This window comes from Oncorhynchus tshawytscha, linkage group LG30 (genome assembly GCF_018296145.1).
Source record: "Oncorhynchus tshawytscha isolate Ot180627B linkage group LG30, Otsh_v2.0, whole genome shotgun sequence".
In the NCBI taxonomy this organism is placed as follows: Eukaryota; Metazoa; Chordata; class Actinopteri; order Salmoniformes; family Salmonidae; genus Oncorhynchus; species Oncorhynchus tshawytscha.
In genome coordinates, this window is record NC_056458.1 from 32,794,699 (window position 1) to 32,866,787 (window position 72,089).

At 42.1% G+C, this 72,089-nt stretch overlaps 1 protein-coding gene across 2 annotated transcripts; it reads right to left on the reverse strand.

Annotated features, from left to right (window-relative positions):
- Window positions 1-37,765: 37,765 nt before the first annotated feature.
- On the reverse strand, window positions 37,766-54,786 carry LOC112228389 (14-3-3 protein epsilon). Of its 2 annotated transcripts, XM_024393665.2 has the most exons (7): window positions 54,568-54,786; window positions 44,563-44,762; window positions 44,203-44,309; window positions 43,461-43,667; window positions 42,032-42,168; window positions 41,601-41,656; window positions 37,766-38,947 (listed from the first exon to the last, which is right to left on the reverse strand). In XM_024393665.2, exons 1-6 carry the CDS (start codon window positions 54,629-54,631, stop codon window positions 41,649-41,651), a joined length of 723 nt encoding a protein of 240 aa, XP_024249433.1. In that variant the 5' UTR covers window positions 54,632-54,786; the 3' UTR covers window positions 37,766-38,947; window positions 41,601-41,648. The 2 variants fall into 2 exon arrangements, with proteins under 2 accessions (XP_024249433.1, XP_024249432.1); XM_024393664.2 differs by lacking the exon at window positions 41,601-41,656 and having other exon boundaries at window positions 54,568-54,785.
- Window positions 54,787-72,089: the final 17,303 nt, after the last annotated feature.

Below are 72,089 nucleotides of genomic sequence, written 5' to 3' on the forward strand. Positions count from 1 at the left end.
CTGAAAACCGGGGTTCAAAACCTGACTGTATCCCAGTATTTCCATACTGTCCAAAATACCCTAATAAAATAAAATAAATGATAAAGAGCATGTCAGTTTGGACTCCAGGCTACCTTCCGTATTTATACATGCAGGATGTCGACAGATGGAAAGTCTCTCATCTGAACACAAAGGGGTTCTCTCTCTATCTGGCTTTCCCATTGATCACATCCCTCTTAAATGACATCCCAAGACACTTTTGAACTCTGATCGATTAGATACCGCAGCAAATTCCCTCTTCAATTTGGACGGGAGGAGAGGAAAGAAATGCTTGCGCTGTTGCACGAGATCAAAGCACTCCCCCACCCTAAGAGAATCAAAAACCTAATTTCTTCACACTTTAACTTGCTTAAAACCTTAAATGGGTTGTGCACACTGTATTAACCACAAATTGAAGTTTGTGAGAGTGACTAACGTTACTCCGGTTCATGCTGAGAGTTGAGGCACTCCGTCTCTGCTGTCCGATTGGCCTGTCAGGAGGTTAAGCCAATCAGAACAGCGAGAGCTGAGGTAGACCTGTCTGTGATGTCATCGGCGCTGACAGTCCATCATCCGTTGGCCTGTGTGCTTCGCTTAGGTCTGGTTCTGATGAACACCACCCACCCAGCGCCCTAGGACAACCAACCACTCACAAAATCAACCATCTGACAACCAATGTTCCCTCAACTGCACGCAGCTCCCCGGGACTGCCGCGCAGAAACATCAGCCCACAGAGAGAAGCACGAGATTGAACTTCACTCAACTTTCTAGAGCAGTGGTCACCAACCGGTCGATTGCGATCGACTGGTCGATCTCCAAGGCATCCCTAGTCAATCGCCAAACATTGCTTTAAAAAACCAACGATAAAGCCTTGTGTTCCTATTTTTTTGTATTCATCACAGGCTGTTGGCTGTAGGTGCAACCGATTCAGTTGCCCTGTGTGCTGGGAAGGCAAACTGTTGCCATTTTGAACCATTTAATGTGTCGGAAGGTACAAACTCAGAGAGCAAATCAAGTGCACAATAGATCTACTGCTGGCCTATCGGATAGCTCAGATGACCATGTCTGCAGTAACGTAGCAGGCACAAAAGAAAACTAGAGCAAAGCTGCTGTTTTAATGAGTGAGTTTAAGTTCTTACTCAGCATGGTCAAAGCTTTTATAAAATGTGCGTTCTTCCTATTTCCACTCAGCGCTACAACAAGCACTGTAGCAGTAATGAGTGAGTAGGAACGTATATCTATAGGCTTGAGTTGTTGTTATTATTAGCAGGTGGGTCTTTTTTAATATCGAGGAATATTGCACTTTCTCTGTTCATAGGAGTAACAACATGAATTTGTGCATGAGGCAGAAATAATGATGTGTGACTCGAGTTTCGCCATCAGCTGGAAGACGGTGTCCCTTTTTGGTCAGTGTCAGTGGAGGAAAGGGAGAGCGGAGTGATGTTGAAAGGTTGACCCTCAGTTTGCGGCTCTCTCCCTTCGCTGAGACTGACCATCAGATGCACCATCAAATTGCCCGAATAACAATACATTCATTGGCAGGGCAATTGAAGCAAATCCAATAATGTATTGGGCCTACAGCATACTGCATAAACCTCATTGCTACAGTACGATTTAATTGGTTAATGTTGCATAGCCTTACGTTTTTTAAGTCATGTTAAAGAAAAATCTGAGCGGCAGAATGCATCGGAGTAGGATTATATTGCATTGACATGCACTACTCGGCCCTTACTTTACACAGACCAGTATGGCATTAAGAATCAGAGCTGCAGGAAGTGCAATATGATCCCATAGACAATATATATTCGATAGGCAATGAGTTGAAAAACTACAAACCTCAGATTTCCCACTTCCTGGTTGGATTTTTCTCAGGTTTTCGCCTGCCATATGAGTTCTGTTATACTCACAGACATCATTCAAACAGTTTTAGAAACTTCAGTGTTTTCTATCCAAATCTACTAATTATATGCATATATTAGCTTCTGGGCCTGAGTAGCAGGAGTGAATGTGAATGTGTATCTGAATGTGAAAATGCTGCCTCCTATCCCAAACATGTTTAAATTAGCTAAGTAGCCAATAGGCAGAGGGTAGCTTAATTTGTCTGATTCTCCATAATAATGGTATGGGAATAATAGTGCATTTTATTTTGTAAAGTGATTTCTTGCATCAAACAACACAACAACATATTCAGTCACCTCCTTGTCTTAATGACAAGTGAATAAACGGGTTAATGTCAAGCCCTCTGTTTTTATGTTTTAAAGTCTCATGGAATGTAGGCCTACATTGAACACCACACATTGGCTGCTACTGTCGACTGAATGATTTTATTTTATTTATTTATTATTTAACCTTTCTTTATCTAGGCAAGTCAGTTAAGAACAAATTCTTATTTACAATGACGGCCTGGTGTGGGTTAACTGCCTTGTTCAGGGGCAGAACGACAGATTTTTTAATTCAATCTAGCAACCTTTCGGTTACTAGTCCAATGCTCTAACCACTAGACTACCTGCCACCCCATAGAGCAGCTATTTCCATGTTAAAATGTTATGGGATACATTTTCTCCATTGTTTTTGATGGTAGGCCACTCTGGTAGGTCTACATTATGGTCAAACAGCCACAGTAGCCTACGTGGCCACTGTTTAAACTGTAACTTAAAGTGGGTACAGCCTCAGTGTTCACAGTAAATGTGGAATGGAAGTTGAACCGAAATTTCACAACATTACAAGTTTGCACTCAGCAGACCTGAAATTTGCTCAGTGCCCAAAATTATTTGAGGGAACATTCCTGACAACCACATGACGACCTTGACAAGTGAGAGGAGAAACAGTCTGTGTAATTCTGATATACATACATACTGCTTGCTGGCACACTAGTTATTATGCGCAAGGCCTGTAGGTGACAGATTGGGGGTAAGGCCTTGCGACAAACTAGTGTCCTGTCCAGCGGGTGTACCGTGCCTTCAGAAAGTATTCACACACCTTCACTTTTTCTTTACATTTTTACATTACATTTTGTTGTTAAAAAGTGGGATTAAAATGGATTTAATTGTCATTTTTTATCAACAATCTACACAAAATACTCTGTCAGAGGAAGAACAATTTGAACATTTGTAAAAAATGTAATATGAAAAATATTAAATATCTTATTAAATAAAAAATATAAAATATCTTGAGTCAATACATGTTAGAATCATCATTCATAGAGATTTCTGGGTAAGTCTCTAAGAGCTTTGTACACCTGGATTGTACAATAATTTGCTCATTATTTTTTTCAGAATTCTTCAAGCTCTGACAAATTGGTTGTTGATCATTGCTAGACAACCATTTTCAGGTTTTGCCATAGATTTTCAAGTGCATTTAAATCAAAGCTGTAACTTGGCCACTCTGGAACATCCAATGTCTTCTTGGTAAGCAACTCCAGTGTAGATTGGACCTTGTGTTTTAGGTTATTGTCCTGTTGGAAGGTACATTAATACCCCAGTGTCTGGTGGAAAGGAGACTGCAACAGGTTTTCCTCTAGGATTTTTCCTGTGCTTAGCTCCATTCCGTTTATTTATTATCTTGAAGAAATCCCCAGTCCTTAACAATTATAAGCATACCCATAACATGATGCAGCCACCACTATGCTTGAGAATATAGTGGTACTCAGTAATGTGCTTTATTGGATTTGCCCCAAACATAACACTTTTCACTCAAAAAAAAGTGAATTGCTTTTTTTGCAGTATTTCTTTAGTGCCTTGTTGCAAACAGGATGCATGTTTTGGAATATTTTTTTTCTGTACAGGCTTTCTTCTTTTCACTCTGTCAGTTAGGTTAGTACTGTGGAGTAACTACAATGTTGTTGATCCGTCCACAGTTTTCTCCTATCACAGCTGTTTTAAAGTCACCATTGGCCTCGTGGTGAAATCCCTGAGCTGTATCCTTCCTCTCTGACAACTGAGTTAGGAAGGACACTTGTATTTTTGTAGTGGCTGAATGTATTGATATACCATCAAAGTGTAAATAATAACTTAACCCTGCTCAAAGGGATATTCAATTAAACAAAATGTTTGTACCGATCTACCAATGGGTGCCCTTCTTTTCGAGGTATTGGAAAACGTCCCTGGTCTTTGTGGTCTTTGTGGTGTTTAAAATTCACTGCTTGACTGAGGGACCTTACAATTATCTGTATGTGTGGGGTATAGAGATACTGTAGTCATTCATTATTGCACACAGAGTGAGTCCATGCAACTTATTATGTGACTTGTTAAGCACATTTTTACTCTTGAACTTATTTAGGCCATAACAAAGGGTTGAATACTTATTCACTCAGACATTTCAGCTTTTCATTTTTTATTCATTTGTAAAAAAAAAAAAAAATTGTGGTGGTATTGTGGTGTAGGCCAGTGACATAAACCTCTCAATGTAGGCCAGTGACATAAACCTCTCAATGTAGGCCAGTGACATAAACCTCTCAATGTAGGCCAGTGACATAAATCTCTCAATGTAGGCCAGTGACATAAACCTCTCAATGTAGGCCAGTGACATAAACCTCTCAATGTAGGCCAGTGACATAAACCTCTCAATGTAGGCCAGTGACATAAACCTCTCAATGTAGGCCAGTGACATAAACCTCTCAATGTAGGCCAGTGACATAACCTCTCAATGTAATCCATTTTAAATTCAGGCTGTAACACAACAGAATTTGGAAAAAGTAAAATGGTGCGAACACTTTCTGAAGGCACTGCTGTACATCAAGCAGCCTCATGCTACAGAAACAGGAGATAGGCCCCTGGTCTATGGTCCATTCTGGCTCGGACAAGGCTTACTTACTTACTTACTGGTGTATGCACTTACCCTTACCACAGCTACTACCACATTCATATTAACATGCCAATTCACCTCAGTCAAAATGTGGGGCCTCTATATTCTCCAGTCCCTATTATTGTGGCTTAAGTTTCCAGGTAAAGAGAGTGAAAATGCAGTCAGCGGTTATGGTAATGGTTTACTCAAGCCTCGCTGTGCAAGTGTCTGTGGGAGAATCCAAGAATCCCGATGTTGATCAGCAGCACTGCTTCCTCATTCACTTATACGTGTAACACAACCTCTGTTATTTGCACCACCTTGCCCCCCCTCCATTTGACATTTTTACCTCAATCTCACAGTCCCTTGCTCTGCACTCGATTAAAAATGTATTTTTTTCTTCTCCAGCTAATGTGAGGGCAGACTAGCCTGCTGGCTTCTTTTGTTCATTTCCAAATTAAACTCGTACTCACCACTCGCGTAATTCATTGTGACAAATGGCCTCACAAGTTTACAGTGGAAACCGGTGAGGATCGGACTAGAACCTGGGTCGTGTCTGCCTGCAGCAGACAACATTTTAAAGGTCCAATGCAGTTGTTTTTATCTCAATATCAAATCAAAGAAACAAAAATAGCTTCTTAGCAAAGAGTAATTTCCCAAGCAAGAATTTTGCTAGGACTGTCTCAGAGTGGTTTGAGTGGGGAGGGGAAAACTGAAAACTAGCTGTTATTGGCAGAGAGGCTTGGAACTATTTCTTATTGGTCTAAACTCCATCCAACAAAACAGGCTGAAAATGAATCTGGGCTTTTCTTTTCAAACAGCTTTTGCGCTGGGCCTGCAAAAGAAAACGGAAATTAGTGTTTCTTATTGGGCAAGTTCAGGTAGTCCCTCCCTGTTCCAGCCTGTTTGCTTACATTTCATGCCTAGTGAATATTACCATAGTTATGTAGAGCAATAGCAAGGCAGTTAATTAAAAAATGGGGAGCTGCTTGAGCATTTAATTTCTCAGTGACAATATTGTATTTGTATTTATTATGGATCCCAATTTGTGGTAGCAGAGTAGAGGCCTGAGGGCACACACTTAATGTGTTGGGAAATCTGTTGGGAAATGTATTTTAATGTTTAAAAAAAATGTATATAACTGCCTTAATTTTGCTGGACCCCAGGAAGAGTAGCTGCTGCCACATTACATGTGTGCCCTCAGGCCACGACTCTATCCCCACATATCTACCACAAAATCAATGTGTACTTGTATGCATAGTGCGTATGTTATCATGTGTGTGTGTGTATGCGTGTGTCTGTGCCTGTGTAATTTTCTCTTCACAGTCCCCGCTGTTCCATAAAGTGTATTTTTTATCTGTTTTTAGTGTTTGCATGAGTTACTTGATGTGGAATAGAGTTCCATGTAGTCATGGCTCTAAGTAGTACTGTACACCTCCCATAATCTGTTCTAGACTTGGGGACTGTGAAGAGACCTCTGGTGGCATGTCTTGTGGGGCATATACAGTGCCTTGAGAAAGTATTCGGCCCCCTTGAACTTTGCGACCTTTTGCCACATTTCAGGCTTCAAACATAAAGATATAAAACTGTATTTTTTTGTGAAGAATCAACAACAAGTGGGACACAATCATGAAGTGGAACGACATTTATTGGATATTTCAAACTTTTTTAACATTCAAAAACTGAAAAATTGGGCGTGCAAAATTATTCAGCCCCCTTAAGTTAATACTTTGTAGCGCCACCTTTTGCTGCGATTACAGCTGTAAGTCGCTTGGGGTATGTCTCTATCAGTTTTGCACATCGAGAGACAGACATTTTTTCCCATTCCTCCTTGCAAAACAGCTCGAGCTCAGTGAGGTTGGATGGAGAGCATTTGTGAACAGCAGTTTTCAGTTCTTTCCACAGATTCTCGATTGGATTCAGGTCTGGACTTTGACTTGGCCATTCTAACACCTGGATATGTTTATTTTTGAACCATTCCATTGTAGATTTTGCTTTATGTTTTGGATCATTGTCTTGTTGGAAGACAAATCTCCGTCCCAGTCTCAGGTCTTTTGCAGACTCCATCAGGTTTTCTTCCAGAATGGTCCTGTATTTGGCTCCATCCATCTTCCCATCAATTTTAACCATCTTCCCTGTCCCTGCTGAAGAAAAGCAGGCCCAAACCATGATGCTGCCACCACCATGTTTGACAGTGGGGATGGTGTGTTCAGGTTGATGAGCTGTGTTGCTTTTACGCCAAACATAACGTTTTGCATTGTTGCCAAAAAGTTCAATTTTGGTTTCATCTGACCAGAGCACCTTCTTCCACATGTTTGGTGTGTCTCCCAGGTGGCTTGTGGCAAACTTTAAACGACACTTTTTATGGATATCTTTAAGAAATGGCTTTCTTCTTGCCACTCTTCCATAAAGGCCAGATTTGTGCAATATACGACTGATTGTTGTCCTATGGACAGAGTCTCCCACCTCAGCTGTAGATCTCTGCAGTTCATCCAGAGTGATCATGGGCCTCTTGGCTGCATCTCTGATCAGTCTTCTCCTTGTATGAGCTGAAAGTTTAGAGGGACGGCCAGATCTTGGTAGATTTGCAGTGGTCTGATACTCCTTCCATTTCAATATTATCGCTTGCACAGTGCTCCTTGGGATGTTTAAAGCTTGGGAAATCTTTTTGTATCCAAATCCGGCTTTAAACTTCTTTACAACAGTATCTCGGACCTGCCTGGTGTGTTCCTTGTTCTTCATGATGCTCTCTGCGCTTTTAACGGACCTCTGAGACTATCACAGTGCAGGTGCATTTATACGGAGACTTGATTACACACAGGTGGATTGTATTTATCATCATTAGTCATTTAGGTCAACATTGGATCATTCAGAGATCCTCACTGAACTTCTGGAGAGAGTTTGCTGCACTGAAAGTAAAGGGGCTGAATAATTTTGCACGCCCAATTTTTCAGTTTTTGATTTGTTAAAAAAGTTTGAAATATCCAATAAATGTCATTCCACTTCATAATTGTGTCCCTCCCACTTGTTGTTGATTCTTCACAAAAAACACAGTTTTATATCTTTATGTTTGAAGCCTGAAATGTGGCAAAAGGTCGCAAAGTTCAAGGGGGGCGAATACTTTCGCAAGGCACTGTATGGGTGTCTGAGCTGTGTGCTAGTAGTTTAAACAGACAGCTCGGTGCATTCAACATGTTAATACTTTTCTCAAATACAAGTAGTGATGAAGTCAATTTCTCCTCTGTTTTGAGCCAGGGGAGACTGACATGCATATTATTAATATGTTAGCTCTCCGAGTACATTTAAGGGCCAGCCGTGCTGCATTGATCTGGGCCAATTGTAATTTTCCTAAGTCCCTCTTTGTGGCACCACAAGATGGACAGTAGTCCAGGTGCGACAAAACTATGGCCTGTAGGACCTGCCTTGTTGATAGCGTTCTTAAAACTTCTTAAGGTATAGGGGGCAGCATTTTCACTTTTGGATAAATAGCGGGCCCAATTTCAACTTCCTGCTACTCATGCCAAGAATATAAAATATGCATATTATTAGTATATTTGGATAGAAAACACTCTGAAGTTTCTGAAACTGTTTGAATCATGTCTGTGAGTATAACAGAACTTATGTAGCAGGCAAAACCCCAAGGACTAACCGTTCAGATTTTTTTTTTGAGGTCTCTGTCTGTTCAGTGATTCTCATTGGGAAACGATATTTCTTAGGCACTTGCTTTCAATTCCTACCGCTTCCACTGGATGTCAACAGTCTTTGGAATTTGGTTGAGGTTATTCCTTTGTGCAAGGAAGAAGTACGGCCATCTAGGAAATGGGTAACACTGTTGAGAGTTGCACAAGAATTGAAAAGTAGCGTTAGTTTCCTCTCGTCCTCTGTTGAAAACAGATATACCCGTCTTCAATTTGATCGATTATTAACGTTTAAAAGTACCTAAAGTTGTATTACAAAAGTAGTTTGAAATGTTTTGGCAAAGTTTACAGGCAACTTTTGAGATATTTTGTAGTGACGTTGCGCAATTTGGAAGCTGTTTTTTTCTGGATCAAACGTGCCAAATAAATGGACATCTTGGATATATATGGACGGAATTAATCGAACAAAAGGACCAATTGTGATGTTTATGGGACATATTGGAGTGCCAACAAAAGAAGCTTGTCAAAGGTAAGGTGTGATTTATATTTTATTTCTGTGTTTTGTGTAGCGCCTGCAGGGTATGCTACTCTCTTTGTTTACTGTTGTGCTATCATCAGATAATAGCTTCTAATGCTTTCGCCGAAAAGCCTTTTTAAATCTGAGATGTTGGCTGGATTCACAATGAGTGTAGCTTTAATTTAGTATCTTACATGTGTGATTTAATGAAAGTTTGATTTTTATATCATTTTATTTGAATTTGCCGCGCTGCATTTTCCCTGGCTTTTGGCCAAGTGGGACGCAAGCGTCCCCTATACCATAAGAAGTGTTAAGAAGGTAGAGCAGATTTCTCCCCATTTTAGCTAATGTTGCATCAATATGTTTTGACCATGACAGTTTACAATCCAGGGTTACTCCAAGCAGTTTAGTCTCCTCAACTTGCTCAATTTCCAAATTATTCATTCATTGCTTAGTGAATGATTGGTCCCAAATACAATTATTTTTTTAAATATTTACGACTAACTTACAGTGCACTCGGAAAAGATTCAGACACCTTCACTTTTTCCACATTGTTATGTTAGAGCCTTGGATAGATGGATAAAAATTTCAATTCTTGTCTTTCATAATTTGGTCTGTTATGCATGGATGTGTAGGTTCAGAATTTGTTGTTGGCATATGTCATGCCTAAGTTTGCTAATCTTGCCAATGAAAAGAATAATTCAAGTAGTTAGTGGGATGGCGCCAACAGAGACGGTTGACACGCTTCAGGTCCTTAGAAAACTATGCACTATGTTAACTATGTTAGCCTAGAAAATCTCAAATGTTATTACATACAGCCGGGAAGAACTACTGGATATAAAAGCGATGTCAATTTACCAACATTACGACAAGGAATAGGTCTTTTCCGAAGCGTATCCATTGTTCGGACCTCCACCCTGGACATGGGATCTTATCCCAGAGGCCGAACCAAGAGCCGCAGGAGAGGCAGACAGAGCCTACTGGTCAGACTCAGAAGGCGAGCACACCATCCACCTCTTCTGAGTATATTACTCACCAATGTCCAATCTCTAGGTAACAAGGTGGACAAAATTCGGGTACGAGTTGCCTTCCAGAGAGACATCAGAGATTGTAACATTCTCTGTTTCACGGAAACATGGCTCACTCGGGATATGTTTTCAGAGTCGGTACAGCCACCCGGTTTCTTCATGCATCATGCCGACAGAAACAAACATCTCTCTGGTAAGAAGAAGTGCCGGGGTGTATGCCTTATGATTAATGACTCATGGTGTAATCACAACAACATACAGGAACTCAAGTCCTTTTGTTCACCTGATCTAGAATTCCTTACAAACAAATGCAGACTGCATTATCTTCCAAGAGAATTGTCTTCGATTATAGTCACAGCCGTGTATATCCCCCACAAACCATGTCGGCCCTGAAAGAACTTCACTGGACTCTATGTAAACTGGAAACCATACATTCTTTTAAAAATGTTTTTATTTTATTTATTTAAATTTTACCCCTTTTTCTCCCCAATTTCGTGGTATCCAATTGTTTTAGTAGCTAATACCTTGTTTCATCGCTACAACTCCCATAGGGGCTCTGGAGAGACGAAGGTTGAAAGTCATGCGTCCTCTGATACACAACCCAACCAAGCCGCACTGCTTCTTAACACAGCGCGCATCCAACCAGGAAGCCAGCCGCACCAATGTGTCAGAGGAAACACCGTGCACCTGGCAACCTTGGTTAGCATGCACTGCGCCCGGCCCGCCACAGGAGTCGCTGGTGCGCGATGAGACAAGGATATCCCTACCGGCCAAGCACTCCCTAACCCGGACGACGCTAGCCAAATTCTGCGTTGTCCCATGGACCTCCCGGTCACGGCCGGTTGCGACAGAGCCTGGGCGCGAACCCAGGGTCTCTGGTGGCACAGCTGGCGCTGCAGTACAGCGCGCTTAACCACTGCACCACCCAGGAAACGTCCGTGCTCAGGTCTATCCAACACTGGTCTGACCAATCGGATTCCACGCTTCAAGATTGCTTCGATCACGTGGACTGGGATATGTTCCAGATAGCCTCAGACAGCAACATTGACGTATAGGCTGACTCGGTGAGCGAGTTTATTAGCAAGTGCATCGGAGATGTCGTACCCACTGTGATTATTAAAACCTTTCCAAACAAGAAACTGTGTATTGATGGCAGCATTTACGTAAAACTGAAAGCACGAACCAACGCTTATAATCATGCGACTGGAAACATGACCGAATACAAACAGTGCAGCTATTCCCTCCGCAAGGCAATCAAACAAGCAAAGGGTGAGTATAGAGACAAAGTAGAGTCGCAATTCAAGGGCTCAAACACGAGACATATGTGGCAGGGTCTACAGTCAATCATGGATTACAAAAAGATAACCAGCTGATATCTTGCTCCCAGACAAATTAAACAACTTCTTTGCTCGCTTTGAGGACAATACAGTGACACTGACATGGCCCGCTACCAAAGCCTGTGGGCTCTCCTTCTCCGTGGCCAATGTGAGTAAAACATTTATACGTGTTAACCCTTGCAGGGCTGCCGGCCCAGACGGCATCCCTAGCCGCGTCCTCAGAGCATGCGCAGACCAGCTGGCTGGTGTGTTTGCGGACATATTCAGTCAATCCCTATCCCAGTCTGCTGTCCCCACATGCTTCAAGATGGCCACCATTGTTCCTGTTCCCAAGAAAGCTACAGTAACTGAACTACCTGAACTGCACTCACTTCTGTCATCATGAAGTGCTTTGAGAGACTAGTCAAGGATCATATCACCTCCACCCTACCTGATACCCTAGACCCACTCCAATTTGCTTACCGCCCCAATAAGTCTACTGACGATGCAATCGCCATCACACTGCACACTGCCCTATCTCATCTGGACAAGAGGAATACCTGTATATAAGAATGCTGTTCATTGACTACAGCTCCGCATTTAACACCGTAGTACCTTCCAAACTTGTCATGAAGCTCAAGACCCTGGGTCTCGACCCCGCCCTGTGCAACTGGGTCCTGGACTTTCTGACGGTTCACCCCCAGGTGGTGAAGGTAATGAACAACATCTCCACCCTGCTGATCCTCAACACTGGGGCCCCACAAGGGTGTGTTCTCAGCCCTCTCCTGTACTCCCTGTTCACCCATGACTGCGTGGCCATGCACACCTCCAACTCACTCATCAAGTTTGCAGATGACACAACAGTGGTAGGCTTGATTAACAACAACGACGAGACAGCCTACTTTATCTACTTTACTCTGTTTTGTTTGTGTCGCACTGCTTTGCTTTATCTTGGCCAGGTCGCACTTAAATGAGAATTTGTTCTCAACTGGCCTACCTGGTTAAATAAAGGTGAAATAAATAAAATAATAATACTTTTAAAAGTATTGTGTGTATATTATACACTGTTGAATCACCCTTCCACATCCCACACATTGGTTCCTCGGTGCAGGATTGGGAATTGCAGTCTCTTGGTATCAACTACTAAGCAAAATTTGCATTAAGCAGTGATAATGCAGCAAAAAGGGTCTCCAAGGGGTCCAATCAGTTACTGATGAGATATTTAGCATACATGATAGTTCATTAGTGATTCATTTAAGACAACCAGGCTCAAATGGATCAATATTTGTGAGTTCGGTGATGGTGTTGGTTATGATGATGATGTTTGACGATAACGATGATAATTGATAATGATAACGAATTAACAATGCCAATAACACTACTGGCAAAACACATATATAGCTGTAATATCACAGTTTGGATATTAGCTCATCTAACTTCTCCTTCTCCTGATAGTCATGTGTGTGATGGAGTGCAGTAGCGGGATTATGCAAATGACGCTGTGCGGAGAAACTGGCGGTTTCCCCTCGCAGTTCGACTTCAAAGCGAGAGCAGGACTGGAGAGATGGAATTAGTGCTCTGCCTAATCCCAATGGAGGAGGGAGGGGAACTTTCACTTGATTAATGCACTAGCATGCTTAGAGGGGGAGGTGTGGGTGGGAGATGGAGGGCAGGGAGGGAGAGAGATGGAAGGAGAGAGGGGAGGGGAAAGATGGAGATGGAGGGAGAGAGACAAATAGAGAGGGGGCTGAGAGAGGGAAGAGGGATGGCAAAGGAGGGAGAGAGATGGAGGCCAGGGGATAGAGAGAGATGGAGGGCAAGGGAGAGAGAGGAGGGGGAGATGGAGCAAGTGGGAAAGAGGCGTTAGAGAGGAAAAAGAGGCAGGGCAAGTGAGAGTGAGTGAGTGAGTGAGTGAGTGAGTGAGTGAGTGAGTGAGTGAGTGAGTGAGTGAGTGAGTGAGTGAGTGAGTGAGTGAGTGAGTGAGTGAGTGAGTGAGTGAGTGAGTGAGTGAGTGAGTATGAAACAAAGAGAATTGTTGTGCTAACCTGAATACTTCTGTTATTTCCTAGTTCCTCTAACACGGCTTCTTTCCTGCAGAAACACTTCACTGCTAATACTATTAGTCAAAGAGGAGAACAAGAGGAGCACATTACAAGAGGGAGAGAGAGAGAGGGATAAAGGGAAAGAAAGAAAGGAAAGGAAATAGAGAGGAGGGAAAGAGACAGAGAGAGGAAGAGAGAGGGAGAGAGAACTGGAATAAGGAACACAGAGAAAGAGGAAGAAAGAAAAGAGAGGGGGGAAAAAAGAAGACAGTGTGAAGGACATCAATAAGGATACTGCAGATATATAGACTCTAAGCTACAGTACAGTGTGTATGCAGCCTGTGATACCCAGCAGTCTAGCTCAAAGTCTTAGGAAAACACGCCAATGACCTCTATCAATTGCGTCAGCCATATTATTCCATAGAATATGCTGAAATAGACCTGATGTCAAAGCACCAACCGTCAAGGTCCTCTATCTCATTAATTCCAGAAAGAATATCATAGTGAAGGCTGCTTGGGAAGGGATCAACTCCTATAAAAAGAAAGCTAACAATTTTTGGGGGCAGTAGGATTTCATTTTGAGAGAAAGCGTGCAAGAGAGAGGGAGAGAGAGGAAGAGAGAGAAAGAGAGAGGGAAAGAAAGAAAGTTCAGGCCCCATTCACACCTGAGACAATACTCATCCGGTCTTGTCTCATCTCCGAGTCAATCAAAGTTTCCTCACCGATGTCAACGGCTTGTCTCATGCTTGTCTCGTGCAGGTTGCCAGATAATCAAATGCTAATCCTGCCTGGCCTTCTCTGGCTGCCTGCCTGCTTTGCAGTGCTACATAGATGACAGTGTTTGGTTCTCATGCTATTGTGTGTGTGTGTGTGTGTGTGTGTGTGTGTGTGTGTGTGTGTGTGTGTGTGTGTGTGTGTGTGTGTGTGTGTGTGTGTGTGTGTGTGTGTGTGTGTGTGTGTGTGTGTGTGTGTGTGTGTGTGTGTGTGTGTGTGTGTGTGTGTGTGTGTGTGTGTGTGTATATCTAAATGGATAGGTTCACCCAATCCATTGCTTTAATGATGCAGTGATCAAAGTGTGGGCGGACACTGTGCTGTACAGTGTGTGTATGTCACGTGCTGAGGTGTGCGTGTGTGTGTTTGTTTACCTGTCTACTCTTTTACACCTAGCAAGTGTGTACAGAGGCGTCCTGCTGCTAATCATTTCGTGGGGGGGTCTACTCTGTATTAATTTTAGTGCAACAGTAAGTATCCTGCAAACTATAATTGGTTAAAACTGGCTAATCTTCTGGCTAACTTTCCCATGAGTTGCAAAATGCATTCCCCCCCCCCCCTTCAAAATTCCCAGCTCTTAGAATCAGGAGGGAGTAAGCAGGAAATCTGGAATCCTCTGACAAGAAATTGTGCAACCCTATACCTATATATTCTATCTGTACATGTATCTGTGTGTGTATGCATGTGACAGACAGCCAAGACAAATCATTGGGACCGACTGCAGTTCTGCATGCTCGGCAGCAGAGCCAAGCGCAAACGATGATAAGTTTAATGAGATGATGAATGATGGGAGTGTGAGCAGGGTACTCAGGGAGAGAGGACATCCCTGTGTGTGATCATTTGATTTGTGTAAAATACACCTTGATTACCAGCGGAGACCAGCCGAGCCTAAGTGGCGAGCCATTAACCTCCCCCTGTTGATTAATGATCACCGCTGCGACTGATAGTGTGGTGCGAGCCAAAACAGAGGGGGGATGAGAGAATGAGGGGGAGGGGAAGAGAGCGAGAGAGAGTAGGGTTGCAGTGAATGAAAACAGAATCACATGGGAGGGATGAGAGAGTGAGAGAGTGAGAGAGAGTAGGGTTGCAGTGAATGAAAACAGAATCACATGGGAGGGATGAGAGAGTGAGAGAGTGAGAGAGAGTAGGGTTGCAGTGAATGAAAACAGAATCACATGGGAGGGATGAGAGAGTGACAGAGTGAGAGAGAGTAGGGTTGCAGTGAATGAAAACAGAATCACATGGGAGGGATGAGAGAGAGTAGGGTTGCAGTGAATGAAAACAGAATCACATGGGAGAGATGAGAGGGTGAGAGAGAGTGAGAGAGAGTAGGGTTGCAGTGAATGAAAACAGAATCACATGGGAGGGATGAGAGAGAGTAGGGTTGCAGTGAATGAAAACAGAATCACATGGGAGGGATGAGAGAGTGAGAGAGAGAGTAGGGTTGCAGTGAATGAAAACAGAATCACATGGGAGGGATGAGAGAGTGAGAGAGAGAGTAGGGTTGCAGTGAATGAAAACAGAATCACATGGGAGGGATGAGAGAGTGAGAGAGAGAGTAGGGTTGCAGTGAATGAAAACAGAATCACATGGGAGGGATGAGAGAGAAATGCGGGGAGAAAGAGGGGTCGCAGAGACTGAAAACAGTGTCGCTTGTTACCATTTGTTTTCAGAAAACGACTTGATTCATGTTTGATCGTTTAGATAATTAATAGATTAAATCACACCTATGAAAGGATACCGATAGGACGTTGTGATTCATTTGTAGCGTTTAATCGAGCAAACGGAATGACTAAAAGTCTCTTTTGAATGTCAAAACCTTAAGCTTTGTATCAAAGACGATGAGACAAATAGCGAAAAATGGATGTTGCAAATCATCTTTGTTTATCGAAAGGAATAACTGCTGATTCATCCACTTTGGATTTATGAGCAGGAACTGTATTCAATCCACTACTGTGCAGTGATACGAATCTTAGATTGTGTGTCTATAGTTTGAGAATGCAAACTATAAAAAATTATATAGAGATATATAATATACAGTTGAAGTCGGAAGTTTACATACACCTTAGCCAAGTACATTTGAACTTGGTTATTCACAATTCCTGACTTTTAATCCGAGTAATAATTCCCTGTTTTAGGTCAGTTAGGATCAGCACTTTATTTTAAGAATGTGAAATGTCAGAATAATAGTAGAGAGAATTATTAATTTCAGCTTCTATTTCTTTTCATCACATTCCCAGTGGGTCAGAAGATTACATAAACTCAATTAGTATTTGGTAGCATTGCCTTTAAATTCTTTTACCTTGGGTCAAAAGGTTTGGGCAGCCTGCCACAAGCTTCCCACAATAAGTTGGGTGAATTTTGGCCCATTCCTCCTGACAGAGTTGGTTTAACTGAGTAAGGATTGTAAGGCCTCCTTGCTTGTACATGCTTTTTCAGTTCTGCCCACAAATCTTCTATGGGATTGAGGTCAGGGCTTTGTGATGGCCACTCCAATACCTTGACTTTGTTGTCTTTAAGCCATTTTGCCACAACTTTGGAAGTATGCTTGGGGTCATTGTCCATTTTATTTTTATTTTACCTTTATTTTACTAGGCAAGTCAGTTAAGAACAAATTCTTATTTTCAATGACAGCCTACGAACAGTGGGTTACCTGCCTGTTCAGGGGCAGAACGACAGAGTTGCACCTTGTCAGCTCAGGGATTCGAACTTGCAACCTTTCGGTTACTAGTCCAACGCTCTAACCAGTAGGCTACCCTGGAAGACCCATTTGTGACCAAGCTTTAACTTCCTGACTGATGTCTTGAGATGTTGCTTCAATATATTCACATAATTTTGCTGCCTCATGATGCCATCTATTTTGTGAAGTGCACCAGTCCCTCCTGCAGCAATGCACCAACACAACCTGATGCTGCCACCCCCGTGCAGTTGGGATGGTGTTCTTTGGCTTGCAAGCCTCCCCCTTTTTCCTCCAAACATAACGATGGTCATTATGACCAAACAATTCTATTTTTGTTTCATCAGACCAGAGGACATTTCTCCAAAAAGTACGATCTTTGTCCCCATGTGCAGTTGCAAACCGTAGTCTGGCTTTTTTATGGCAGTTTTGGAGCAGTGGCTTCTTCCTTGCTGAGCGGTCTTTCAGATTATGTCGATATAGGACTTGTTTTACTGTGAATATAGATACTTTTGTACCTGTTTCCTCCAGCATCTTCACAAGGTCCTTTGCTGTTGCTCTAGGATTGATTTGCACTTTTCACACCATAATACGTTTATCTCTAGAAGACAGAACGTGTCTCCTTCCTGAGCGGTATGACGGCTGTGTGGTCCCATTTGTTTATACTTGCATACTATTGTTTGTACAGATGAACGTGGAACCTTCATTCGTTTGGAAATTGCTCCCAAGGATGAACTAGACTTGTGGAGGTCTACAATTTTTTTCTGAGGTTTTGGCTGATTTCTTTTGATTTCCCCATGAAGTCAAGCAAAGAGGCACTGAGTCTGAAGGTAGACCTTGAAATACACTGCTCAAAAAAATAAAGGGAACACTAAAATAACACATCCTAGATCTGAATGAATGAAATAGTCTTATTAAATACATTTTTCTTTACATAGTTGAATGTGCTGACAACAAAATCACACAAAAATTATCAATGGAAATCAAATGTATCAACCCATGGAGGTCTGGATTTGGAGTCACACCCAAAATTAAAGTGGAAAACCACACTACAGGCTGATTCAACTTTGATGTAATGTCCTTAAAACCTGTTAAGCCTCCCCCCTACTTTTTCGGAAATTCTGTTAAAAATCGCGCAACATTTTGGCGTCCTGCTACTCAGGCCAGGAATATAGTATATGCATATGATTAGTATGTGTGTATAGAAAACACTCAGACGTTTCCAAAACTGTTTAAATCACGGCTGTGACTATAACAGAACGTCTGTTTCATCGAAAAGCGCAGGAAAATCTGATCACTGGAGATGGAAAAAAATATCCATGCGCCACTCCCAGGAATTGTTAAAGGTGAACCGTATTAAATGAGGCCGAGCTTGCAGTACCTACAGCTTCCACAGGATGTATAGAGTCTCCTCATTTGATTCTGATTTGATTCTTGGTAGATCCGACCAAAGGGAACCGATTCCCTCCGACCACCAACCTGAGGCATTGTCTCTGTGTTTTTCCGGACATTTTTCCACACGACCAGCTATCGAATTTACATCGCCTCCTGATGATTTTTATAGCTTATTAACGTGTAGTTATACCTAAAGTTGCATTAGAAAGGTATTTCGAAGTGTTTTGTGAAAGTTTATCGTCGAATTTTTAACTTTTAAAAAATGACGTTACGTTATGAAACGCTATTTTTTTCCGTTTATCACACAGTCTTCATAGATCGATATCTAGGCTATATATGGACCGATTTAATCCAAAAAAAGACCCAGTATTGATTATGGGACATCAAGGTGTGCCAAGAAAGAAGATGGTCAAAGGTAATTAATGTTTTATATTTTATTGTGCGGTTTGTGTAGCGCCGACTATGCTAATTCTTTTGTTTACATCCCCTACGGGTCTTTTGGGGTGTTGCATGCTATCAGATAATAGCTTCTCATGCTTTCGCCGAAAAGCATTTTAAAAATCTGACTCGGTGGCTAGATTCACAATGACTGTAGCTTTATTTCAATACCAAGCATGTGTATTTTAATGAACGTTTGCGTTTTAACTAATACTATTAGCATGTAGCGTAGCGCATTTGCATTTCCAGAGCTCTAGGTGGGACGTCTGCGTCTCAAGTAGGCTCAAGAGTTTTAAAACAAGTCAAAATGAGGCTCAGTAGTGTGTGTCGCCTCCACGTGCCTGTATGACCTCCCTACAATGCCTGGGCATGCTCCTGTTGATGTGGTGGATGGTCTCCTGAGGAATCTCCTCCCAGACCTGGACTAAAGCATCCGCCAACTCCTGGACAGTCTGTGGTGCAACGTGGCGTTGGTGGATGGAGCGAGACATGATGTCCCAGATATGCTCAATTGGATTCAGGTCTGTGGAATGGGCGGGCCAGTCCATAGCATCAATGCCTTCCTCTTGCAGGAACTGCTGACACATTCCAGCCACATGAGGTCTAGCATTGTCTTGCATTAGGAGGAACCCAGGGCCAACCGCACCAGCATAAGGTCTCACAAGGGATCTGAGAATCTCATCTCGGTACCTAATGGCAGTCAGGCTACCTCTGGCGAGCACATGGAGGGCTGTGCGGCCCCCCAAAGAAATGCCACCCCACACCATGACTGACCCACCGCCAAACCGGTCATGCTGGAGGATGTTGCAGGCAGCAGAATGTTCTCCACGGCGTCTCCAGACTCTGTCAAGTGCTCAGTGTGAACCTGCTTTCATCTGTGAAGAGCACAGGGCGCCAGTGGCGAATTTGACAATCTTGGTGTTATCTGGCAAATGCCAAACGTCCTGCACGGTGTTGGGCTGTAAGCCCAACCCCCACCTGTGGACGTCGGGCCCTCATACCACCCTCATGGAGTCTGTTTCTGACCGTTTGAGCAGACACATGCACATTTGTGGCCTGCTGGAGGTCATTTTGCAGGGCTCTGGCAGTGCTCCTCCTGCTCCTCCTTGCACAAAGGCAGAGGTAGCGGTCCTGCTGCTGGGTTGTTGCCCTCCTACGGCCTCCTCCACGTCTCCTGATCTACTGGCCTGTCTCCTGGTAGCGCCTCCATGCTCTGGACACTACGCTGACAGACACAGCAAACCTTCTTGCCACAGCTCGCATTGATGTGCCATCCTGGATGAGCTGCACTACCTGAGCCACTTGTGTGGGTTGTAGACTCCGTCTCATGCTACCACTAGAGTGAAAGCACCGCCAGCATTCAAAAGTGACCAAAACATCAGCCAGGAAGCATAGGAACTGAGAATTGGTCTGTGGTCACCACTTGCAGAACCACTCCTTTATTGGGGGTGTCTTGCTAATTGCCTATAATTTCCACCTGTTGTCTATTCCATTTGCACAACAGAATGTGAAATGTACTGTCAATCAGTGTTGCTTCCTAAGTGGACAGTTTGATTTCACAGAAGTGTGATTGACTTGGAGTTACATTGTGTTGTTTGTGTTCCCTTTATTTTTTTTGAGCAGTGTACATTCACAGGTACACCTCCAATTGACTCAAATGATGTCAATTAGCCTACCAGAAGCTTCTAAAGCCATGACATCATTTTCTGGAATTTTACAAGCTGTTTAAAGGCACCGTATGTAAACTTCTGACCCACTGGAATTGTGATACAGTGAATTATAAGTGAAATAATCTGTCTGTAAACAATTGTTGGAAAGATTACTTGTGTCATGCACAAAGTAGATGTCCTAACCGACTTGCGAAAACTATAGTTTGTTGACAAGAAATTTGTGGAGTGGTTGAAAAACAAGTTTTAATAACTCCAACCTAAGTGTATGTAAACTTCCGACTTCAACTGTATATGGCCCTTTCCATAATGCTTTGGTAACAGTGTAGGGTGAAGTTGCCCCTAGATGCTGATCTTGGTTCAGTTTAGCATTTCCCCCACTAATGATTGAGGTTAGGAATTGGGAGGGGAAGCTGATCCTTGATCTGTATCTAGGGGAAATGTCACTTGGTGCTTTGATAACGCTTTCACTGGGGACAGGGGAGGACATGACCCCCCCACCCCATATACTGAAATTGCATTTTTGTCCCCAACCCAGTTTTATCATTGTACTGTGATACAAAATGCAGCACCGGTGTGCTTTAGCACCATGCAAACGCCCCAGAGCAGTCCGGTAGTCTGTGTTCCGGTTTCAGCCGGCTGGATTTAGGACGGCAAGGACACCACAGAGCAGAGCATGCGGACAGGCTGTGTGATGGCAAAGCTTCTGAAAGGCTGCCGTATAGGACCAGCACGGGAGAGATGAAAAGAGGTTTAAAGCAGGCAGAGCAGAAACTGGCTACTCTTTAGTTGACTGATCCTGCTGGCAAAGTAACTGCTGTTTGACAGAGAAAACAAATATTTATTCCCAGTGCTGAGCTAGTAGTGTAAATGACATGTTACGTTAGCTAATGTTTCATCCCCTCTTGTGACTGAAGTGAATGAACTACTAGCAGCTACAGTACCAGTTAAAATTTTGGACACACCTACTAATTCAAGGGCTTTTCTTTATTTTTACTATTTTCTACATTGTAGAATAAAGGTGAAGACATCAAAACTATGAAATAACACATAAGGAATCATGTAGTAACCAAAAAAGTGTTAATCAAATTATTCTAAGTAGCCACCCTTTGCCTGGATGACAGCTTTGCACACTCTTGGCATTCTCTCAACCAGCTTCATGAGGTATTCACCTGGAATGCATTTCAAATAACAAGTATGCCTTGCTAAAAGGTAATTTGTGGAATTTCTTTCCTTCTTAATGTGTTTGAGCCAATCAGTTGTGTTGTTACATAATGTAGGGGTGGTATACAGAAGATAGCCCTATTTAGTAAAAGACCAAGTCCATATTATAGCAAGAACTGCTCAAATAAGCTAAGAGTCCATCATTAATAAACAACAGTCCATCATTAAGACATGAAGGTCAGTCAATGCGGAATATTTCAAGAACTTTCAAAGTTTCTAACTTCAGCTACAATTTTTGCCTCAATCACACTAGACCTGAATCTATCTATGAAACCAGCAGCCAAAAGATTGAACACCGATATTATGATGTTTCTCCAGTGCCATGTGAGTTTTTATTAGTCAGTATAGGAATATAACGTTATTGATCTGTCAGTTTCCCTAGCTAACTCACTACTTTTCACACTGACACTGTATAAACAGCTCTGCAGACTTCATTGTCATTGTGCACAGTTAGTACACAACATTATGCGCATCACGTCTTAGCAGGATCAGATGGTGACAGGTGTCCCTGCAGGGTCATACAGCCAGGGAAGACCAGTCTACGGAGCTCAGGTGAATTTTGCAGTGAATGGATACAAAGTTCCCTCTTGAGTTGATGGGTAGGCTACAGTCTGGGATCTAGGAATAATGGTCATTTCCATTATTGAATCATTGATTCTATTCATGGATAATGTAATGTATAAATGTACACCAAGATAATTCTTTGTCATGCCTCATCTGAGCAGAGTCAGATGGTGACAGGGGTCTCAGCAGGGTCAGGCAGCCAGGGAAGACCAGTCTGTGACGGTGCAGAGGTGAACTTTTGCAGATACAACATGTTATTCTCTCTGTGCAGCAAACACTGGACAAGCAAGAAGCTTCAAAGATTGAAACTATTTTAAGGCATTCTGACAAACTTCTAAAGTTGATTTACAAACCGTATCAAGGGTTGCGAGAGGCTTTTTTCCAGATGACACAAAACATGTCAAACAAAAATGTGAGGAAGACCTGGGCGACGCTATTAATGGTGATGAATGGATACAGATAATGTATGTTAGAATGGCCAGTCATGTTCATATAATCTCAGACATTACTGCAGTTTAACACCATCCATATAACATACTACATGCCAGCGAAACTGAATGCCATGCACTCAGAAATGTCATTCTTCTGCTGGAGGTGTAAAACAAAGGGGGACATATTTGCATATGTTATGGTCTTGTGAAGGCTGTCTGAATTCCGGCAAAGTGTGTTCTTTTATCTCAGCATGTGTACAGATTCTCTCTTCTCTCCATTTTTGTTTGCTTGGAATTGTTGATACTTTAGACTGTGTAACCTAGCATCCATAGCAGCTAAGAAATGCATTGCCACTAAGATCCTAAAGCTGAGTGGGGTGTGTTGGTTTGGGGCGTTGCAGGGCCGTGGACCCTTAGGGGCAGGATGGGGTGACCCAGCTATATTGTGGGCAAGTAAAAAGAGCTCAACAGTACTATCAGGCCTATGGTATGAATTATATGGAGGGTGTACTGTTTTTGTGTGTTAATATGTATGTGTATGTGTGTTTTTATTCAACTTGTTTTCCAAACCTTTCCCTTGAGACATAAAAAAGAGTAAGTTGTTTTCGGGAGAGCGTCGAGGTACTGACTAGACTAATATTTGTACTTTATTTGTAAGAGTTGTTAATTTGTTAGACTATTGGTGAAAGGTGCAACAGAATATTGATTAAATAATTATCATTGATCTAGTTCAGTCAAATCACTCACTTAAACATATTTAATAATGATCTCTTTTCTAGCTCGATGACTGTGGGCATTTTTGCTTACTTTTCGTTATTCTATATAGAGATGGCTAGAAGGGCCTGGGGGCATATTAGATTGTGTAGAAATGCATTAGATGCCCCAAACATTGGGAGGACCCCAAGACCCCCGCCAAAGTTATGTCCCCCCACTTCTAAAACTAAGTTGCGTCCCTGATGCTTTGTAATCCTCATAGCACAGTATTCGCACTAGGGCCTCTGAGTTTTTGCTGGGGTTGTCGCTCCATGCCTGATCAACAAGGTCATGTCGAAAGAATTGAATACAATTACAGTTTGGAATACAAAATGTGTTCTTATTTAGTGATTAACTTCCACAGCTCCCCGACATGGAATGGATTTCCAAATAAAACAAGTCATCACAGTTGAGTGATGTGTGCGTGAGTGCAGCCCAGTGTTTCCCAAACTAGGGGTATCCTGATTTGAAAATGGGGTCACGAGAGAAACGTAAAAATGATGTGCTTGGTACGTCAGTTACCTCCAATAGCCGCTAGATGTAGTTGTAATTAACATAGGAGTTTCTGTTTTCTTCCTGATGTGGCTCTTTCATTTGAACGGTTTAAGCTATAAAATGTTATGACCCCATCACCGAAAGATACGACTCTCAGGAACACATATGTGTCTTCTGTTTCCTTCTACAATTCCCACAAACCGAGTGGACAAGACAAGGCACTAAATCAGACTGGGGGGGGGAATAACATCATCTGTAACCACATTTCCATCCACAGATTTTATACAAGTCATACTGTATTAAATAAGAGCTCAAAGAAAACAGCGTGATGGAATCATGATGTTTCGGTACAATTTGTTTATTCGAGATGGTTGGATCATTTTGTGTCTGTAAAATTAATTATGCGAGAAATAGCGGTGGAAACTCCTTTATGCACATATTGATTTAATAACCATCATATCGAAGTAAACTTGGAGTGACGCGTGGTCCTCCCACTATGACTCGGGAAACGAACTTCACAGGGTAGTGAAAGTGCACGGTGATCTTGATGCTCCTTTCCATTAAATATTGAGGGTCTTTTTCTGGTGACATGATGATCAATGCTTATCTATAATAATCTCATAATGTAGACTATCCTAGCCTACCTGCACTGTATCTGCAAGTGGCTATGGTGAGAAGACCTGAGTATGCACATTTGCTATTTAAAGCAAAAGTGACAAAACTAATCAGTAGAGTTGAAAATGCGATGGAACCAGATTGAACTTTCGATTTTTATTTGGTTCATGAAAACTTAAGCGAAGAAGTAATTGTTGTGTGCACTATGTCATCACACACAGGCTGTTATCAGCAACAAGTCCGTTTGGTGGAAACACCACCGGTGGGAAAATCAGCATATTTTCTTTGTGCAGAATCTATAATATTCTCATGAAAATCTGTCTCCAAATGGATGGAAACCTAGTTAATGGCGATGTTCTTTTCTACACAGAAGATCATACAAAGTTATTGCCTGATGATCTTCTGAACTTCCCAATACATTTCTGATGCATTTCAGTCACTTCAAACCATACTTCCTTCAGATTGAAATAATGTCAAAAGTGCTGTCAGACTGATTTGTAATACAGTGTCATACCTCCAATAAAAAAAGTAAACATTGGCCATTGATAACTTTTTTTTACATGTGGGGCGCGGAGAAAAAAGTAATATCAAAATGGGGTCATGGGCCAAAAAAGTTTGCGAACCCCTCGTGTACCCCGATCTCTTAATATTGTGTGTGTGCCTGCCTGTCTGTGTCCTAAGGGATGGATAGAAAATGCTACTCAAACAATAGCCTACGATACAACATTCTTGGCCCATCCAGATGTTAAGACTTTTCAATATACAGTATATTCAATATCTCAACATACACCACTGCAGATGTATATGTTGCGGCAATCAGACACAGAAGCTTAACGGAGTGACTGTTGCTGCCCGCTGGCGCCACCACATGGCCACTTGCTGCACCTACAGTAACATCAGATTACCATACACACAGAGATCAGGGTTGTGTTCATTAGGCACTAAACAGAAGAAAGTTTTTGTTTTCTGAATTTTTACGATAGCCAATTGTAACTTTGCAGCTGGCCCATCTAGCGGAAACCACTCAGTTCTTCCTTTTTTTATTTTTATTTTACCTTTATTTAACTAGGCAAGTCAGTTAAGAACAAATTCTTATTTTCAATGACGGCCTAGGAACAGTGGGTTAACTGCCTGTTCAAGGGCAGAACGACAGATTTTGTACCTTGTCAGCTCAGGGATTTGAACTTGCAACCTTTCGGTTACTAGTCCAATGCAGGGGAAGACTCATGACAATAAACGCCAACCTGCCCATTGCGAAAACCTACAGCGCATTCGGAAAGTATTCAGACACCTTAACTTTTTCCACATTTTGTTATGTTACAGCCCTATTCTAAAATTGATTAAATTATTTTTTCTTCATCAGTGTAGACACAATACACAAATAATGATAAAGCGAAAACAGGTTTTTAGAAATATTTGCAAATTCATTACATTTAATAAAGGAAATATCACATTTACATCAGTCCCTTTACTCAGTACTTTTTTGAAGCACCTTTGGCAGAGATTACAGCCTCGAGTCTTCTTGGGTATGACGCTACAAGCTTGGCACACCTGTATTTGGGGAGTTTCTCCCATTCATCCTTGCAGATCCTCTCAAGCTCTGTCAGGTTGTGTGGGGAGCGTCGCTGCACAGCTATTTTCAGGTCTCTCCAGAGATGTTCGATCGGGCTCTGGCTGGGCCACTCAAGGACAACGAGACTTGTCCCAAAGCCACTAATGTGTTGTCTTGGCTGTATGCTTAGGGTCGTTGTGCTGTTGGAAGTAGAACCTTCGCCCCAGTCTGAAGTCCTGTGCGCTCTGGAGCAGGTATTCATCAAGGATCTCTCTGTACTTTATTCTGTTCATCTTTCCCTGCCACCACCATGCTTCACCAACACCTCTCCCCTATTTGACCTAGATAGTTTGTGTGTACAGACATGCTCAAATTTGTTGGTTCCCTTACAGCTCATTGAAATAATTCCTCCTGAAAAGTGATGAAATGAAAAGCTATTTTATCATGTATACTTGCATGCCTTTGACATGTCATAGAATAAAGCAAAGGAGCTGTGAAAATAGATTCATTATTGCTTATTCTACAAAGATATTCTAAAATGGTTGGTAAAATTTGTTGGTACCCCTTAGAAAATACAATAAATAATTGGATTAGTGATATTTCAAATAAATGTGTTTCTTTAATTAGTATCACACATCTCCAATCTTGTAATCAGTCATTCAGCCTATTTAGATGGAGAAAAGTAGTCACTGTGCTGTTTGGTATCATTGTGTGCACCACACTGAACATGGACCAGAGTAAAGTAGTCACTGTGCTGTTTGGTATCATTGTGTGCACCACACTGAACATGGACCAGAGTAAAGTAGTCACTGTGCTGTTTGGTATCATTGTGTGCACCTGAACACTGAACATGGACATGGACCAGAGTAAAGTAGTCACTGTGCTGTTTGGTATCATGGTGTGCACCACACTGAACATGGACCAGAGTAAAAGTAGTCACTGTGCTGTTTGGTAGTCACTGTGCTGTTTGGTGTGCACCACACTGAACATGGACCAGAGTAAAGTAGTCACTGTGCTGTTTGGTATCATGGTGTGCACCACACTGAACATGGACCAGAGTAAAGTAGTCACTGTGCTGTTTGGTATCATGGTGTGCACCACACTGAACATGGACCAGAGTAAAGTAGTCACTGTGCTGTTTGGTATCATGGTGTGCACCACACTGAACATGGACCAGAGTAAAGTAGTCACTGTGCTGTTTGGTATCATGGACCAGAGTAAAGTGTCACTGTGCTGTTTGGTATCATGGTGTGCACCACACTGAACATGGACCAGAGTAAAGTAGTCACTGTGCTGTTTGGTATCATGGTGTGCACCACACTGAACATGGACCAGAGTAAAGTAGTCACTGTGCTGTTTGGTATCATGGTGTGCACCACACTGAACATGGACCAGAGTAAAAAGTAGTCACTGAACATGGCTGTTTGGTATCATTGTGTGCACCACACTGAACATGGACCAGAGTAAAGTAGTCACTGTGCTGTTTGGTATCATGGTGTGCACCACACTGAACATGGACCAGAGTAAAGTAGTCACAGCTGTTTGCTGTTTGGTAGTCACAGCTGTTTGGTGTGCACCACACTGAACATGGACCAGAGTAAAGTAGTCACTGAGCTGTTTGGTATCATTGTGTGCACCACACTGAACATGGACCAGAGTAAAGTAGTCACTGAGCTGTTTGGTATCATTGTGTGCACCACACTGAACATGGACCAGAGTAAAGTAGTCACTGTTTGCTGTTTGTAAAGTATCACTGTGCTGTTTGGTATCACCACACTGAACATGGACCAGAGTAAAGTAGTCACTGAGCTGTTTGGTATCATTGTGTGCACCACACTGAACATGGACCAGAGTAAAGTAGTCACTGTGCTGTTTGGTATCATTGTGTGCACCATACTGAACATGGACCAGAGTAAAGTAGTCACTGAGCTGTTTGGTATCATTGTGTGCACCATACTGAACATGGACCAGAGAAAGCAAAAGGAGAGATTTGTCTGAGGAGATCAGAAAGACAATAATACACAAGCATGGTAAAGTTAAAGGCTACAAGACCATCTCCAAGCAGCTTGATGTTCCTGTGACAACAGTCGCAAATATTATTAAGAAGTTTGAGGTCCGTGGAACTATCGCCAACCTCCCTGGGCGCGGCCGCAAGAGGAAAATCGACCCCAGATTGAACAGAAGGATAGTGTGAATGGTAGAAAAAGAACCAAGGATAACTGCCAAAGAGATACAAGCTGAACTCCAAAGTGAAGGTATGTCAGTTTCTGATCGCACAAGCCATCGCTTTTTGAGCGAAAGTGGGCTCCATGGAAGAAGACCCAGGAGGACTCCACTTTTGAAAGAAAACATAAAGCCAAACTGGAATTTGCTAAAATACATATTGACAAGCCACAATTCTTCTGGGTCAAAATTGAAGCTTTTTGTCAAGTCACATCAGCTCGATGTTCACAGACAAAAAAAGGAAGCTTTCAAAGAAAATGACTTACTACCTACAGTGAAACATGGAGGAAGCTCAGTTATGTTTTGGGGCTGCCTTAAATCTGTGCAGGGCACAATGAAATCTCAAGACTATCAAGGCATTCTGGAGCGAAACGTACTGCCCAGTGTCAGAAAGCTGTCGCAGGTCATGGGTCCTCCAACAGAATAATGTCCCAAACACACAGCTAAAAGAACCCAAGAATGGATAAGAGCAAAACAATGGAATATTCTGAAGTGGCCTTCTATGAGTCCTAATCTGAATCCTATCGAACATCTATGGAAAGAGCTGAAACTTGCCCCCATCCATTTATGGCAATGCTATTACCCATGTTCAGTTTTGTGGAAAAAGAACAAGAATGAGAGAGAACGTAAAAGTGAGAGAGAGGGGGAGGAGAAAGAGACGAGAGAGAATGAGAAGTAGAGAAATAAGCTGGCATTGAATCCTCTCATCCATGAATGACAGTGAGAGACAAATTCCAGTTGGTTTATCGCCCCTTAATAACTCTTAACTACCTGTAATGCCACTAAGAAGTACTATCAAGATGTGCATAAAAACAACGCATCATCTCATCATACACACACACACAAGAATACAAACAAACAGATGGCTTCAAAAGGCATCGTATTCCCTAGGGCATTACCTTTGATCAGGGCCCATAGGGCTCTGTTCAGAAGTAGTCACTATGTAGGAAATATGGTGTCATTTGGGATGAAGACTAAAAGTCACACAAACAGCTAGTCAATGTAGGATCCTGGTTACGATCAATAGTCAATTATAGTGGGAGAGTTTACATGGAAAACTATGAGCAAGGTAATAAACTCATCAAAAAAAGAAAGATAATTCGTAAAAATTCAAATAACTTCACAGATCTTCATTGTAAAGGGTTTAAACACTGTTTCCCATGCTTGTTCAATGAACCATAAACAATTAAATGAACATGCACCTGTGGAACAGTCATTAAGACACTAACAGCTTACAGACGGTAGGCAATTAAGGTCACAGTTATGAAAACTTAGGACACTAAAGAGGCCTTTCTACTGACTCTAAAAAACACTAAAAGAAAGATGCTCAGGGTCCCTACTCATCTGTGTGAACGTGCCTTAGGCATGTTGCAAGGAGGCATGAGGACTGCCGATGTGGCCAGGGCAATAAATTGCAATGTCCGTACTGTGAGACGCCTAAGACAGCGCTACAGGGAGACAGAACGGACAGCTGATCGTCCTGGCAGTGGCAGACCATGTGTAACAACACCTGCACAGGATCGGTACATCCGAACATCACACCTGCGGGACAGGTACAGGATGGCAACAACAACTGCCCGAGTTACACCAGGAAGTAACAATCCCTCCATCAGTGCTCAGACTGTCCGCAATAGGCTGAGAGAAGCTGGACTGAGGGCTTGTAGGCCTGTTATAAGGCAGGTCCTCACCAGGTATCAACATCGCCTATGGGCATAAACACCGTCGCTGGACCAGACAGGACTGGCAAAAATTGCTCTTCACTGATGAGTCGCGGTTTTGTCTCACCAGGGGTGATGGTCCAATTCACATTTATCGTCGAAGGAATGAGCGTTACACCGAGGCTTGTGCTCTGGAGCGTGACCGATTTGGAGGTGAAGGGTCCGTCGTGGTCTGGGGCGGTGTGTCACAGCATCATCGGACTGAGCTTGTCATTGCAGGCAATCTCAACGCTGTGCGTTACAGGGAAGACATCCTCCTCCCTCATGTGGTACCCTTCCTGCAGGCTCATCCTGACATGACCCTTCAGCATGACAATGCCACCAGCCATACTGCTCGTTCTGTGTGTGATTTCCTGCAAGACAGGAATGTCAGCGTTCTACCATGGCCAGTGAAGAGTCTGGATCTCAATCCCATTGAGCACGTCTGGGACCTGTTGGATCGGAGGGTGAGGGCCATTCCCCCCAGAAATGTCCGGGAACGTGCAGGTGCCTTGGTGGAAGAGGGGGGTAACATCTCGCAGGAAGAACTGGCAAATCTGGTGCAGCCCATGAGGAGGAGATGCACTGCAGTACTTAATGCGGCTGGTGGCCACACCAGTCTGGCACTTGTCCAGTTTGTCTGTTGTTGAATCTTATGTTCATACAAATATTTACACGTTAAGTTTGCTGAAAATAAATGCAGTTGACAGTGAGAGGACATTTCTTTTTTTGCTGAGTTTAGTACTTCAGTAACCAATGTAAGCCCCCCCCCACGCAAACTCAAAATGGCTGGTATTTAGTAAAGATCATTATGTTACCCAACTAGCTGTAGCAGGCCTAGTATAATATGCATCAGAAAATGTGAATATATAGTAGAAAGACTATAAATCATCACATAAGCTTTCTCCCCAGTGACAAGCTTTACCTTAGTTTACCTGATGACTCATTACCTGTACTGGGAATCTGTCTGATCCTCCTAAACCCTGGGCTTTGATGTGATGCACATTGCAACGTTTCCCCCCTTTGTTCTCACACAGCCTCTGTCGATGTGTGTGTGTGTGTTCATCAAAAAGGCAGTCGTTTCAAAACTAAGCACATTTTTAATTGACTAAGTACAACACACAAAATCACACTGCTACAGTAAAATTGCATTCGCAAATACAGTACTGTAATACCGTAATATGCTATTTACGTAGCAGATACTTTTATCCAAACAGTCCACACATTTTGGTATGTGACCCCAGTGGTAAATGAACCCAGAACTCTGGTGCTGCTAGTACCATGTTCTTAGGAACCAAGCCACATACAGGACCACTACAATGCAATAAAATACATGATTACAATACGTGTGATCGCTATCCCCATGAGCATACCACCCTCCTTCAGGCCATGGATGAGGCTAGATGTGATTTCAATCCAGGCCTACAGTATGTCAGGCTTGGATTTGCCATTCCAAAAAGGTTTTTCCCCCAGGTGCATGAACAATGAGGATATTAACTTCGATTTCGATGAGAACCGGCTTGATGCAAACAAGTGAATGCTAAACATTGTTTAATTTATTTGATTACATTGTGAAAGATAATCACACAAGGGATATAAATTATTTGATGTTCAGTCAATTTTAATGGGTATTGCAAGTGTATTGCCTAATGCGAAAACAGTAATGTACTGTAATTTACAGTACTGTAGCATACTACAATCAAATGGCAACTTTGAAACATGTATTTTACATGTTCTGCTATTGGATTAACTGGTTAAAATATAAAAACGCAACAATTAACATTATTTTACAGAGTTACAGTTCATAAGGAAATATGGGGAGCCAGGCCCAGCCAATCACAAAAAGGCTTTATTACAGACAAACACTCAAGTTTCATTAGCTGTCCGGGTGGCTGGTCTCAGCCAATCCCACAGGTGAAGAAGCCGGATGTGGAGGTCGTGGTCTGCAGTGATGAGGCCGGTTGGATGGACTGCAAAATTCTCTAAAACGAGGATAAAGGTGGCTTATGGCAGATAAATTAACATTCAATTACCTGGCAAAAGCTCTGCTGGACATTCCTGCAGTCATCATGCCAATTACACACTCCCTCAAAACAGCTGTGGCATGGTGTTGTGTGACAAACTGCACATTTTACAAATGGCCTTTTATTGACCCCAGCACAAGGTGCTTCTGTGTAATGAACACACCGTTTAATCAACTTCTTCATATGCTACACCTGTCAGGTGCATGGATTATCTTGGCAAAGGAGAAATGCTCACTAACACGGATGTGCACAAAATTTGAGCGAAATAAGCTTTTTGTGCATATGGGAAATTTCTGGGACCTTTTATTTCAGCTCATGAAACCAACACTTTACATATTGGGTTTATATTTTTGTTCAGTATAAATTGAGAATATATGGTGTATTTTGGTGATTAAACCAATGTACTCATATTTCACAGTATACTTATTTTGAATCAATGGGTGTGTGGTAAAAGATGTCTACAAACAAAATTAACGCACAATGAAAGGTTTTGAACACAAGACTGGCTGTGTTACAAGTCTTACCAGTTTGGAGTTTTGTACTAAAGAGTGAAAAAAACAACAAAAAAACACCAGATACTTGTGAAAATGGTACCAAAGCAAAAAAAGGTATGAAGGTGTAGTATAATTGTGAATGTCATTCATTTTGTATGAGATGGTATGTCCTAAAAAAAAAAGTAATAAATATGCAAGTCGTACGATGATACAAACTCCAATTTGTACAATGTTACAAGTTTGTAAGTGCTTAAGATTCCATTCAATCGCTTTTTAACAAATCTATGAGTCCCTACGTTTTGTGTCATTGGAGTTAATGCCTTAAAAATCACTCATTTCAAATATATACTAGGATCTTGAACCTTCCCTCCATTGGCAAACTTATCAGGGAAGGGGTCTATATTAAAGGAAATCATTAGCTGATCACACACACTTTTAGTATGTCAAATTTAAGGATTCCATTGATAAAATGTCTAAAAAGTGTCAATGGTGTTACTTCATTTAAATGAAGGGAAATTACATTCATGGCAAAATTATTAATTGCTTTAGTAAATTATTTTAAAGGGTTAATGACCTTAGATTTGAGCATGTGTGGCCTCCATTTAAGGATGTGTCATCGGATTTCAATCACTGGTGATACTACTCCTGCTGGTGGTGTAAAGGACTTCAAGCTGCTTGCTTAGCGAGTAATCCTTCCTCCTGATTCAGCTCATACCAAGGCTCGAACGTAGTACCTCTGGCATGTTACCCAGTCGTGCCACAGAAAACTAGCTATTCAGCACCGCAAGTGGAAACACTTCAAGCAGAGTGAATTTTACAGATCCCCATCTGGTACAGTGGCTCAAGTGCCGTAAGCGTGAGGTGAGCAAGTTATCTCCACTCTAAACTACCAAGGGTAACAGTGAGCTAAAAATATAAAAGTGGCCATTGAAAACTATTTGGGCCAGTATCCATTCTGGGGTGGGGTAGAAGGGACAGGTTTGATAGAGAATGGGTGTGTCTTGCTCTACTCTTAACACACAAACACAGAGGTATAGGGATCTGATGTGCAGTGAGTCACCAACCCTGACAGGGCAGCTAGTAACATATTTAGCAGGGTGGCTGATGAGTAGAGGATAACATCACAAATTAATGCTAGCCGCGAATAACCTCATGAGCGCAGACGGTCAGGTTGACAAATCAGTGGTTGTGTGTGTTTCGGGCTCACACACATAGGCAAGCAGACAGAGCGAGAGACTGACAGACCCACATTCAGACAGACACACCCCTCCAGGCCTCATCACCAAGTGATATGAACCTCATCCAACTCCCCCATCAGGAGCAGACGACACATTTGTATGGGCCCCTTATCAGCTGATGCAACATTGCACCAAAATGGCCACCGTGTGGAATTGCAACAGCAGCATCCAGCAGGCCATATTAGCCATTTCCCAAAATATCTAATCCGCCCATAGCGCCCCCCACCTCCAAATGTTTGTCTGTGCCTGGGTTCAGTGATGTGTGCCTGATGCAGACAGATACTAATGCTCCCAGGGCAGAGTGGCCACACCATTCTTGCCCTGCTGTACGCCTGAAGTGTGACAGTGGGGCTGACAGCTCTATTATCTGATAAAGTTAGAATGCATGCATGCGCAAGCACCAACACACAGTGTGCTACAGGAGGGTTGGATAGATTGTTTCATTAAAGCAGAGAGCAGAAATAAGAGAGGACAACAATGAAGGAAAGCTGTAGTGTCTCCTGATAGATGGCGAAGGGCTTCTAGGACTGATCATCCCACTGCTAGAACTACCCGTTATGACCGACAGTTGAGGCAGAATTCAATCCCACGCCAGCAACACTTCATACCAGTAGCGGACAAAATTAGTCTTGGTTTGGCAAAAGAAGAGCTGTTGCTTCAGGTCTCAGGGATGGTGACATAACTTCACGATGGCTGCTAGTTCACATCTGCAAGACAGGACTGATCAACACTGGCCCTTGATCTTTCAATCCATAATTGACAATCTTCAATTAAGATGTTTGGAGTCAAACGGGCTCTTACTAGTTTGATGTGTGAGATGGCAATGACTGGAGAGCTACTGAAACCAGTAAGCAGGGGACTCATGGACTGCAATGGGGGGGAAGAAAAACAACTATCTAGACTAGGGGGAAATGGCATTAGAATGTGTGTGCATATTTTATGAGGAAAGAAGTGGTAAATATACAACAAGTTAGAGACTGCCCACTTACTGAACTTTTTGAAACCTTTCCTCACAGATTGAGATTGGTCAGGAAAAGTGAGCCCAAAACTGACCCAAGAAGAGTATCTAGGGGCAACTTCTCCCTAATCCCCTTGTCATCTGTACATGTTGGTTTCTTCCTCAGGTAGTGAGTCCTGTCTGCACATCACTGCAAAGGAGCCTAATAAAACCACCCCCCTAAAGAGAGAGACAGACACACTGTGTACACAAAGAAACTGTCAAGACACTGGTACACATGCAACCAGACACACGCACACCTTGTCCATCCTGTGACACACACACACTACTGAAAATGTGCTTAGATTCATGATTCTCATCAGCCAGCAATGAGCCGTGCCTGGCTATGTCATGGTGTTAGCGCTCATCTCTGGAGCCGTGGTGAGACTTACACGGAGCAACACGATTAGTGGGCTGAAGGAACTAGCCAATGAGGTTGACAACCAAATTCAGACCCCCTTCTCTCATGTGAGGGGAATTAACGTGCAGAATCTGAGTTAAAGTGGAGAGTAGCCTCTGAGCTCTCTGTGGAGAAGACGTTCATTGGTTTAGGTGCGTTCAGAAATAGAAAATATGGTTCTTTACGACTACTAAGGGTTGTTATTTGGTGCACTATAGGCATAGCCTTCTCCATACATATTAAAAGTAAGGCAAATTAAATCAGGTTAAAAGATATAGATTTGAATATGTCAGCTGGGCCCTAGTTAATACATAATTGCATCAATGAGCACCAGAGTTAAAGAAAAACAAATCTCATAGGAGAGGGAAACAAACAAATCAGCAGCCACACAATGGGTTGGTTCAGCATTGCAGCTGATGTGACGCATTTTGGGTTAATTGTGATCGACGGAATGATCGACAGAGAAGGAGTAGTTAAAAAATAAAAAATAAATAATTTGTAGACCGGTTAGTTGGCAGTTGCAATGTCGAACAAGCACAACGCTTAAAAGCCTCAGGTATTACAAGAACGTGACCGATTTTAGAAAAAGGAAACTCCCTATGAAAACCTGGGTCATGTTCATTAGGCACCAAACAGAATGAAACCGGGAAATACGATTTGGACCCGTCCAATAACGGCATGTTACATTTTCTTTTGCAAAACGTTTTGGTACAATGTGCCCTAATGAAGATGAACCTGGTGAGAAGTGAATCAGTCTGTTTTAGCACCCACATAGTCAACCACTTCCATATGTGCTGAATAAAATATATTACCTCCAACATAAGTTCTCCATTTCACAACTGCATGTTTATCAGTCAAGAAAACAACCCCGATGTAGCCAATAACAGATTGATGGGTCTATTCCTCATCATACTGTATAGTCGTGGCCAAAAGTTTTGAGAATGACAATGATTAATTTTCACAAAGTTTGCTGCTTCAGTGTCTTTAGATTTTGTCAGATGTTACTATGGAATACTGAAGTATAATTACAAGCATTTCAGAAGTGTCAAAGGCTTTTATTGACAATGACATGAAGTTGATGCAAATAGAAAATATTTGCAGTGTTGACCCTTCTTTTTCAAGACCTCTGCAATCCACCCTGGCATGCTGTCAATTAACTTCTGGGCCACATCCTGACTGATGGCAGCCCATTCTTGCATATTCAATGCTTGGAGTTTGTCAGAATGTGGGTTTGTGTTTGTCCACCCGCCTCTTGAGGATTGACCACAAGTTCTCAATGGGATTAAGTTATGGGGAGCTTCCTGGCCATGAACCCAAAATATCAATGTTTTGTTCCCCGAGCCACTTAGTTATCACATTTACGTTATGGCAAGGTGCTCCATCATGCTGGAAAAAGCATTGTTAGTCACCAACCTGTTCCTGGATGACTGGGAGAAGTTGCTCTCAGAGGATGTGTTGGCACCATTCTTTATTCATGGCTGTGTTCTTAGGCAAAATTGTGAGTGAGCCCACTCCCTTGGCTGAGAAGCAACCCCACACATGAATGATCTCAGGATGCTTTACTGTTGGCATGACACAGGACTGATGGTAGCGCTCCCCTTGTCTTTTCCAGACAAGCTTTTTTCCGGATGCCCCAAACAATCGGAAAGGGGATTCAGCAGAGAAAATGACTTTACCCAGTCCTCAGCAGTCCAATCCCTGTACCTTTTGCAGAATATCAGTCTGTCCCTGATGTTTTTCCTGGAGAGAAGTGGCTTCTTTGCTGCCCTTCTTGACACCAGGCCAACCTCCAAATGTCTTCGCCTCACTGTGCTTGCAGATGCACTCACACCTGCAAGGTCTGTACTGGTGGTGCCCCGATCCCGCAGCTGAATCAACTTTAGGAGACGGTCCTGGCGCTTACTGGACCTTCTTGGGCGCCCTGAAGCCTTCTTCACAATAATTGAACCACTCTCCTTGAAGTTCTTGATGATCCAATAAATGGTTGATTTAGGTGCAATCTCACTGGCAGCAATAGTTCCAGTTCATTTGAATGGCAAAGAGGGACATTGCAATTAATCTGATCACTCTCCATAACATTCTGGAGTATATGCAAATTGCCATCATACAAACTGAGGCAGCAGACTGAAAATTAATATTTGTGTAATTCTCAAAACTTTTGGCCAGGACTGTAGTTTCAAACGGGAATATAATTCAATAGTAGGACTGCGCTGCCCTCTAATGGCTCTATGTAATGATCAAGGAAAATAAATAATTGTGAAGGCCACCTGTACAAATAAATTTGACCAGGAGGTGCAAAATTAAAGAATAGACAGAATGCATTTTGTAGAGCATTTATCTATGATTTTATGTCATAGCTAATAGGAAATCATGTCCGCTCTAGTAATTACATTTCTAGTTGCAACATTGTGAACATTTCACCTTATTGCATAGTGAATACACCAATGACCCTAAGTACAAGTCATCCGTGGGGCTGAAAACAAGATACTGTATTAGACGGCTTCCCAAAAGCGTGTAATCTTCTGTTGCTTTTCCCTCTTTTCTTGATCCAACCTACGCACGCCAATGGAAAATGACCCACATAATCAAAACAGTTTATGCTCTGTTAATGTCAGAGGGTAAGACACTTATTTCCTGATCAGTTCACTGAATGAGCACCTTACCCTTAGATGACAGTAACAACAGAAGGTAAACTGTCAAAGGTAAAAACTTATCGGTCTCTGGCTAAAGATAGTACAGCGAATTTGAATCGAAAAATGACACCACAGGTGCATTTTAATGTAAGTTTATTCTTTTTTATTTGAAGTTTAAATGTTAATTTCCATGCTGTGTTTCAGTAAGAAGACAGACGGGGCGTGTGGGTCCAGTCAGAATATCCAGTAGTACAAATCAGATTCAAGCTACACATACTGAACAGAAGAGAGAAAATAAGGGGGCAGGACAGAGGGAGAAAGAGAACATTCTGGAACAGAGGGGCAATACAAGAAAACATAAGCAGGTTTCTTTTTTTAAACAAAGTTTTTTACAGTGCCAATGCAAACCTGCTTTACCTCACATAAGAGAGATGGAGAAACTTCACGCTCCTTGTTTTTGTTTTTTTACACTGCTACAAGCCATCGTCTCTATATGTCAGCAACCAGTACAAAAGCAGCGCTACAGACTGCACAACAATGCGTGGTCCCTGCCTCGGACCTGAGTGGTGATCGCAAAGAAAGAGATGCACGGGGGAAGTTCTGCTATCGTCATTGATAAGAGTCTGGCAATGAGAGGAGAAACACAAAGGGCACTTCGTTCCTTCTAAAAAGCTTTATGTCCCTTTTAAAAACAGTCAAAAGCCGCCAGCATCCCTAATTTGCGACCAAAGGCTTAGACGACTAGAGTAAAGTAGCACGAAGACATCAATCAGTTCTAGAAAAAGAGTTACAGCAAACGTTTGTTTTAAAAAATAAAGTCAGCGAGCGTGTGAACGTTGACGACCGCAGGCAAGCACACTTGGCAACTGATGACACAGCAAAAATGAAAACAAAAAAAAAAGTGACAATAAATGACGTGACCCTTACATGGACAGGCTTGCAACAGGGGTTATTTATATATATATATATATATATAGTAACACCCAGGAACAGCTCGAAGCTTCAGCTTTTATATTTTCTCTTGTGTTTAAATGCAGAAGTTATTATTTCCAATGAAAATGGGCGATTTTTATCTTTATTTTTTTTATAAAAGGAAAACCAGAAGAACTGACAGACAGATAAAGAGTGATAGTGAACAAGAAAAGGGGTAAAAGAGCGAGTTGGCATCGGCGTAAAAGCCGAGTTTGGGAGCTCTCACTGACACCATAGTTGGAACTGGGGCTAGCAGGCGGAGGGGAGGGGTGTCTCGTATTGGCCGTGAAGTCTCACTGGGTCTCATCCTCCACATCTTGCAGCACTTCTTTATTCTGTTCTTCACCTAAAGAGAGAGAGGCACATGTATTCCATTTAATTGTATATTTTTAATCTTCATCATTCAAAGCCAGTGTCATTTTCACCACAAACATAAATGGACAAAAGAATGTCCAGAGCCCACCCACCGTTACCATGGCAACAGGAAGGTGAGGTTTACAGTGATATGGTCTTCAGGGGAGGAGTGATTAGTAAAGATAGGTGGAGATGGGTGAGTGAGATGGGCTGAGGAAGGGAAAAGGGGATCGATACCAAGTCAGTTATACAACTGAATGAGTTTTCCGCATTTAATCCAACCCCTCTGAATTAGAGGTGCAGGGGGCTGCCATAATCGACATCCACGTCTTCGGCACCCGGAGAACTGCCTTGCTCAGGGGCAGAACGACATATTTTTACCTCGTCAGCTCGGGGATTCGATCCAGCACCCTTTCAGTTACTGGCCCAACACTCCAAGACCACCAGAGTCAAAGACTCCAAGATTAAGGTCCCCTAGGTGTAGATCTATGATCTGCTTTCCCTCCCCCAATCATAACCTTAAAGGGATAGTGCTTTGTTCTACTTACCCAAACATAACATTTTGTCTCTGTGTGCAATGTGAAGGAAGTTAGCTGTAGTTTCAAAAACCAATGCTAGAACCATGAGCGTTACAATTCTAAAATTGCCGTTTGGTGGTCAGTCTATGCAAGCAAAATGTGTGATATGAATGCCTTCGGGGTCAATGGGAGAGATAACATACGCTACAAAGGCGTTGGAAAACCCACCCACGAGTCATGTTGCACAAAAAGGTACCTTAAAAACACACTGGTAGTTGGCAGGAGAATGTGCATAGTGGCATCAGAAAGTGTTCATGCCCAATGACTTATTTTGTTGTGTTACAGCCTGAATTTTAAATGTAATACATTAAGATTGTGTCACTGAACTACACACAATAACCCATGTCAGTGGAATTTGTTTGTAGAAATTACAACTTCAAAGTGGATATGTCAATAAGTTTTCAACCCCTTTGTAATAGCAAGCCTAAATAAGTTCAGGAGTAAATGTGCTTAACAAATCACATAATAATTTAAATTGACTCATTCGTGTTCAATAATAGTGGTTAACATGATTTTTGATTGACTACCCCATCTCTGTATCCCACATACACAATTATATGTTAGGTCCCTCAACCGACTAATGAATTTCAAGCACAGATTCATCCACCAAGAACAGGGAGGTTTCCAATGCCTCTCAAAGGGCACCGATTGGTAGATGTGTAAAAAAACACAAAGCAGACACTGAATAGCCCTTTGAGCATGGTGAAGTTATTAATTAGGCTTTGGATGGTTTATCAATACACCCAGTCACAACAAAGATACAGGCATCCTTCCTTACTCAGTTGCCAGAGGGGAAGGAAACCGCTTAGGGATTTCACGAGGCCAATTGTGATTTTAAAACAGTTAAGAGTTTAATGGCTGTGATGGGAGATAACGGAAGATGGATCAACATTGTAGTTACTCCACAATACTAACAAATTACTAAAAAGAAGGAACCCTGTACAGAATTTAAAAAATCCAAAACATGCATCCTGTTTGCAATCGGGCACTAAAGTAATTCTGCAAATGATGTGGCAAAGAATGTATCTTTTTGTCCTGAATACAAAGATTTACGTTTGGGGCAAATCCAACTGAACAAGTCACTGAGTACCACTCTCCATTTTTTCAAGCATGGCAGTAGCTGCATCATGTTATGGGTATGCTTGTCATCGGTAAGGACTAGTGAGTTCAGGATAAAAATAAATGGAATACAGCCATAAGCACATGCAAATTCTTAGAGGAAAACCTGGTTCAGTCTGCCTTCCAACAGATACTAGGAGACAAATGCAAGACAATAACCTAAAACACAAGGCCAAATCTATACTGGAATTGCTTTAGAAGATGTTCCTGAGTGGCCTAGTTACAGTTTTTACTTAAATATATATTTAATCGATTTTGAATTCAGGCTGTAACAAAATGTGGAATAAGTCACAGGGTATGAATACATTCTAAAGGCCCTAGTGCTAGTGTGCAAACCAGTATCAACACAAATATCTATTCTTCACACTGCAAAATGTCAAACGCCTCAGTAAAGATTTGATAGCTAGCAAATGCCTTTCGGGCCACCTAGGCTGGTTGCTTAGGAAGGTTTCCATAGAGATGGCACAGCCATCTCCTTGGTAAGAATTAAAACAGCGAGTCTAACAAAGGTTCAGAATTTACAAAGATCAAAAATAGAAACTATAATAAGGTGCCTAATTAGTGCCTACGAGATGCTACATGCAGTTGGTGTGGACGACAGCAGTGTTGATGTGCATCAACTGCATGTTTGCAGATTTACGCGTGACAAACAGGGTCCCAAGCATTCGGTGTGATTACTGAGTATGTCATGTTCAGCCATAATAATAAGTGGAATACCTAAACTCTAGCCCAAACCCAGACAGACAGTGTTGGTAAAAATTGCATTGCAGTGAGTAAGACAGTGACACTAACCACACAGCACTCAACTGTTTCGCGTTCCACAACATTTTACTAGTGTGAATTAATTAACCCGGCGCTGGAAGATGCAGAGAGAAAGTGTTAGTGAAGGGCATCAAGTCTGATAGACAAAGCAAGACGGATGCCCAAGACAGGAGAAAGATGACTTACAAAATACAGTTCTATCGAGGGAATGGAGTGGGGGGAGGGGCGTTGTCCTTAAGAATCTACACCGTGGAAGATGGAGACATGAGAGAGAGCCTTGAACATGAGTACATCTCAGACAGAGGGATAAAGACAGTAAAAGAGAAAGATGTGAAACAGAAAGATAGAGAAAAATGGAAATAGAAAGAAAGAGAGCTGGAGAAAGATAGAGGGAGCGCTGCTGAGGTTAGAGAAAAACCACTGTGCTGAGGGGAGAAGATAAAGGGTGGGTGAGGTCAACTCTCCAACCCTAAGAGCACACAGCACCAGCCCAGCAGTGTGTGCTGTCAATAGGTGGAAAACATCCATCCTCCACATGACCACAGACACTGGATTGGGTTTAGTCCTTGAACTGTATTGTTCTACATATAATAGGTGAAGAAGCATGGAACGCTCACCGTCTCCCTGCATATCTGAAGTCCATAGTGTCAGGTTGTCGCGTAGCAACTGCATGATGAGTGTGGAGTCCTTGTAGCTCTCCTCGCTCAGCGTGTCCAGTTCTGCAATGGCATCGTCAAATGCCGCCTTCGCCAACCTGAGGGCAACAGCGTGGGCAGAGGGGGAGTGTCAAAGGTTGGATTTTACAGTGTGTCCGAGTCACATCAACAATTTGCTGAACATTAGTCAACATGTATGGAGCATACAATAACATGTCTTGATAAATTAAAAAAATATGATATTGTATTACTAGCCAGGACATCAGGTGACTTCCATGTACTGTATAGGAGAGACAATTGCATGCCCAGTCTGAAATATAAGCAAATATCAGGATATTTGGAAAAAGTTATGGGATGTTTTTTCAAAACAGTTGAAACTATTTCTTTGAAGTTTCTCCAATAAATTGTTATATTTGTAGATACTTTTAAGTTAATACCTGCAGGCAACTTGTACAATACGTCAGGACATAAAGCAGACTGCGGTTTTATGTCACCGTTCACTTTATAAAGCTTACCCTAGTTCCCCAGAACAGAAGGAGCCAGTCACGTGTTTGTTTGTAAATAGCACAACGGGAGAAAGGTGAGTCCATAACGTTATATATGTATCGGTGATGCAATTCACTTGTATGCAATTCACTACTAAGTTCTGTACAGCTGACATTTTTCCCCCGGTGCTTCCAACTAGCATTTAATTGTTCTCCCATCTGCTCCGTGTACATGCTGCCCTTCCTTCAAAGGATGCATCAATGTTTTTCACTTGCACGATCTCCTGTTCAAGTTCGCTTGTAAATGTCCACACTCACCAAAAATGACATTTGGTAGCTACTTGCTATGCTTGCATAACTTTGATGTGGATTTGCTAGTCTTTGCAATTAATTGATGTTCAGTATTTGCTGTTTGTGCTAATTTTGTTTGCATTCTGGTAATAGAAGCCCAATGGCATTTTGTTGTATTTTAACATCCACAGGTACCTGGCACATTTTTATATCGTCATAACGTCCTTCTCTCCAGTAATGCCAGTAATACAATAAATCCCAGGATGAGAGAAGGACGTTATGACGATATAAAATGTGGATACCGCCCAAGCCTAGTAGACATGATGCAGCACTAGATAAGGTCGTCTAAAAAAACTAATCAAATCAAAACTCAATCTGTTTCTTTGAAAATGTTAATAAAAGACTAACGCCTGGTACTGCAGAAAAACACTCCGTAAGGCATAGCCAGAATTCTTATAAAAAAAGTTTATAAAATACTCAGGCCTCCTGCTTGTGCATTATTACACACTCACAATCGCTTTCTATTTGAAACATCTTGCAATGGCGCGTAGATGAGGGAGATGGGAGAGTGAAAAGACGAGAGAAGAGTGGGGAGAGAAGATGAGGGGGCCCACCTGCATGCGCGGTCGGGGGAATTGAGGATTTCATAATAAAATACAGAGAAGTTGAGCGCCAGTCCCAGACGGATAGGGTGTGTCGGTGGGAGTTCGATCATGGCGATGTCGCTTGCAGCTTTGTACGCAACCAAGCTGTTCTCTGCCGCCTCCTTTCGGTCGTTGCCCGTGGCAAACTCTGCCAGGTACCTGTGGTAGTCTCCCTTCCTGAGGAAAAAGGGAGAACGAGACTTATTTCAACCTCACAAAACATTCAATCTATCCATGGTCAGCATATGTTAACATATGAATATTCTTAACAGACAAGCGTGGCTTGTGGGTTGAGAAAACACTGCATAATTCTATGAATGAACCCCATGTACAAAAGGGTCATACTGTCATGCAGCCCTTGAAACTGGTGTGGACACTTAAGCCTACTCCTTGACCAGGACTAGACTTGCTAGAGACTAGCCCTGCGTCCCAATATTCCACATTTACTCTGAAGTATGCACCCCCCTATTTGGATTTAAAAGGATTGGTGTAAGATCCCTTGCTTACACCAATTGTGTGCTTTTAAATGCATGTGGGGTAGCGCACAAGTGCACAGTTCAGGGCAAAGGGTGAACCATTGAGAAGCAGATGTTTTCACACAGAGCGCGAGAGAGCAGAGAGACTTTTTCATGTTACTAGAACAGTCAGGGCATAGATATTAGCTGATGTGCGCTAAATAGTTTTTCAAAAGCTGTCCCATCCGCAGACGTACATTTTGTAGTAGAAAACCTTCGATTCTCCAGTGTTTGCTGCTGGAATGAGGTGCTTGTCCAGTACATCCAGAATGTCATTACAGATTGATTTCAGCTCAGTCTCCACCTGCAGAGCAGACAAAACACACCGCACCTGTTGGCAACAAACTCAAGGAGAACAGACAAAAACAAACTCAACTTTAATGTCTATTTTTTTTAAACATAACCCTTGAACGACCTCTAAAAATTAAATGTAAGGGCCCCAAGATATAAACCTCTACTTTGAAAGGAGCCACACACAATCCTTAGCTAACCAACATCTCAACATCTAGCCGCCCTTATCAGGGTTCTCCTCTACTACCACCGTCCACGTGGCTCACCGTTTGCCTGTATTCCCGGATCATCTTCAGTTTGTCTTCGCCTCCTTTGTTCTCCTCCTTCTGTTCAAGGCTGCTGATTATCCTCCAGGACGCTCTTCTGGCTCCGATCACGTTCTTGTAAGCCACCGACAGCAGGTTCCGCTCCTCCACCGTCAGCTCCACGTCCATGCCCGCCACGTTCTTCATGGACTCCACCATTTCTGACAGAGAGAGAAAAGACAACCTAAACCATCAAACACCCTGCCTTCAATAAGTTACGAACAATTTGTTCTGTTCTGGATTTTGTCTGTTTTTTGCTGGCAGCAATCACACAAGGACATAGAAAATCTGGAAATGTAGATTTTGGCTACAGGATAGATCAATTTATATTATGTATGAATGGAGGAAATGTTCAGAAAGCAGGAATTCCTGATTAATAAAGACAAATTACATCCCTGACTGAGAATACACCGCTGCTACTCTGTTATCATCTATGCATAGTCACTTTAATAGCTCTACCTACATGTACATATTACCTCGACTAACCGGTACCCCTCTGTATATAGTCTCGCTATTGTAATTTTACTGCTGCTCTTTAATTACTTGTTACTTTAATTCTTATTCATATTTTTTTTAATGCATTGTTGGTTCAGGGCTCATAAGTAAGCATTTCACTAAGGTCGACACCAGTGGTATTCGGCGCATGTGATGAATATTATTATTTTATTTGTCATTGCCAATCTCTATGTTCAATATGCGATGGTTTACAGTGGAGTTGCTCATTGGTTGTTGGAAATAACATTAATATTTTCCATGAAAACATGTGGAGCCTCAGGAAATTGTTTTTGACTTTGTTATGAATTCAAATTTTAAACATTTAGCTAAACATGTTGTATTTTGAGGCCTAAAATCAAAACTAATACATTTGGAGATTGGAATACCCACGTGGATACCGACGTGTTCTGTGGAGAAAATGATAATGAAAATAATGAAACTGAATGGAGGATAGCTGTGAGGGGGATTAAATCCTGTTCTCCTCAAGCTCAATTATAGAATGTTCATATTCAAATATCACAGAAAGGCGAGTCTCTTCAGCATATGACATGGAGTAGAATAGCTAAAGATTAGATGCTCGACTACCAGTGCCTGGGAAGAGCAGCGGTACTATGGTATCTCTACAGAGTAAGACCACTTGACCCGTGACATCAATGAGTGGGCTAGAGCCGTGCTTAGACAGTGACACCACTCTGGATTGACACAATTTTTAAAAAGGTAGGACAGGGAAATGAAACAAACAAGATTTCAGGATATACAGTGCTTTCAGAAAGTATTCATACCCATTGCTGCGTTACAGGGTAAATAAATAAAATAAATTCTCACCCATCTACACACAGTACTCCATAATGACAAAGTGAAAACATGTTTTTAGAAATGTTTACCAATTTATTGAAAATAAAATACAGAAATCTAATTTATATAAGTACTCACATCTTTTAAAAACATTACTTTGTAGAAGCACCTTTGGCAGCAATTACAGCTGTGAGTCTCTGGGTAAATCCAAGAGCTTTCCACACCTGGATTGTGCAACATTTGCCCATTTTTATTTTCAACATTCTTCAAGCTCTGTCAAATTGGTTGTTGGTCATTGCTAGATAACCATTTTCATGTCTTGTCATAGATATTCAAGTAAGTCAAAACTAACTTGACCACTCAGAAACATTCATTGTCTTCTTGGTAAGCAACTCCAGTATAGATTTGGCCTTGTGTTTTAGGTTGTAGTTTACTTTAGTGCCTTGTTGCAAACAAACAAACTGCACATTTTAGAATATTTGTATTATGTACAGGCTTCCTTTTCACTCTGTCAATTAGGTTAGTATTGAGGATGTTCTTGATTCATCATCAGTTCTCCTATCACAGATATTAAACTATGTAACCTTTTTAAAGTAACCATTGGCCTCACGCTGAGCGGTTTCCTTCCTCTCCGGCAACTAAGTTAGGAAGGACGCATATATCTTTGTAGTGACTGGGTGTATTGATACACCATCCAAAGTGTAATTAATAACTTCACTATGCTCATTGGAAAACCTCCTTGGTCTGTGGTTGAAATACACTGCTCAACTGAGGGACCTTACAGATAATTGTATGTGTGGGGTTCAGAATCAAGTTAAATACTATTATTGCAAACAGAGTGAGTCGATGCAACTTGTGACTTGTTTTGAAAAGCATCACGTCTAACTAGTGCTCAGCAACTCTGCTGCCCTGGCACTTGATGTGTCTATAAAAAAATAACATTGTTAACTGTTCACCCCATTAATCAAGGAAAGAGGAATACTACTCCAACTCTGGGGGGGGACAGGCATGACAGAGGTGGGTTGGGGGCAGAGGAGTTACAACCACCATTACAACTCCACATTGGAATTCGTTCAGGTCTGTTGAGTGCCCAGGACCACTGAGGCTGGGGGCAGTGTATAAGTGCACTTCGTCAAAGAGGCAGCGGCAAGGATTAAAAAGTAAATGAGCAGTCTCTGCAAAGATACCCACTAAGAAGAGAGCCCGTCTGAGCCATTTGCAAACATTGGTGCTGGATGACTCGTCTGAGCTGGAGAGAGGGGTTATGTAAGAGAGCGGCGCACTGGTGCCTCGTCTCCTCCCGTCCTTCAGCCCTTATGTCAGGGGGGCTGCATAGGCACATACCACCAGCTCGTACACCCCCACCCCACCTACCCCAGCTATACTATCCGCCTTGCACATTCCTCTGTGCCAAAGGGGGCTCCCGGAGGAATGGCCTGTTCCACAGCAGGCCTGCGGGGGGGGGGTCAGTCTGGCTCTGAGCCCCTACAGGGGATTGTCCCCTTTCAGGAGGCCTAACGACAGGAGGGGTGGGGGTTGTCGCCTCTCTCAACAGTGGCTAGAGCTGGTAGAGAACAGTATCCGGTTTCAGAGCAGAGCAAGAGAGACCAGACTGCCTGGCCCGTGTGTACCGCTGGTGAATCTTTGATAATAGAATCTAGAAAACTGAAATCAGCAACTAATGGTATGCCTTTGTATAGAGTAGCATTCAGACACCTTAACATCTACATTTTGTTACGTTACAGCCTTATTCTAAAACCGATTAAATAAATGTTTTTCCTCAATCGTGGGGAGAAAGGCCTTGGTCAGGGAAGTGAGGGAGGGACAGGGAGACTAGTTAGGATCGAGGGAGAGATGAACACAGCAAAGTACAGAGAGATCCATGATGAAAGCCTGCCCCAGAGAGCTCGGGACCTCAGACTGGGGCGAAGGTTCACCTTTCAACAGGACAACAACCCTAAGCACACAGCCAGACAACGCAGGAGTGGCTTCAAAGTCTCTGAAAGTCCTTGAGTGGCCCAACCAGAGCCCGGAGTTAAACCCAATCGAACATCTCTGGACAGACCTGAAAATAGCTGTGCAGCGACGATCCCCATCCAACCTGACAAGAGCTTGAGAAGATCTGCAGAGAAGAATGAGAGACCTCCCCAAATACAGGTGTGCCAAACTTGTAGCATCATACCCAAGAAGACTTGAGGCTGTAATCACTGCCAAAGGTGCTTCAACAAAGTACTGAGTAAAGGGTCTGAATACTTATGTAAATGTGATAGTTTACATTTTTGTATACATTTGCAAGCTTTGTGTGTAGATTGAGGGGGGTGACTATTTAATACATTTTATAATAAGGCTGTAACGTAACAAAACGTGGAAAAAGTAAAAGGGTCTGAATTAGAGGTCGGTCGATTAATCGAAATGGACGATTAATTAGGGCCGATTTCAAGTTTTCATAATTGGAAATCTGTATTTTTGCACACCGACTTGGCAGTTTTTTAAATATATATATATTTTTTACACCTTTATTTAATCTTTATTTAAACTAGGCAAGTCAGTTAAGAACACATTCTTATATTCAATGACGGCCTAGGAACGGTGGGTTAACTGCCTCGTTCAGGGGCAGAACGACGGATTTTCACCTCGTCAGCTCAGTGGATCCGAACTTGCAACCTTCCAGTTAACAAGTCCAACACTATAACCACCTGGCTCTCGTTGCACTCCACGAGGAGACTGCCTGTTACACGAATGCAGTAAGCCAAGGTAAGTTGCTAGCTAGCATTAAATTTATAAAAAACAATCAATCATAATCACTAGTTAACTACACATGGTTGATGATATTATTAGTTTATCAAGCGTGTCCTGCATTGCATATAATCTGACTGAGCATACAAGTATCTGACTGAGTGGTGGTAGGCAGCAGCAGGCTCATAAGCATTCATTCAAACAGCACTTTCGTGCGTTTTGGCAGCAGCTCTTCGTTGTGCGTCAAGCATTGCACTGTTTATGACTTCAAGCCTATCAACTCCCAAGATGAGGCTGGTGTAACCGAAGTGAAATGGCTAGCTAGTTAGCGGGGTGCGCGCTAATAGCGTTTCAAACATCACTCGCTCTGAGACTTGGAGTGGTTGTTCCCCTTGCTCTGCATGGGTAACGCTGCTTCGAGAGTGGCTGTTGTAGTTGTGTTCCTGGTTCGAGCAGAGGGAGAAGTGAGGAGAGGGACGGAAGCTATACTGTTACACTGGCAATACTAAAGTGCCTATAAGAACATCCAATAGTCAAAGTTTAATGAAATACAAATGGTATAGAGGGAAATAGTCCTATAATAACTACAACCTAAAACTTCTTACCTGGAAATATTGAAGACTCATGTTAAAAGGAACCACCTGCTTTCAAATGTTCTCATGTTCTGAGCAAGGAGCTGAAACGTTAGCTTTCTTACATAGCACATATTGCACTTTTACTTTCTTCTTCAACACTGTTTTTGCATTATTTAAACCAAATTGAACATGTTTCATTACTTGAGGCTAAATTGATTTTATTGATGTATTATATTAAGTTAAAATAAGTTTTCATTCAGTATTGTTGTAATTGTCATTATTACATATAAATATACTTTTAATTTTTATAAAATCAGCCGATTAATCGGTATGGTCTTTTTTGGTCCTCCAATAAATCGGTAACGTGTTGAAAAATCATAAATCGGTCGACCTCTAGTCTGAATACTTTCTGAATGCACTGTATAACCCAACGACACTAGACGGAGAGGAGCGTGAGCTAACTGTTACTGCTTCTATGGTGAATGCCGAGTAAATAGAAGCTTTCTAGCTCAATAAAGTGGACAATGACGGAAGCTGTGCAATAATGCTACATTTTGATGTGAGTTGTCACCTGTCAGGGACTGGTCCAAATTAAGGGGTCACGGTTCCGGTCTGGAAGCACGCTTGACTGCACCTACAGTATTGCTTCGGTACTGTAGTTTAACTGCATCACGGCCGAGAAAGGTAATTACCGTCGACGGCCCCAGAGACGTCAAATTTTAAAATGCCTAACAAGACATTAGTCATCACCTTTGGGAGAAAAAAAACATGCATTAACTTACTCAAATTGTCGCCCAGGCCACTCACAGCCGAAGATATTAACATTTTATATTCATGCTCTGAGGTCATGACCCCAGCTCGCCAAGGGAAGTGCCGATTGGCTTGTTGAGCTCTACACATGCTCTGACAGAGTTCCTGGAGCATGTGTGCGACATACTGCTGTCTTTCCAACCCGAGCCTTAGCCAGTGATGTTAACAGGTTAACCGTTAAATGGGTTAGCCGCCAAAAACACATTTGACCGGTCATGCTTATCGGTCTATAGGTAAATTAGTATACTTTAGTGAAATTAAATTGGTAGGTGTATGTGTTAGTCATGCATGCATCTTATCACACACGCACAGCATACAGAGCCTAGCTGACCATCACCTGTCAGACAGCACGAAAGTAGCTCTTCGCTGGAGTGAAAGTCCTTTTGTAAGCCCAGTCATTGCACAACAAACAACTCTAACTGCAATTGGGTGTTAAAGGAGCTATTTTAATTTCTCAACTCGTAATTAAAGCACGCCTCCCATTTGCCATTCGAGTGCATAGGCTATAGTCAACGGTAGGCAGGCTATCAGCGTGTCACATACCACTTTGCAATGTGAGCTTGAGGCAGTAATTGTCTGAAAGCTTCACCTTTTACTTTACTTCAAATAATGTGGCATGTCTTACCTTGCTTCAAAGTAGCCTTGCAAAAATCTATCCATAGAAACAAAGGCAATTTTTTTTTTAAAGACTTCCTGATGCCATTAACTAGTATTTCTCCCCTGTTCTGTTGGTTTTCATATCAACTTCTGTTGTCCAGAAGCAAAAAGGCACAACCCTAGTCATATTAGCAACCCACCCTGGTTTCTGAGATTTTCATCATCGTCACATATGGAACATTAACCAGTTAATGAGGGTCAGTTACTTGGCAGCAAAATGCACAGATATGTGCATGTTCCATAAGCACAAAAAGCTTCTCAAATGTTGTACATCCCTGTTAGTGAGCATTTCTCCTTTGCCAAGATAATCCATGCGCCGGTCAGGTGCGTCATATCAAGACTCTGATTAAACAGCATAATCATTACACAAGTGCACCTTGTGCTGGTGACAATAAAGGCCACTAAAATGTGCAGTTTTGTCACCTGCCAATTTCACAGAAGTCTCAAGTTGAGGGAGCATGCAATTGGCATGCTGACTGCAGGAATGTCCACCAGAGCTGTTGCCAGAGAACTGAACAATAATTTCTCTACCATAGGCCGCCTCCGTCATTTTAAAGAATTTGGCAATACGCCCAACCGGCTTCACAACTGCAGACCATGTGTATGGCGTCGTGTGGGCAAGCAGTTTGTGGATGTCAACCTTGTGAAAAGAGTGCCTGGCCCATGGTGGCAGTGGGGTTTTGTATGGGGAGGCATAAGCTACGGACAATGAACACAATTGCATTTTATCAGTGGCAATTTGAATGCACAGATACCGTGGCGAGATCCTAAGACCCACTGTTGTGCTATTCATCCGCTACAATCACCTCATGTTTCAGCGTGAGAATGCACAGCCCCATGTTGCAAGGATCTGTATACAATTCCTGGAAGCTGACCATTTCCCAGTTCATCCATGGCCTGCATACTCACCAGACATGTCACCAATTGAGCATGTTTGGGATGCTCTGGATCGACATGCACAACAGCATGTTCCAGTTCACACCAACAACCAACATTCGCACAGCCATTGAAGAGGAGTGGGACAACATTGTTCAATCAACAGCCTGATCAACTCATTGCAAAGGAGCTGTGCCGCGCTGCTTTAGGCAAATGGTGGTCACAACAGATCCTGTTTTTCTGATCAAAGCCCCTACCTTTTTTTCGTTACGGTATCTGTGACCAACAGATGCATATCTGTATTCACAGTGATGTGAAATCCATATGAATTCATTTCAATTGACTGATTGCCTTATTTGAACTGAATGTAACTCAGGGCTATCCCAAGGATCCCAGACAGCAAGGACCATTCACTAAGGCAAAGCCTGCAGTGAGAGGCAGTGCTTTGCAAGTGGCTAATTTTGTGATGAATGTTTTTCCTTTCAAGTGACTACTACCAGAACTACTATCAGTTACAGCCGTACTATCAATGAAAACAGCTAAATACCAAATAAAACACTGCAAAACTTCCGGGAACGCTTGTGAAACAGACCAAGCCGGGGTTTTAGAAGTCAATGAGAGAAGGGGAAATTCTTCCTTTGTTCTTCATTTTCGCAAAGTCTAAAGCCACAACCTAGATTTGAGCCAATGTATTAACTAGCTGAACATGTTATTACTCCAATCTCATGAGTGACAACTGACATGTTTTCATTTGTCAACAAATTTATATTTAAGTAGTGCCTCTGATTTGAGAGCCTGTACATGCAGTTTGGTGCGAGATGACCATTAGAAACACGTCATCGGGTCTACACATGAGCATAGCTAGTAAACTTCGCCATGACATCGCCTACAAGTGTGCTCTGGGATTTCTATTGGAGAAGCAGTTTTAGCCTAATACCTTGAAAATGTGTCCTGTTGTTTTCCAGCTGGCTAGCATGAGGCTTCTGAGCCTAGGCAATATATTTGTTGGAATCAATGGAGTTCGTCCTCCTTTCCCTACAGTAACAGTTTTCCACATTTAAAAATATTTGTGGTGCTCCTAAATTGTCTGTGGTGCTTACATTCATGTTTTTTCATCAAAATTAAGAAATCTTTAGAGGTGTGGTACCTTGACTGTATATACCGATCTAAAACACAAATCTGCAATGCTTTAGGCGAGAAAGAAGCAGTTAAATGCCAGAGAAAGATGTGACTGATGCACATGGGAATAATCTCTGGTTTGTCTCTGACATTCAGAAACTGAGATAAAATCTTCTAAAGTTGGAGTCAAAAATACTAAGACTTGTGTGAATGTTGCCATCAATTGAACTAATCACTTTCTGTAAAAGAGAATGTTTAATTAAATTGAGGGCTCATAAATCATCATAAAACATTTGGTAGCTGAATAACATTTGGGGAAATTGGGTCTAGACTTTATTTTTGTTATCCATTATTACTATTATATAGCCAACCTAAAATATGTCATGTAAAAACTATATAGAAATGTGCTTCAAACACAGCATCCCTCAAATTAAACAAAATGAAGCCCCTGCATGACAGAGATCCATATTACAGCAAACTATAACTATCCCTAGATTTGACTACAGCATTAAAACAGTGTTACTCTATTGTAGAAGTATTGAAAACCCACTAGGGGCCAATGAATGATTAGTACAACAGTTCTTTGATGTGGACACCCTTGTAAGCCAGGAGCCAAGTAACTAACCCAAGCTTGCCATGTCAAAGCCTGTAACATTGTAACCATATTTGTCTGTTAGCACGTGTTATCCAACTTGCACTACTAATAAAAAATAATCGACAAATGAGACAACAGCTCATATGTCAAGGTACTGACTGGCTAGCTGAAACGTGTTGCACTGACTGGCTTGGGAAATTGTAATGAGCCACCATTAGCTATCCCTGTAACAACCACACCCACTCGGCTTGCCAGGGACTGCGTTCTTTCCACAGTTAGGCTAATAAGGTAGCTCGCGCTATCTAGCTAGCTATAACATTATACAAAACTGACAGCTAACGTTCGCTTGCTAGCTAGCTAAGTTAGCTAGCTAACTACATGGCTCTGACGTTAGCAATCTAAATAGCGAAATGGCTCTGGTCGTTAGCGAATGTTAATTGGCTCTGGTTGATATACTGTTTAGCCAATCATGTCAAGGCAACAGTTAGCCAACTGGCGTCTAGAATAGAAAACTAATAACAAGATAGCTATCTACAGTAGCTAGTACACGTTGGGTAACTACATGTGTTGCAGAAAACCCGAAACCCAACCCACAAAGCTGTCGTCGCAATTGCGTTTGACAGCCTGTGTGCGCACACACACACACGATAGAAAGTTAGCTAGCGTCAAGACCAACTAACTAGCTAGATTAACCAAGCTGTAGTTTCTTATACTGTCACAATAACTATTTCACCATAAATCAGCCAATTATTTTAGCTAGCTAACAAAGTAGCTTGCGGTAACTCATCACCATGGTAGCTAAAGTTGTACAGTAGCTAACGTCTCCTTTATGCATATTATAAAACAGTAAGCCGCCATTGTACCACAGCTAACATTGCTATCAGGCTATAGTTTACTAGTTAGCAATATTAGCTACAATAGAATAGCTAGTTAACGTTAGTTGTATATCCATTGAGGGCCAACAACGACGTCGGAACTTCGGCACCACCAGCAGAAATAATCAACGGGTTTCAAGAAAGTAACTAGTTATAGCGTATACTGAATGACACATGCTAACGCTGAATGCCCAAAAACAGTCATACACGTGTTAAACATTATTTCTAACTAACATTATTCAGTCAAACAAAACCACTTCTCTAAACGTTAAATGACTAGTTCGGAAACACTCTTCTCCGCCATTTTGTCTCTACTACGATCTCTCACTAACCATCTTCAACCCACCTCGAAGCCCCCCGTTAGTAGAGTACGGAGGGACAAGTGAATGAGACTGAGGCATACTCCGCATTGACGGTATATCTCAGCCCTTACCATCGTATCTCTCAGCTTGTTCGGCGAGTTTGGCCTGGTATACTAAATGCTCTCGATCTGCCATGGTGTTCGGGGTCGGACTGTCGATGGAGAGCGGATCGAACTTCTGTATGTCTGTCTCAGTCGGCGGTTCTTAGTGGAGCAACTGCAGCGTCCCCACTCTCTAGCTACCGGTAGCAGCAGCACTGGTGTAAAGATGGCGTCGGAACTCCATCCGGGACACCAACGCAATCCATGACGCCACCGTGTCCCAATTTACATATCTTTATGACGTCTAACTGTAATCCAAAAATCTGTTGAAAGATAATGTGATACACATATTACTATTAAAAATATGTTGTTATAATATAATCATTTCAGCATTGATAGTAGTGTGTATAGTTCACACACCAATCATTCACATTTTTGTATTCGGCTCTGCTTGACACCTTTGACCAGTGATGGGGAAACGAAGCTTCCTGATGCGTTGAGCTTTTCCAGCAAATTGTGTTGAAAATAGGTTCAATACGTTGGCTTTGGTCAACAGTGTACACTAGTGCCACCTGCCGGCTTTGTGCAACAGTGTACACTAGTACCACCTGCCGGTGAAAATAAATTAGAGCAGACAAATTATTATAGAAGATGTCCCACATGCTGTAGCGAGTGCACAGAATAGCCTTTTTGTCTTCTACCAAAACCTCTAAGGTTTGACAAAATGAAGCTTGGGACTTCATTGATCACATGTTTCTAATAAAGTGATATAGGCATAGGCACACTGCTTTGAAGTAAACAGCTTAGCGATTTCGACCCATGACCTTTGACCAGACAGACAAACAACTCCTTATCATTGCTGGAATCCATAATGTTATTATAATCAGATTATTTAAAATCAGATTCGGTACAGACAACCCTAGACCCAACTCATCAGAATGCCTCCACCCCATGACCTAACTAGCAATTTAGATCACTCTGATGTGGTCCTGATGATGGAAAAAAGGGTCCGTATGTTGTCTTTTATTATACAATTATATATATATATATATACACAGTTGAAGTCAGAACTTTAAATACACCTGAGCCAAATACATTTAAACTCAGTTATTCACATTTCCTGACATTTAATCCTAGTAAAAATTCCTTGTCTTAGGTCAGTTAGGATCACCACTTTATTTTAAGAATGTGAAATGTCAGAATAATAGTAGAGAGAATTATTTGTTTCAGAATTTCTTTCTTTCATCACATTTCCTGTGGGTTAGATGTTTACATACTAATTGAGTGTATTTGGTAGCATTGCCTTTCATTTGTTTAACTTGGGTAAAATGTTGGGTAGCCTTCCACAAGCTTAACACAATAAGTTGGGTGAATTTTGGCCCATTCCTCCTAACATACCTGGTGTAACTGAGTCAGGTTTGTAGGCCTCCTTGCTCACACGTTTTTTCAGTTCTGCCCACAAATTTTCTATAGGATTTAGGTCAGGGCTTTGTGATGGCCCCTCCAATATCTTGACTTTGTTGTCCTTAAGCCATTTTGCCACAACTTTGGAAGTATGCTTGGGGTCATTGTCTATTTGGAAGACTCATTTTGCAACCAAGCTTTAACTTCCTGACTGATGTCTTGAGATGTTGCTTCAATATATTCACATAATGTTCCTCCCTCCATCTATTATGTTAAGTGCACCAGTCCCTCCTGCAGCAAAGCACCCCCACAACATGATACTGCCACCCCCGTGCTTCACGGTTTGGATGGTGTTCTTCGGCTTGCAAGCCTCCCCCTTTTTCCTCCAATGGTCATTATGGCCAAATAGTTATATTTTTGATTCATCAGACCAGAGGACATTTCTCAGAAAAGTACAATCTTTGTCCTCATTTGCAGTTGCAAACCGTAGTCTGGCTTTTTTATGGTGGTTTTGGAGCAGTGGCTACTTCCTTGCTGAGCGGCCTTTCAGGTTATGTCGATATAGGACTCGTTTTACTCTGGATATAGATACTTTTCTACCCGTTTCCTCCAGCATCTTCACAAGGTCCTTTGCTCTTGTTCTGGGATTGATTCGCACCAAAGTACGTTCATCTCTAGGAGACAGAACGCATCTCCTTCCTGAGCGGTATGACGGCTGCGTGGTCCCATGGTGTTTATACTTGCTTACTATTGTTTGTACAGATGAACGTGGTACCTTCAGGCGTTTGGAAATTGCTCCCAAGGATGAACCAGACTTGTGGAAGTCTACAATTTTTTGTCTGAGGTCTTGGCTGATTTCTTTTGATTTTCCAATGATGTTAAGCAAAGAGGCACTGAGTTTGAAGGTAGGCCTTGAAATACATCCACAAATACACCTCTAATTGACTCAAATGATGTCAATTAGCCTATCAGAAGCTTCTAAAGCCATGACCATTTTCTGGAGTTTTCCAAGATGTTTAAAGCACAGTCAACTTAGCATATGTAAACTTCTGACCCACTGGAATTGTGATACAATGAATTATAAGTGAAATAATCTCTGTAAACAATTGTTGGAAAAATGTATTGTGTCATGCACAAAGTAGATGTCCAAACCGACTTGCCAAAACTATAGTTTGTTAACAAGAAATTTGTGGAGATTTAATGACTCCAACCCTAGTATATGTAAACTTCTGACTTCAACTGTATACAGTACCAGTCAATTGTTTGGTCACGCCTACTCATTCAAGGGTTTTTCTTTTTGAAATAACATATATGGAATCATGTCATAACCCAAAAAATGTTAAACAAATCAATATACTTATATTTAAGATTCTTCAAAGTAGCCACCCTTTGCCTTGATGACAGCTTTGCACACTCTTGGCATCATCTCTACCATCTTCACCTGAGATTCTTTCCAAAAGTCTTTCGTTCAAATTTTTTTTCTGAACACACACAAGAATGGTGTATAGGTATAAAAGACAAGTATGCAAATCTTATCTAAACATAAAAGAGCAGACAGAAACAACAAGACCCAAAGTTCCAGGTACAAAACAAATATTACAAAACAAGACATACAGAACAAGGACATGTAGAAAGTAAGAGGGTAGATGTCGTCACCTCCCCTTATATAATATACCCCCTTATCCCCCCTATTCCCCCTATTCCTCGCGCCTGCTCGGGTGGCGGGGCAAGCACATGCTGCCCAAAAGTTGATTAAAATATTACAATTGGAGTGTGTTACAATATACAAATTCACAGCACCGACTGGTCCAAGTAAGAGAGGAAAGGCTGCCAGATTTGATCAAATGTTGATAATTCATTGTACAGAATACATCTAATTCTTTCTAATTGTACAGTGTTTGCCAATTCGCTGAGCCATAATTTGGTAGAGGGAGGTTCCCTCCTTTTCCAAAACAGCAAAATACATTTTTTTGCTGAAATGAGACAGTAAAAGATGAGTTGTTTTGGGGGGATGGTTTATCCATTTCGGGAATCAGACACTCCCAGGATAATCAGGTGCGGGTCTGGGTCTATTGAAGTCTCCAGAACTTCGGAGAGGATATAAGCAAGATACAGCATCGCAATATTATATTGCTAAGCAATGCCGGTCTAAACATAAACCATCAGCAACTGACATAGACAGCAGTACATTTACATATTGTGGGTTAGGAGATCGGAACAAGGATTTAACAAAATTAAACATACCCCCCAATCAAAAAATAAAAACTATATATGCCTTGCGAAAGTATTCGGCCCCCTTGAACTTTGCGACCTTTTGCCACATTTCAGGCTTCAAACATAAAGATATAAAACTGTATTTTTTTGTGAAGAATCAACAACAAGTGGGACACAATCATGAAGTGGAACGACATTTATTGGATATTTCAAACTTTTTTAACAAATCAAAAACTGAAAAATTGGGCGTGCAAAATTATTCAGCCCCCTTAAGTTAATACTTTGTAGCGCCACCTTTTGCTGCGATTACAGCTGTAAGTCGCTTGGGGTATGTCTATCAGTTTTGCACATCGAGAGACTGAAATTTTTTCCCATTCCTCCTTGCAAAACAGCTCGAGCTCAGTGAGGTTGGATGGAGAGCATTTGTGAACAGCAGTTTTCAGTTCTTTCCACAGATTCTCGATTGGATTCAGGTCTGGACTTTGACTTGGCCATTCTAACACCTGGATATGTTTATTTTTGAACCATTCCATTGTAGATTTTGCTTTATGTTTTGGATCATTGTCTTGTTGGAATACAAATCTCCGTCCCAGTCTCAGGTCTTTTGCAGACTCCATCAGGTTTTATTATTTTCAACCATAATTTGCAAATAAATTCATAGAAAATCCTACAATGTGATTTTCTGGATTTTTTTTCTCATTATGTCTATCATAGTTGAAGTGTACCTATGATGAAAATTACAGGCCTCTCTCATCTTTTTAAGTGGGAGAACTTGCACAATTGGTGGCTGACGAAATGCTTTTTTGCCCCACTGTATATAGTGGGGAGAACAAGTATTTGATACACTGCCGATTTTGCAGGTTTTCCTACTTACAAGCATGTAGAGGTATGTAATTTTGTATCATAGGTACACTTCAACTGTGAGAGATGGAATCTAAAACGAAAATCCAGAAAATCACATTGTACGATTTTTAAGTAATTAATTTGCATTTTATTTCAAATCAAATCAAATCAAATTTTATTTGTCACATACACATGGTTAGCAGATGTTAATGCGAGTGTAGCGAAATGCTTGTGCTTCTAGTTCCGACAATGCAGTAATAACGAACAAGTAATCTAACTAACAATTCCAAAAAAACTACTGTCTTATACACAGTGTAAGGGGATAAAGAATATGTACATAAGGATATATGAATGAATGAGTGATGGTACAGAGCAGCATAGGCAAGATACAGTAGATGATATCGAGTACAGTATATACATATGAGATAAGTATGTAAACCAAGTGGCATAGTTAAAGTGGCTAGTGATACATGTATTACATAAGGATGCAGTCGATGATATAGAGTACAGTATCAACGTATGCATATGAGATTAACAATGTAGGGTAAGTAACATTATATAAGGTAGCATTGTTTAAAGTGGCTAGTGATATATTTACATCATTTCCCATCAATTCCCATGATTAAAGTGGCTGGAGTGGAGTCAGTGTCATTGACAGTGTGTTGGCAGTAGCCACTCAATGTTAGTGGTGGCTGTTTAACAGTCTGATGGCCTTGAGATAGAAGCTGTTTTTCAGTCTCTTGGTCCCAGCTTTGATGCACCTGTACTGACCTCGCCTTCTGGATGACAGCGGGGTGAACAGGCAGTGGCTCGGGTGGTTGATGTCCTTGATGATCTTTATGGCCTTCCTGTAGCATCGGGTGGTGTAGGTGTCCTGGAGGGCAGGTAGTTTGCCCCGGTGATGCGTTGTGCAGACCTCACTACCCTCTGGAGAGCCTTATGGTTGAGGGCGGTGCAGTTGCCATACCAGGCGGTGATACAGCCCGCCAGGATGCTCTCGATTGTGCATCTGTAGAAGTTTGTGAGTGCTTTTGGTGACAAGCCAAATTTCTTCAGCCTCCTGAGGTTGAAGAGGCGCTGCTGCGCCTTCCTCACGATGCTGTCTGTGTGAGTGGACCAATTCAGTTTGTCTGTGATGTGTATGCCGAGGAACTTAAAACTTGCTACCCTCTCCACTACTGTTCCATCGATGTGGATGGGGGTGTTCCCTCTGCTGTTTCCTGAAGTCCACAATCATCTCCTTAGTTTTGTTGACGTTGAGTGTGAGGTTATTTTCCTGACACCACACTCCGAGGGCCCTCACCTCCTCCCTGTAGGCCATCTCGTCGTTGTTGGTAATCAAGCCTACCACTGTTGTGTCGTCCGCAAACTTGATGATTGAGTTGGAGGCGTGCATGGCCACGCAGTCGTGGGTGAACAGGGAGTACAGGAGAGGGCTCAGAACGCACCCTTGTGGGGCCCCAGTGTTGAGGATCAGCGGGGAGGAGATGTTGTTGCCTACCCTCACCACCTGGGGGCGGCCCGTCAGGAAGTCCAGTACCCAGTTGCACAGGGCGGGGTCGAGACCCAGGGTCTCGAGCTTGATGACGAGCTTGGAGGGTACTATGGTGTTGAATGCCGAGCTGTAGTCGATGAACAGCATTCTCACATAGGTATTCCTCTTGTCCAGATGGGTTAGGGCAGTGTGCAGTGTGGTTGAGATTGCATCGTCTGTGGACCTATTTGGGCGGTAAGCAAATTGGAGTGGGTCAAGGGTGTCAGGTAGGGTGGAGGTGATATGGTCCTTGACTAGTCTCTCAAAGCACTTCATGATGACGGATGTGAGTGCTACGGGCGGTAGTCGTTTAGCTCAGTTACCTTAGCTTTCTTGGGAACAGGAACAATGGTGGCCCTCTTGAAGCATGTGGGAACAGCAGACTGGTATAGGGATTGATTGAATATGTCCGTAAACACACCGGCCAGCTGGTCTGCGCATGCTCTGAGGGCGCGGCTGGGGATGCCGTCTGGGCCTGCAGCCTTGCGAGGGTTAACACGTTTAAATGTCTTACTCACTTCGGCTGCAGTGAAGGAGAGAACGCATGTTTCCGTTGCAGGCCGTGTCAGTGGCACTGTATTGTCCTCAAAGCGGGCAAAAAAGTTATTTAGTCTGCCTGGGAGCAAGACATCCTGGTCCGTGACTGGGCTGGGTTTCTTCCTGTAGTCCGTGATTGACTGTAGACCCTGCCACATGCCTCTTGTGTCTGAGCCGTTGAATTGAGATTCTACTTTGTCTCTGTACTGGCGCTTAGCTTGTTTGATAGCCTTGCGGAGGGAATAGCTGCACTGTTTGTATTCAGTCATGTTACCAGACACCTTGCCCTGATTAAAAGCAGTGGTTCGTGCCTTCAGTTTCACACGAATGCTGCCATCAATCCACGGTTTCTGGTTAGGGAATGTTTTAATCGTTGCTATGGGAACGACATCTTCAACGCACGTTCTAATGAACTCGCACACCGTATCAGCGTATTCGTCAATGTTGTTGTCTGACGCAATACGAAACATCTCCCAGTCCACATGATGGAAGCAGTCTTGGAGTGTGGAGTCAGCTTGGTCAGACCAGCGTTGGACAGACCTCAGCGTGGGAGCTTCTTGTTTTAGTTTCTGTCTGTAGGCAGGGATCAACAAAATGGAGTCGTGGTCAGCTTTTCCGAAAGGGGGCGGGGCAGGGCCTTATATGCGTCGCGGAAGTTAGAGTAACAATGATCCAGGGTCTTTCCACCCCTGGTTGCGCAATCGATATGCTGATAAAATTTAGGGAGTCTTGTTTTCAGATTAGCCTTGTTAAAATCCCCAGCTACAATGAATGCAGCCTCCGGATAAATCGTTTCCAGTTTGCAGAGAGTTAAATAAAGTTCGTTCAGAGCCATCGATGTGTCTGCTTGGGGGGATATATACGGCTGTGATTATAATCGAAGAGAATTCTCTTGGTAGATAATGCAGTCTACATTTGATTGTGAGGAATTCTAAATCAGGTGAACAGAAGGATTTGAGTTCCTGTATGTTTCTTTCATCACACCATGTCACGTTAGTCATAAGGCATACGCCCCCGCCCCTCTTCTTACCAGAAAGATGTTTGTTTCTGTCGGCGCGATGCGTGGAGAAACCCGTTGGCTGCACCGCTTCGGATTGAGTCTCTCCAGTTAGCCATGTTTCCGTGAAGCAAAGAACGTTACAGTCTCTGATGTCCCTCTGGAATGCTACCCTTGCTCGGATTTCATCAACCTTGTTGTCAAGAGACTGGACATTGGCAAGAAGAATGCTAGGGAGTGGTGCACGATGTGCCCGTCTCCGGAGTCTGACCAGAAGACCGCTTCGTTTCCCTCTTTTTCTGAGTCTTTTTTTTTTTTTGGTCGCTGCATGTGATCCACTCGGTTACACTGGTTGTAAGGCAGAACACAGGATCCGCATCGCGAAAAACATATTCTTGGTCGTACTGATGGTGAGTTGACGCTGATCTTATATTCAGTAGTTCTTCTCGGCTGTATGTAAAGAAACCTAAGATGACCTGGGGTACTAGTGTAAGAAATAACACGTAAAAAAACAAAAAACTGCATAGTTTCCTAGGAACGCGAAGCGAGGCGGCCATCTCTGTCGGCGCCGGAAGTACATTTTATTGCATGACATAAGTATTTGATACATCAGAAAAGCAGAACTTAATATTTGGTACAGAAACCTTTGTTGCAATTACAGAGATCATACGTTTCCTGTAGTTCTTGACCAGGGTTGCACACACTGCAGCAGGATCAGACCTTCGCCAGATCTTTCAGGTTTCGGGGCTGTCGCTGGGCAATACGGACTGTCAGCTCCCTCCAAAGATGTTCTATTGGGTTCAGGTCTGGACACTGGCTAGGCCACTCCAGGACCTCGAGATGCTTCTTACGGAGCTACTCCTTAGTTGCCCTGGCTGTGTGTTTCGGGTTGTTGTCATGCTGGAAGTCCCAGCCACGACCCATCTTCAATGCTCTGACTGAGGGAAGGAGGTTGTTGGCCAATATCTCGCAATACATGGCCCCATCCATCCTCCCCTCAATACGGTGCAGTCGTCCTGTCCCCTTTGCAGAAAAGCATCCCCAAAGAATGATGTTTCCACCTCCATGCTTTACGGTTGGGATGGTGTTCTTGGGGTTGTACTCATCCTTCTTCTTCCTCCAAACACGGCGAGTGGAGTTTAGACCAAAAAGCTCTATTTTTGTCTCATCAGACCACATGACCTTCTCCCATACCTCCTCTGGATCATCCAGATGGTCATTGGCAAACTTCAGACGGCGTAGTGTTTTACTAATGGTTTTCTTTGAGACTGTGGTCCCAGCTCTCTTCAGGTCATTGACCAGGTCCTGCCGTGTAGTTCTAGGCTGATCCCTCACCTTCCACATGGTCATTGATGCCCCACGAGGTGAGATCTTGCATGGAGCCCCAGACAGAGGGTGATTGACCGTCATCTTGAACTTCTTCCATTTTCTAATAATTGCGCCAACAGTTGTTGCCTTCTCACCAAGCTGCTTGCCTATTGTCCTGTAGCCCATCCCAGCCTTGTGCAGGTCTACAATTTTATCCCTGATGTCCTTACACAGCTCTCTGGTCTTGGCCATTGTGGAGAGGTTGGAGTCTGTTTGATTGAGTGTATGGACAGGTGTCTTTTATACAGGTAACGAATTCAAACAGGTGCAGTTAATACAGATAATGAGTGGAGAACAGGAGGGCTTCTTAAAGAAAAACTTACAAGTCTGTGAGAGCCGGAATTCTTACTGGTTGGTAGATGATCAAATACTTATGTCGTGCAATAAAATGCAAATTAATTACTTAACCTCTTGAAGCTAGGGGGCACTATTTTTATGTTTGGAAAAATAACGTTCCCAAAGTAAACGGCCTATTTCTCAGGACCAGATGCTAGAATATGCATATAATAGAAAACACTCTAAAGTTTCCAAAACTGTCAAAATATTGTCTGTAAGTATAACAGAACCGATATTGCAGGCGAAACCCTGAGAAAAATCAAACCAGGAAGTGGCTTCTATTTTGAAAACTTCATGTTCCATAGTCTCCCATTGCTCCATTTAAAGGGATATCAACCAGATTCCTTTTCATATCGCTTACTCAGGGTGTCAACAGTCTTCACACATAGTTTCAGGGTTTTATTTTGAAGAATGAGCGTAAACGACCACATTGCGTAAGTGGATAGGTGGGGGCTCTCAGAGTGAATTAAGCGCAAAAGAGAAAGGCGGCCATTGTTACTCCCGGTCCTAGTGAAAAGCCAACTGTCCCGGTTGATATATTATCGAATAGATATTTGAAAAACACCTTGGGGATTGATTATAAAAACATCTGACATGTTTCTGTGGACATTATGGATATAATTTGGAATTTTTGTCTGCGTTGTCGTGACTGCTCTTTCCGGTGGATTCCTGGGCATAACGCACCAAACTAACGGAGGTATTTGGATATAAAAAATGTCTTTATGGAACAAAAGGAACATTTGTTGTCTAACTGGGAGTCTCGTGAGTAAAAACATCCCAAGATCATCAAAGGTGAACGATTCATTTGATTGCTTTTATGATTTTCGTGACCAAGTTACCTGATGCTAAGTGTACTTATTGTTTTGTCGAGCGATCGATAAACTTACACAAACGCTTGTATTGCTTTTGCTGTAAAGCATAATTTCAAAATCTGAGACGACAGGTGGATTAACAAAAGGCTAAGCTGTGTTTCTAGTAATACTATTTGACTGTGGCGCTATGCTATTCAGCGTTGCTGATGACAATTATCCCGGATCCGGCATGAGAGGTTAAAAATCATACAATGTGATTTTCTGGATTTTTGTTTTAGATTCCGCCTCTCACAGTTGAAGTGTACCTATGATAAAAATTACAGACCTCTACATGCTTTGTAAGTAGGAAAACCTGCAAAATCGGTAGTGTATCAAATACTTGTTCTCCCCACTGTATGTATGTATGTATGTATGTATGTATGTATGTATGTATGTATGTATGTATGTATGTATGTATGTATGTATGTATGTATGTATGTATATATATACATACATATATATACACACACACACACACACACACACACACACACACACACACACACACACACACACACACACACATACATACATACATTACATACATTACATACATACATACATTACATACATTACATACATACATACATTACATACATTACATACATACATACATACATACATACATACATACATACATACATACATACATACATATATACATACATACATACATAATATATATACACATACATACATATACACATACATACATATACACACAAAAAATATATATATATACATATAGTATACATACACACACATAGACACATACACACATACATACATACCCCAAAATAATAATCTACACTAACTTAAAATATACACATACTGTAATGCCCGGGGTGTAGTGGAGGAAGGAGTCAGACGCAGGAGACAGAGTTCAGAGTAGCGCTACTTCTTTATTCACCAACCAGGTGAAAACAGACGCCACTCAAAACAAATGCCTCAAAACACAGGGGAACTAAACAGTCCCAAAAACAACTCACGTACACGAACAACCGTGACATACAGACGTGTACACATAAAACAATCCCGCACACCCAGCAGGCGGGCCGGCTGGCTAATAAAGCCCAACTAATAAACCTAATTAACAACAGGTGTAACTAATAAACAGACAAGGAGGGGGAGGAAAAGATCAGTGGCAGCTAGTAGGCCAGTGACAACTACCGCCGAGCGCCACCCGAACGGGAAGGGGAGCCACCTTCGGTAGGAGTCGTGACAGTACTCCCCCGCCTCCAGCCTCCGGATGGAGGCGATGGATAATAATGTAAGAATTGAAAAATAAATAACGAAACAAAAAAATGGGGGAATATAAGTATATCCATCCGAAAGTGTAAATGATCAAACCTGGAAGGCCCCCAAACAGGCATCGCTCTGATCTCCAACGACAGGTCAGTCGTCCAGCTGGAATGAAAGTGAAATTAAGTTAAATGAGAGCTCTGACCACTCTCCATTGGTCGGCTCGGCGTCTTATGTGTTCAGTAGCCCTTGCTGAGACAGTTTAATAAGGTTTCACCTGTTATGGTATAGCATGGATTCCAGTCCATGAGCAGACCCTAACACAAAACCGAGGTGAGCCAAACCTTCTCACCAGAAGGAGGGGTAATTCTGAGTCTTGCAGGGAAGAGCAAGGCTGGGCGAAGATGGAGTTTGTAGAGTTTGGTCATGACATCTCTGTAGCCGGCGCTTTGCTTTGCCACATCGGGCGCATAATCCTCATGGACACGGAAGGGGTGTCCTTTATGTAACAGGCTACCCCTCATTCGAGCCTCGCACAGGATAAGATCCTTGGTCTTGAAACTGTGGCAACAGATGTTTACTGGGCGAGGACGTTGGCCCGGTCCAGGCACTGGGACAAGGGTGTGATGTGCACGGTCCAGCTGGGGATCCGAAGCCAAAACATCGGATCCCATTGCATCCCTCAATAGCTTGGCGAAGAAGTCGGTGGGGCGAAAGCAAGCCTCCACCCCCTCTGCCAGACCAACAATGCGACAGTTATGACATCTGGATCGGCCCTCTAGGTTGACCACTTTCACAGAAAGCCTCTGCACACTATCCTGCAAGGACGTGCATAGCTTCTCTAACTCGTCGATCCTACCAGCGTTGAATTCAGAAGCTTTCTCAAGGTCCACAATATTCTGGCCCTGCGAAGCAACCGTTCGAATGGTGTTCTCGATTTTGGTGTCCAGTTCAGCAATAGTAACCTTAAAATCCTCAGCTATAGCAACACGTAGTTCTCCCAGAGCCCGGGTAAGTTCTGAAGGTGTCATGGTGTTACCTGTGCCTATGCCATGTCTGTCTCGTTGTTTGGTGGGGAGTATGCCTCTGTCATGACGTTGGCCTGTTGGGGGAGGTTTATGACCCTCATAAATACCTTTCCACTTTTATCTCTCTCTACTATATAGAGTTGACTCTTGTAAAGCCTTTGTAACATAGAGAGTCTGGTAACATCCAAAGGTGTGAAACGGAACCATATTTCGATAATCCAACCAGTTGAAAATATGCGTTGGTACTTAATGAATATGATCTCAGATCAGTTGTTGTCTGAGACATTACTACTAATGACAGGATGACATAAACTGTATCTTGGAAAGTCGACACATTCTAGTTCACAGATTCACATGGAATTGTTGTGCAATTTAAATGTTTAAATATGAAACTATGAGGATGACGGTCCTACGTCAGGACGACGGTCCTACGTGAGGACGACGGTCCTACGTTAAAAGGGCTCAGATAATAACCTAATGAAATTAGCATTGTGTTCAATGTGAAGGTGACGACTATACCAGCCAGAATGTGAAGGTGACGATGATACCAGCCAGAATATAGCACGAGCTTAAAAGTATGGCAATTGGTATGAACTTTGAACTCTTATTCACTCCAGAAGTGATACCTCCTAGCCATTGAGTTAGCAGCATCCACTGTAAACGTGGACTAGGAAAGGACGGACGACATATCCAATCTAACACACACAACGATAAATACAACGTATCTAGTTTACCACCAGAGACATTCTTCAGAGGACAAGAGATCCCTGCTGGGCAACCCGGCCTTCCATCTAAGACCAACCTATTGAAGCGCAGCTCAGAGTAAATATTTATTACATTTTCCTTTTTCCAAATGGGCGGTTATTTAGAATGCATAAGATTCTGTATTTACGATAGCATATCTTCTCCCTTTGTTACTCAGTCTTTCCGCTCTTTCATTCAAAACCCAACCCCCTTTCTTTGTGTAACCATATCTGTTCTGTCCGCTAGGGACGTCTTCCTTTATGACATCATTTGTAATCAATGTATGATCCATTCTGTGTGATTATTTAGGTATTTAGTAAATAAATAATTGAACCAAATGTTGTATTGCTGATTCAACTTGTCTGCCAGGGTTCGTGAAGATAACCAAGAATTTACAACTTTCAGATGAGACTGAATAAAGTGACGATTAAATATTGACTGCTACTGATGTAAAAGATTACTAGGTCTTTAAGAGTTTATTTGGAAGATAACAGCTCAATCAGGTAATATTAATTACAGAGAAATGATTTTATAGAATAGCATGTCATATCGCTTAAATCCGGCATAGCCAAAGACACGACACCTCCGATGTGGATTTATTGTCCTTTGGTCGCTTATTACTCGGCATTTTCACATTGAAAGTTACAATATTGTATTAGAAAGAGACGTTTGTTGTAAAAACTGCCATAAAGTGGGTTAAGTAGATTGTTTCGCAAAAGAGTTGTAGGAGCCTCTCACACACAGCCGTTCACTCCAACATTTTAGCTCCGCCCTCCATACATCTGTCTCCTTTTCCAAAAGTCTTGAGGGAGTTCCCACATACGCTAAACACTTGTTGGCTGCTTTTCCTTCACTCTGCGGTCCAACTTATTCCAAACCATCTCAATTGCATTGAGGTTGGGTGATTGTGGAGGCCAGGTCATCTGAACGGCTGTGTGTGAGAGGCTCCTGCAACTCCATCACTCTCCTTCTTGGTCAAATAGCCCTTCCACAGCCTGGGGGTATGTTGGGTCATTGTCCTGTTGAAAAACAAATGATAGTCCCACTTAGCACAAACCAGATGGGATGGCGTATCGCTTCAGAATGCTGTGGTAGCCATGCTGGTTAAGTGTGCCTTGAATTCTAAATAAATCACAGACAGTGTCACCAGCAAAGCACCCCAACACCATCACACCTCCTCTTCCATGCTTCAAGGTGGGAACCACACATGCAGAGATCGTCCGTTCACCTACTCTGCGTTTCACAAAGACACTGCGGTTGGAACCAAAAATCTACATTCCGACTCATCAGACCAAAGGACAGATTTCCAGCGGTCTAATGTCCGTTGCTCATATTTCTTGGCCCAAGCAAGTCTCTTCTTCTTATTGGTGTCTTTAGTAGTAGTTTCTTTGCAGCAATTCGACCATGAAGGCCTGATTCACACAGTCTCCTCTGAACAGTTGATGTTGAGATGTGTCTGTTACTTGAACTCTGTGAAGCATTTATTTGGGCTGCAATTTCTGAGGCTGGTAACTCTAATGAACGTATACTCTGCAGCAGAGGTAACTATGGGTCTTCCTTTCCTGTGGCGGTCCTCATGAGAGCTATAATATGGACTTGGTCTTTTACTAAATAGGGATATCTTCTGTATACCACCCATACCTTGTCACAACACATCTGACTGGCTCAAACGCATTGAGAAGGAAAGAAATTCCACAAATTAAATTTTAACAAGGCACACCTGTTAATTGAAATGCATTCCAGGTGACTACCTCATGAAGCTGGTTGAGAGAAACCCAAGAGTGTGCAAAGTGTGGCTACTTTGAAAAATCTCAAATAATAAATATATTTTGATTTGTTTAACACTTCTTTGGTTGCTACATGATTCCATATATGTTATTTCATAGTTTTGATGTCTTCACTATTATTCCACAATGTAGAAAATAGTAAAAATAAAGAAAAACTCTGGAATGAGTAGGTGTCCAAACGTTTGATTAGTACTACTACCACACACACACACACACACACACACACACACACACACACACACACACACACACACACACTCACCCACTCACTCACCCACCCACTCACCCAGTGTCCTTGTTTTTGAAAGAAAATCACATTTTTTTGTCCATTAAAATAACATAAAATTGATCAGAAATACAGTGTAGACATTGTTAATGTTGTAAATGACTATTGTAGCTGGAAACGGCTGATTTTTAATGGAATATCTACGTAGGCGCACAGAAGTCCATTATTGCAACCATCGCTCCTGTGTTCCAAAGGCACGTTGTGTTGGCTAATCTAAGCATATCATTTTAAAAAGGCTAATTGATCATTAGAAAACCCATTTGCAATTATGTTAGCACAGCTGAAAACTGTTGTCCTGATTAAATAAGCAATAAAACTGGCCAACTTTAGACTAGTTGAGTATCTGGGGCATCAGCATTTGTGGGTTCAATTACAGGCTCAAAATGGCCAGAAACAAAGCACTTTCTTCTGAAACTCATCAGTCCATTCTTATTCTGAGAAATGAAGGCTATTCCATGTGAGAAATTGGCAAGAAACTGAAGATCTCATACAACACTGTGTACTACTTCCTTCACAGAACAGGGCAAACTGGCTCTAACCAGAATAGAAAGAGGAGTGGGAGGCCCCGGCGCGCAACTGAGCAAGAGGAAAAGTACATTAGTGTCTAGTTTGAGAAACAGATGCCTCACAAGTCCTCAACTGGCAGGTTCATTAAATAGTACCCACAATACACCAGTCTCAACATCAACAGTGAAGAGGCGACTCCGGGATGCTGGCCTTCTAGGCAGAGTGGCAAAGATAAAAGCCATATCTCAGACTGGCCAATAAAGAAAAGATTAAGATGGGCAAAATAACACTGATACTGGACAGAGGATCTCTGCCTAGAAGGCCAGCATCCCAGAGAGACGCCTCTTCACTGATGACGTTGAGACTGGTGTTTTGCGGGTAGTGGGTGTAGTGAACTACTTTTTCAAAGTAGCTTCAGTTTAGTAAACTATGTTTTCCATAGGGGTAGCTTTAGTGTAGCTTAACTTCTTTCAGTGTGATTTAAATGGTAGCTTGGTAAACTATAATTCCAGAGTAGCTTCCCCAACACTGTGAGCAAACAAGAACAAGTGTGCATCTATCTTCAAAATACCAAATACATGTCCAACAAGCTATTGTAGTCTAGCTTTTCCTGGGACTCCACAAGAGCTAGATGGAGAAAGGCCAGCGGAGAACAGCAGCCTAGTCTTATTGTGCAAGAGAACAGTAAAGTCAGAGGCTAGATACGTTATAAGTTTATGCATAATAACCTATAACTCATTATCTAAATAAAAGACTAATACTGCATTGAACTGCATTGACAATACAATTATCCTCCCTAAGCTGCAAAAACACAATGCAATGAAGAAGCCCCTGCGCCTCCATCTTGGCAGTCCCCCACCATTGTAAAAACATATTTTGTAAGCTATAGAAATTGATTTATTAATGTCTACATTTGTTTTTGCCATGTTTATTATATTACAGAAACATTTATGCATTCTTTTAAATAATTGTATGTGAGCTTTAATACCTTGAAGTATAATTTTTAAAGATGACTAATGTTACTGTCCCCACTATGAGGAACAAAAATACTGAAATATATAGAATATTGTCCTTGAAATATTTATATGAAATACTGTAGAATTCAATTCATTCCTCTGGGGGACTGCTCCTACTGGAGAGTGCCAATATTGCCACCAGTACCTTCAAATGCTCTCAATGGCCAATACATAGCATCAGCCATCCAGAGTTTATATAGATAATTGGTCTACTCTCAACAGTTTACAAGGTCCAGAAACGGAATTTGATTGAAATTGAGGGAACGACTAAGAGAACATCCCGCATGTGCACTGATTTAAAGCAAGATATTATTGTAGCCTATAAGCTATGCAAACTATGCTGCAGCAAATTTGACCTGTCACATGAAAAACAATACCAGCTGATGAGATGACACATGCACCTGCGTATGGAGCGATTTTAGTGCCAACATTTTGATGTAATATTTTTGAATTTGTAATGCACAAATAAAAAACAAATTATGCATGATTTGAACTTGTATTTCTTGATTTGAAACTGAATTGAATGAATATTGAGTTCAGTTTTAAAATTCAATTTCAATTGAATTGAATATTCAAGTTTAAATATTTCTATATTCTGTTTCAATATAGTAGATATTGCATTCATTGTCTGTGTATCAACTTTACAAACTGTCATTTCAAGTTTATCAAAGTTTCATATTTCAACTTCTCAGATGCCTTCAGATTCAGTTTTCAAATTCAGATTCAAAACCAAACACAACATCTTCATACTTTGCCAACCAGGAAAAGGAGAGGTAACCAGAAACTTCTGGTGGTTTCTGAAGCCAAATTGGCATGTTGAATTTATTTTCATCCTATGAATTTGGCTCTAGCATTCGA

Excerpts from the sequence above, each read along its gene's own strand:
- LOC112228389 (XM_024393664.2), bottom strand. The coding sequence starts at position 54,631 with ATGGCAGATCGAGAGCATTTAGTATACCAGGCCAAACTCGCCGAACAA. Across the intron at positions 43,668-44,202 it reads AAGGTTTTCTACTACAAAAT|GAAGGGAGACTACCACAGGT; the intron begins GTACGTCTGCGG and ends CTTTTTCCTCAG. Across the intron at positions 38,948-42,031 it reads TTCAGATATGCAGGGAGACG|GTGAAGAACAGAATAAAGAA; the intron begins GTGAGCGTTCCA and ends CTCTCTCTTTAG.